Source organism: Convolutriloba macropyga, chromosome 7 (assembly GCF_964194025.1).
Source record: "Convolutriloba macropyga chromosome 7, txConMacr16.3, whole genome shotgun sequence".
NCBI lineage: Eukaryota > Metazoa > Xenacoelomorpha > Acoela > Convolutidae > Convolutriloba > Convolutriloba macropyga.
In genome coordinates this window covers 61,272,369-61,336,775 of record NC_134474.1, presented here as the reverse complement: position 1 = coordinate 61,336,775, position 64,407 = coordinate 61,272,369, and the positions used below count along the sequence as shown (strand labels likewise).

The 64,407-nt window shown below is 36.4% G+C and overlaps 1 protein-coding gene across 1 annotated transcript; it reads right to left on the bottom strand.

The window, feature by feature from the left end:
- Positions 1-6,970: 6,970 nt before the first annotated feature.
- Positions 6,971-32,552, bottom strand: LOC142343216 (FAS-associated factor 1-like). The gene is made up of 11 exons (XM_075394973.1): positions 32,168-32,552; positions 31,819-32,018; positions 25,360-25,487; positions 21,894-22,187; positions 20,918-21,154; positions 16,749-16,956; positions 16,001-16,372; positions 15,259-15,497; positions 14,617-14,792; positions 8,120-8,290; positions 6,971-7,721 (listed from the first exon to the last, which is right to left on the bottom strand). Exons 1-11 carry the CDS (start codon positions 32,333-32,335, stop codon positions 7,644-7,646), a joined length of 2,271 nt encoding a protein of 756 aa, XP_075251088.1. The 5' UTR covers positions 32,336-32,552; the 3' UTR covers positions 6,971-7,643.
- Positions 32,553-64,407: the final 31,855 nt, after the last annotated feature.

The following is a 64,407-nucleotide window of genomic DNA, read 5'->3' as shown; positions in this document are numbered from 1 at the left end:
ACTGTTTTTTGAGAAAAGACGACGGAAAGATCAAAAAAAGAAATTATTAGAAAAAAAACAAAATTAACTAAAAAATCAAGAAATGTGTGCCAATTTTAAACTTCAAACGCATTTTCAGGCTCTGCAAAACACTGTGGTATCAAATTCTGAGGTTAACAATTCAATATAGAACAAAAAAAAATATATTTCTATAAAAGAAAACCAATTAAAAGCAAAAACTGGGCCACTTGGACGAAAAAAACGGCTAAAAACGGTTACCCATATGTGCCGTTCAGTCAAAACTACTTTTCAAAGTCAAAAAGTCATTCACTAAACGCAGCGCACGATCAGAAAACTTCTCTTGCTCAGAAAAAATTATTTCACACGGCAATTTCACTCAATTTCAATTTTAGGTCAAAACATCGTCTGAACGAATACCACTTCCGGTAAAAAACAACAGCCGGAAGAATTCCGGAAACTACTCGAACTGAACATTCACTAAGACGTCATTCAACTTCTCATCAGACAAAACATGCCTCAAATAATTTATGATTATCTTGAAACAAAACAATAAAACAAAAAAGTAGAGACCAGACAATCAAATCTGACAAAAAATCTGATCAAGTTTTGTCACAAATTCAAATCCCGAAATAACATTCTCTGCCATTATTGCTCCATCAAAGCAACCAGTACCTACTAAAACTACTAATGAGAAATTTTTTAAATACTTGCAGCCAAATCATGAAAAAAAAGCTCTTTCAAACAACTTGGACAAAAAACTTGAGTTAAAAATTTTTTTTCATATTAAAAGAGCACATTAATCCAAAGAAAAATCCTTTCATCAAATAAGATATCCAGATGATCAAAACAGGCGAATATTAATGGGCTAAAAAAACTGTTTAAAACAGAAAACGAAAAACTGCAAAAAAAAAAAAGAAAAATAGTTCGCCAATTTTTGTCATTTCTCAAAAAATGCTTCATATCCACAAAACTGAAACCACTCCCTTTCTAAACATTCTCTGAAGTAATAGGGGTCTCATCAATGCCCATTAGAGGCAGTAAAACAAAAAATCGTCAGAAAATCGCAAAAATTAGACCAAGAATTAGCAAAATGCATGAAAGCCTCCAAATTAGCATAAAATTCTTATGAATTTCCAGAAACTTTCAAACCACTAAAAAAACCAGCCAAAAAACAAAACATTCTCGGCCGATTGCCGGGAAATAGCCGCCGTTCATTCCCATAACTCTATTGGGATTGAAAAAAATATCAACAAAAATTGATTTTTGTATGAAAACATTTTCAAGTGATATTATTTTGAAGTCTTTTCGTAATTGAACATGCTCCTGAAACTACAGGGCCTAGTATCAATACCAATAAGCATTACAGATAATAACTAAACCTTATGAGATCAAATTTTAAGTACCGAGCATCTAAAAATGAGCTTTATGGGTTTATCCCGTTTCTATTTTTGACTTTGATTTTTTTATACCGACTCTCTTCATTTTGAATTTCTTTGCTGAGCAGCTGCTGTTTAAAAGGATTTTGAGCAGAATAAGAGAAGAGTGAATTTAGCCTAGAGAAGTCAAAAGAATTTCACGTGAAATCTCGGAAAAGCGGCAAAATGGGTAAAGCGAAAAAAAGTTCAACGAAGTAAAAAAAATAGGAGCACTATAATAGCCAGCTGAGAAGATAAGGGCGGCTATTAAACAAAATCATAACCAAACCTCTTAACCAATTGAAATTGAAAACAAAACTGCTTTAAAAAGCAGCACGTGAACAAAAAAATTCTCTGGCTGATTTTTTTTTTTCACACCTCAATTTCTCGCTCTCTAGAAAACAGAGATATGAACAAAAAAAGTCTCTTTTGACTCCACTCTTCAATTTGTTCAGCGACGAAAATCACTCCAAGTTTCGTCACGTGTTTCATTTCCTGCAACGAAATTCACTCCAATAGAACTGATTTTAAAAAAGGCAAATTATAATGGGCTAAACAACTTGTTTAAAAACAGAAAACGAAAAACTGCAAAAAAAAATAAGAACAGTTCGCCATTTTTTGTCATTTCTCAAAAATTGCTTCGTATCCACAAAACTGAAACCACTTCCTTTCTAAACATTTCTGAAGTAATAGGGGTCTCTTCAATACCCATTAGAGGCAGTAAAACAAAGAAAATCGTCAAAAAATTGCAAAAAAATGGCCCAAGAATCAGCGAAATGCATGAAAGCCTCCGAATTAGCATAAAATTCTTATGAATTTCCAGAAACTTTCAAACCACTACAAAACAAGCCAAAAAAACATTCCCGGCAGGTTGCCGGAAATTAGCCGCCGTTAATTCCCATAACTATTGAGATAGAAAGAAAAAAATGTCAACAAAAATTGATTTTTTTTATAAAAACATTTTCAAGTGAGACTTATTTTTTTTGTCATTTCATAATTAAACATACTCCTGTCTGTCAGTGAGAAGCTACAGGGCCTAGTATCAATACCAATAAGCATTCTAGATAGTATTTAAAACTTATGAGATCAAAGTTCAAGTACCGGGCATCTAAAAATGGGCTTTATGGGTTTATACCGTTTCTACTTCTGACTTTGATTTTTTTATACCGACTCTCTTCATTTTGAATTGCTTTGCTGAGCAGCTGCTGTTGAAATGGACTTTGAGCAGAATAAGAGAAGAGTGAAACTAGCCTAGAGAAGTCAAAAAGATTTCACGTAAAATGTCGGAAAAGCGGCAAAATGGGTAAAGCGAAAAAAGTTCAACGAAGTAAAAAAAATAGTAGCACTATAATAGCCAGCTGAGAAGATAAGGGCGGCTATTAAACAAAATCATAACCAAACCTCTTAACCAATTGAAATTGAAAACAAAACTGCTTTAAAAAGCAGCACGCGAACAAAAAAATTCTCTGGCTGATTTTTTTTTCACACCTCAATTTCTCGCTCTCTAGAAAACAGCGATATGAACAAAAAAACGTCTCTTTTGACTCCACTCTTCAATTTGTTCAGCGACGAAAATCACTCCAAGTTTCGTCACGTGTTTCATTTCCTGCAACGAAATTCACTCCAATAGAACTGATTTTAAAAAAGGCAAATTATAATGGGCTAAACAACTTGTTTAAAAACAGAAAACGAAAAACTGCAAAAAAAATAAGAACAGTTCGCCATTTTTTGTCATTTCTCAAAAAATGCTTCGTATCCACAAAACTGAAACCACTTCCTTTTTAAACATTTCTGAAGTAATAGGGGTCTCTTCAATACCCATTAGAGGCAGTAAAACAAAGAAAATCGTCAAAAAATTGCAAAAATTAGCCCAAGAATCAGCGAAATGCATGAAAGCCTCCGAATTAGCATAAAATTCTTATGAATTTCCAGAAACGTTCAAACCACTACAAAAACAAGCCAAAAAACATTCCCGGCAGGTTGCCGGAAAATAGCCGCCGTTAATTCCCATAACTATTGAGATAGAAAGAAAAAAATATCAACAAAAATTGATTTTTTTTATAAAAACATTTTCAAGCGAGATTTATTTTTTTGTCATTTCGTAATTAAACATACTCCTGTCTGCCAGTGAGAAGCTACAGGGCCTAGTATCAATGCCAATAAGCATTATAGATAGTAACTAAAACTTTTGAGATCAAAGTTCAAGTACCGGGCATCTAAAAATGGGCTTTATGGGTTTATACCGTTTCTACTTCTGACTTTGATTTTTTTATACCGACTCTCTTCATTTTGAATTGCATTGCTGAGCAGCTGCTGTTGAAATGGACTTTGAGCAGAATAAGAGAAGAGTGAAACTAGCCTAGAGAAGTCAAAAAGATTTCACGTAAAATGTCGGAAAGGCGGCAAAATGGGTAAAGCGAAAAAAGTTCAACGAAGTAAAAAAAATAGTAGCACTATAATAGCCAGCTGAGAAGATAAGGGCGGCTATTAAACAAAATCATAACCAAACCTCTTAACCAATTGAAATTGAAAACAAAACTGCTTTAAAAAGCAGCACGTGAACAAAAAAATTCTCTGGCTGATTTTTTTTCACACCTCAATTTCTCGCTCTCTAGAAAACAGCGGTATGAACAAAAAAACGTCTCTTTTGACTCCACTCTTCAATTTGTTCAGCGACGAAAATCACTCCAAGTTTCGTCACGTGTTTCATTTCCTGCATCGAAATTCACTCCAATAAAATTGATTTTAAAAAAGGCAAATTATATTGGGCTAAACAACTTGTTTAAAAACAGAAAACGAAAAACTGCAAAAAAGATAAAAAAAATTCGCCATTTTTTGTCAAATTTCTCAAAAAATGCTTCATATCAACAAAACTGAGACCACTTCCTTTCTAAACATTTCTCAAGTAATAGGGGTCGTTTCAATACCCATTAGAGGCAGTAAAAGAAAAAAAATCGTCAAAAAATTGCAAAAATTAGCCCACGAATCAGCAAAATGCATGAAAGCCTCCGAATTAGCATAAAACTTTTATGAATTTCCAGAAACTTTCAAACCACTACAAAAACAAGCCAAAAAATGAAACATTCCCGGCAGGTTGCCGGAAAATAGCTGCCGTTAATTCCCATAACTCTATTGGGATTGAAAAAATATCAACAGAAATTGATTTTTGTATAAAAATATTTTCAAGTGAGATTTATTTTAATGTCATTTCATAATTGAACATACTCCTGTCTCTCAGTGAGAAACTACAGGGCCTAGTATCAATACCAATAAGCATTATAGATAGTAACTAAAACTTATGAGATCAAAATTCAAGTACCGGGCATCTAAAAATGGGCTTTATGGGTTTATCCCGTTTCTACTTCTGGCTTTGATTTTTTTATACCGACTCTCTTCATTTTGAATTGCTTTGCTGAGCAGCTGCTGTTGAAATGGACAATGGACTTTGAGCAGAATAAGAGAAGAGTGAAACTAGCCTCGAGAAGTCAAAAAGATTTCACGTAAAATGTCGAAAAAGCGGCAAAATGGGTAAAGCGAAAAAGTACAACGAAGTAAAAACAATAGGCGCACTATAATAGCCAGCTGAGAAGATGAGGGCGGCTATTAAAAAAATCATAACCAAACCTCTTAACCAAATGAAATTGAAAAAAACTGCTTTAACATGCCGCACGTGAAAAAAATCCTCTGGCTGATTTTTTTTCACACCTCAATTTCTCGCTCTCTAGAAAACAGCGATATGAACAAAAAACCAGTCTCTTTTGACTCCACTCTTCAATTTGTTCAGCAACAAAAATCACTCCAAATTTCGTCACGTGTTTCATTTCCTGCTTCGAAATTCACTCCAATTAAATTGATTTTAAAAAAGGCAAATTATAATGGGCTAAACAACTTGTTTAAAAACAGAAAACGAAAAACTGCAAAATAGATCAAAAAAATTTCGCCATTTTTTGTCAAATTTCTCAAAAAATGCTTCATATCAACAAAACTGAAACCACTTACTTTCTAAACATTTCTCAAGTAATAGGGGTCGCTTCAATACCCTTTAGAGGCAGTAAAACAAAAAAAAATCGTCAAAAAATCGCAAAAATTAGCCCACGAATCAGCAAAATGCATGAAAGCCTCCAAATTAGCATAAAACTCTTATGAATTTCCAGAAACTTTCAAACCACTACAAAAACAAGCCAGAAAATAAAACATTCGCGGCAGGTTGCCGGAAAATAGCCGTCGTTAATTCCCATAACTATTGAGATAGAAAGAAAAAAATATCAACAAAAATTGATTTTTTTATAAAAACAATTTCAAGTGAGATTTATTTTTTTGTCATTTCGTAATTAAACATACTCCTGTCTGTCAGTGAGAAGCTACAGGGCCTAGTATCAATACCAATAAGCATTATAGATAGTAACTAAAACTTATGAGATCAAAGTTCAAGTACCGGGCATCTAAAAATGGGCTTTATGGGTTTATCCCGTCTCTACTTCTGACTTTGATTTTTTTATACCGACTCTCTTCATTTTGAATTGCTTTGCTGAGCAGCTGCTGTTGAAATGGACTTTGAGCAGAATAAGAGAAGAGTGAAACTAGCCTAGAGAAGTCAAAAAGATTTCACGTAATATGTCGAAAAAGCGGCAAAATGGGTAAAGCGAAAAAGTTCAACGAAGTAAAAAAAAAACAGGAGCACTATAATAGCCAGCTGAGAAGAGGGCGGCTATTAAACAAAATCATAACCAAACCTCTTAAACAAATGAAATTGAAAAAAAACTGCTTTAAAAAGCCGCACGTGAAAAAAATCCTCTGGCTGATTTTATTTTCACACCTCAATTTCTCGCTCTCTAGAAAACAGCGATATGAACAAAAAACCAGTCTCTTTTGACTCCACTCTTCAATTTGTTCAGCAACAAAAATCACTCCAAATTTCGTCACGTGTTTCATTTCCTGCTTCGAAATTCACTCCACTAAAATTGATTTTTAAAAAGGCCTTCTCCAATACTCCTCTTCGAGTCGTAAAATGACACGCGTTTACAATAAATGCTATGAACTTCGTTCAAAAGCAATTAACAACGGTTCAATCCGGCCCTGAAAATCCGACGAAAATTAAAATGTCGAAGTAACTGAAAGTACTATATGAAGTTGTTAAAGCATTGATGATCTGTCTAATTAAAGGTTCTTCAGGAAACCATTTTCCTTGCAAAAAAATAGAATTAGAGTATTCATTTTTTTACTAAGGAAACATTAACATATTACTTGTTCAACAATCGTTCATATCACTCAAACGGTGATCACTCCGGGTGTTTACGCCGGTCTGATTATGTCTAGAAATCTAGGTCTAATAACGAACAGAGGGAAAACAGAAACTGGAAGCTACCAAAAGTTCGGAAATACTAACTGCAAATTTTACCCATTTTGTATGTTTTTTTTCCAAAGAATTATCTGTTGGGGACAAAGTTTTTGAGAGTACAAAGTTTTGAGTTATGAGTACTTCGCAGCCTCACGACTCGCTCGAGCTTTTTTATTCAAAAAGACAGAAGGCACTTGTAAAAGAGTTATAACACAAATGGCTTTGAAATTGAATTGCTACACATTACGTAAAATCCAAACAAATTTCCGTATATTCTGTATGCTTAAGACCAAAAATAAGAATCCATTTACAAACAAAAGACGATCAATTCATGAAACCACCCCACAATTCTGTATTTAATTTTGATTCTATAATAGCACTTCCAAGCACGTTTTGCGAAGAAAGTAATTGCCATTTAGCTGTCACCCGAGTATTTACAGCGTTATCACCCACTATCGATATGAGATGACCATCACAAGCAGCTGTTTTGTTACTCATTTATTCTCATTTATAAATTCCTACAGATATAATATCAGCTTAACTCCTTCAACCTAATTCATTTTTGATATTGAGTCAAGTCCAGTCCGTTGTAAATGTTCAGATGATCATGATCTAATTTGATAAATGTTCCAACTCAATTTGATGTTGACATGGTTTTCATTAGTACTGCGTTGTCGTGACTGGCTACTTTGCAACTTGCACTACTCCGGCACTGTTTAGCCTGGCGAGGTAGCTGGCACTGCTTGGGTACAACACTTGTGTTACCAGAGTGTTAAATAAGTTGCTGGCTTCGTTGTTGAGCTTTTACGGCTGCTGTTGATTGCTTGCTTGAGGATGATGAGCGTATTGCAGTGTAGGCTTTACAAAAATGGCCGACGAGGCACAGGTGATCAGTTGAGCTTCCTCTCAATCAGGAGAGTGGCTGTGGGTGTCAGTGATTTCTCCTTAAACGTCTTCCCGCTATCCTCCTGTGACAGCAAAAATCCAGTTTGCATAAGTTGCATTATAACATCAAACACTGGTAATAAGAAATATTACGAAGCTCTTTTAAGCAAGTAAATTCATTCTATGATTAATATCGTTCATCATACTTGTGACAAAAATCAAATCATATTATCCAAGCCCACGTTAAAAATGAGCAACATTTTTGCTCCAAGCAAAATGCACCCCCTCCCTCCCCCCCCCCAAAAAAAAAGTAACCAAGAGCTTGAGCTGCAAAAAGCTATGAACACTGCGATATTTAACGGAATTTTGAAAGTGGCCTTTTGAAATAAACTTTTTCCTTTTGTAGAACTGCTATCATATTCGGAAGTTCTCAAACTCTTAGCACATTCAATCAATCAAGTATTGGTGAAATTGATCTTGCCTTATAGCTGAGCTCCTGTCTGGGCCATGATGTCATTATTCTGAATTGATCTGGAAGGTATCCTAGAGTGGCCACGTATGCAAACAGCTGCAGCAGCTGAGCATCCGCGTCGAACTTGCGACTCCTAGTTTCATTGGAGGGTGTCCGAATACGCACATTCGTCACATCGCCCTGTCCAAATAAAAAAAAATCAAAATGCGGGATCAGACAGCCAAAAAGTCATTTATTTAAGCAGAGTAAACAACCAAAAGATGAAGCGGGTCAATGAAAAAGTTTATAGATGCCCTTAAAAATGATATTTGAAAAAAACACTAAGTAAAAGCATTTTATTTAAGGGCCGATTAGATCTAGTCTAGGTATGCAAAACAAAGCCAATTGATTGCCGGATACTGGCGCCAAATTGACCTGACTAGCCGCTGTATTCTGCCGGCCAACTTTTAGAAAACGAATAACGCAAGGCAACCCTGGAATAAAGGCTTAAACAGAACAAACTAACTTGAATTGACTTTTATAGTCCAGCTAAAACGTCTCCTCAGAAGTAATTAAAATAATTTAATACCACGCACAATCCATTAGAACAACAAAATTCACTCACAAATTTCCCAGAATTGAAGGTGACCTTCAATTTCAGAGAAAATTGGAGGTGACTACAAAAACTGCCAAAAAGTGTCCAACAGGACAAAATGGCAAAATAGTTCGAAATTGCATACGATAGTCAAATACTTCTATAGGTTTATAGATGACCCGATATATACTACAAAACCAGCTTCGATAACTGGACAAACACCTTTGGCTGAAATAGTCAGAGTGAAATTTAAAAACAGCTTTGAAACATAACCGACTAAACGTCGGAAGAATTGCTCTTGAACGACTAGTGGGAGCTCTAATCAATTGCAGCCTGCTTCAGTCGGGGGGGGGGAGGGGTAGCCTAAATGGGACTAAGAAGTTCTATAGTGGGCTTCAAATAACCATATTAGAGGTTAACGTATACCACTATTAAGATTTAAAGTAAAAAAATGACACCAGTTTCGGCGCACTTTTTATTTGACTTTTAGTATTAAATTGCCGCCAATTGGGTTCAGCTGCTTGAAATTGTGATTGAGAGAGAATTTTAGATCACGCGAAATGCAAAAAGTCAAGGGCGTAAAAGTCACTCGAAAAGTCAAAACCGTCAAGCGAAAATTTTGCATAAAAAAAACATAGCCGGAAGAATTCCGGAAGCGACTCGAAGCATCAAAACTTCAAAAAAACGGTAATTGTAACGGAAGCCACCACCTTTTGTATTAAACCATTTACTAATTACCTCCCAGGTCTGATCTAAACAATAAAGGTCTGATTTATATTATTGAAAACGCTTGGTAACGTTAAAAAAGTCCAAAATAATTAGGATGGCCAAATTACGGATAGGCTGAAAAAGCTGACAGGGCTATCAATTGCCCTCAGAAAATTCATGATTGTGATCTCAAAGGTCGCGAAAGCAAACGGCAGATAATAATCCTAGAAACTAAGAACTAAATTAAATAAAATGAACCATAGAAAAGACAAGCAACAGAATGATAATCAAAAGCAAACAATTGTTTGAAAGGCTTGAAGAAAATTGCAATAAACAGTAGTAAGTAGATATTTTGGAATAGGTTTTCTAGCAAACTCTTAGGACTATTTATGATGAATGAAATCAATTGCAAAGAAATGACGAAAATCTAAGAAAAAGCTGAAATTATTCAAGTTTTTAACAACTTAAAAAATCAATATAACCAGTATAAATGTAGGCGTCACAACAACTCTAGAATGATACGAGTTACAAAAATAAGAATATGGACACAATGTAAGGAACAAAGTAAGGAAGACTAATTCTTGATTTTTGAAAGTTAAAAATCAAATTAAAAAAATCAAGAAAACCGAATATATTTATTTCATTGTCTAGCATTCGCGACATAGTAAAGACAACGAGTCAACCGAGACAAAGATCCATCCTCCTGAACAAAAAAAAAGAAAAACAAAACTCACCAAACATTTAAACAATTTGTTAAAAAAAATGGTCGAAAAATGTTTAAGAATGCATTTATGAAAAAAATGTAACTGTTTTTCATAAACTTTACGCCATCAAATAATTAAATTTTTACTGGAACACAATTAAAGTCACTCATGTAGCAGAAAAAAACTTTCGAGCAATTAAAACCAAAATACAGACAAAAAACACGAAAATTTGAAAAAAAAACTACCAAAATCGGATTAGCATATGTACAATTTTATAAAACAAAATTACATCGAGGTAGAAGGAGGCGTTGAGTATATTAATTGCCAAAGGGAAGTTGCCATAATAACTGATTTTTGACAAAAAAAAGGCTTAAAGAACAAAAAATTAAAAAATTAATAGAAAAAAGCCAAAAATTAACTAAAAAATCAAGAAATATGTGTCAATTTTGAACTTGATTCGCATTCTCAGGCTCTGCAAAACACTGTGGTATCAATTTCCGAGGTTTACATTTCAAAATAGCATCAATTAAAAGTCATTTCTAGAAAAAAACCAAATTGCAAGCAAAAAAAACTGGGCCACTTAGACGAAAAAACGGCTAAAAACAGTTATCTATATGTGCCATTCAGTCAAAAACTACTTTTCAAAGTCAAAAAGTCATTCACTAAACACAGCGCATGATCATAAAACTTCTCTCGCTCACAAAAAATTAGTTCACACGGCAGTTTTACTCACTTTCGCTTTTAGGTCAAAACATCGTCTGAACGAATAGTACTTCCGGTAAAAAAAAAAAAAACCTTAAGAAAACCAATACTCCTCTTCGAGTCGTAAAAAGACACACACGTTTACAATAATTGCTATGAACTGCGTTCAAGAGCAATTAAAAAGCCACACGTGATCAAAAATATTGCTTGCTTAGCGCAAAATGTTTTCACACATACATTTCTCGCTCTCTGAATGATGGTTAAACGAAAAAAACTTCTAAATTCTCTCTCTGAATTTGGACTACTCATCACCATATTGACATAAAACACTTCTTTTTACGTGCGGCATTTGACTCGCTCTAAAACGCATCCTCTAAAAATAGAAATCACAATTTTAAAAAAAATCACCATAACTCATCTTTGAGCCGTAAAAAGATGAACATCTAAACAAGAGCCGTAGAGAAGCTAACCGCCGCTATTAAACAATAAAAATGAAAGTCAAGCTCATAGGTGAGATCAATCATGAATGCTCAAAAAATTACAATTTACATTAAAACGTTCAAACAAGAGAAGGCAGCCAAGTCGAGCGCAAAATTAAGTGGCTAATTTGACAGAAGCCACAACTTCTGTTCAACTTCTTCCAGCCTAATCAAATGGTCACAACAGAAAGGATGAAGACAGCATAATAAAAATTAGCAGAAAAAACTGAACTACAATTAAACGAATTGAATGGACAAGACCTGGTTATCGCTTTTTGAACATTGAGATCCAAAAAACATGATCGTATTCACGCAAAAAGTGAAACTCTTTTTTATAAAATTCGAGGCGTCAGAGATACCAATTCGATCAATTACACATTCAAAAAGCGTTCTCAAAAGCATAGTCTGAAGAAAAACGATGAGGGACGAAATAAATATAACCCACTAACGTCGGGCGAATCAATCTCAAACCACTGGGGAGCAGTTGGCTTTGCCAGCAGCTAGCTGCAACTTAGGGAGGCTATTTTTAGCTTAATTGAGCGGGTTGGGGGGGGCAGGTGGCTGGTGAGAGTGCGGCTTACGAGAGCAATGAGCGGAGTGCGGGTGAAGAAAGTGGTGGTTCGAAGGACGGGGAATGCAGACACTTAGTTTGGAGTTGAGTCTGGGGGTTATTGTGGGGGGATCACGAAACAACGGGTACCTGTCAGAGGGGATAGTTAGAGGAATAGATGAGGGGACGTAGATACTTTGCTTGGGGGATGACAGGCATCTAAAGAGGGGAAGCAGCGGGCATCTGAAATTGCACTTTATGGGTTTATAACGTTTCAATTTTTGATATTTTTTAGTGTTCACTCTGCCTAGCAACTGCTGCTAATAGGCACTTTAGGCAGAATGAGAGAAGAGCGAACGAAAAAAATAAAAAGTAGGCCAGAGATTTCCAAAGATTTCACGTAAAAATTCGAACAGGCTGTGAACTAAAGGTGAAGCGAAACAAATTTTTATTTCACGAAAAAAACCAAGCACGTAATAGAACCCGGCAGAGAGCAGCTATTATTTACTATATATTAGAAAATAAGTAACTGAAAAAAGTCAATGTTCGAAAAGAAAAGTCAAAGTCAAAAGTTATGAACAAACGTGATTGAAAAGAAAACATAACCGGTAGAATACCAGAAGCGACCAAAAAAGTCTAATAGAATCCTTAAACTAACCTTACCTAAATCTTAAATATAGCCGCGATAGCTTTGTAGATCTGCAGTCTCAAAAAGATAGTAAAAAAACAGACCAAAAGAGTCAAATTGAGAGTGATGACGTCATTGTTGAGAGAGAGGTTCAGTCATCTCTGACCAAGAACTTCATCACGCGAATGAACACCAAAAAACTCGCTCCACTAAGAGATTGCATGAACGAATGAACAAAAAGCAGATTGGAAGTGATTGTGACGTCATGGTCGTAACAAAAATCTTGATTAAAAAAACCAAGCAGGTTAATAATAGCCCCAGCTATCGCTTTGCGGCTATTAAATACCATAGCGAAAGGAGAACCACTTATATCTCCTCAATAGAATGTTTTTTTTTCAATTGTTAGAGTATAGAAGTGGTGAGGGGGGGGGGGGGTGTTTGTGCCACAACCTTGGGGTCCAGAGTAGGTAACTTTGGTAGCTACTAATATTTGATAGCTACTAAGCAGGAGGGCGGCGGGGGTGTAGGTGGGGTGGGTACGGTTGGAGGTAGGTATGTGGGTATTGGGAGGGGGGTTAGTAGGTAGGTCTGAAGAGGTAGTGTCTGTAGAAAAGCTAGGTGGAGGCCTGTTATGTGATAACTTCTCAAAACTACTTTAAATATTTCCAGCAGTTCATAATTACTATATATTAAGCATAAATATAAACCGAGTAACATCGTACAAATTGCTCTGCAAAGAAAACTTTTCATGGATGCAAAAAAACGCACACTCCGGAAGGATTTAAACCCTCTACCTCCGGCGTCCTGGATTAAAGCACTTACCACGTGACTTTGAGATACTCATTCTCTTTTGGCTTAAAAATACTTTAATTTTGCAATGCAGACCTAATTTCTATATAAAAGCAATTTAAGTCAAGCAAAAAATCAAGAAGCTACTCGTTCACAATAATTGCCTCCAACATTGTTCGAGAGCAAATAAAAACTTAGCTACCATTGAAGCCCAAAGCAAAGAGTACGTTCTCAAACAGCAGTCAAAGTTTGAAAACAGATAAGTAAAAATTCAAGTCATTGCCAAACTTGTTTCAGCCGAAAAAGCTATAAAATGCTAATAGTCCTCTTGGAGTGGTAAAAATCTTTAGAACACGAATACTCCTCTTTGAGTAGAAAAGAGACTAGCAGGAGTAATCTAATTGCTATAAACTTGTTTTAGAGCAATTAAAAGTGAAAAACATACCCAGCAGATTGCCGGAAAATAGCCGCCGTTGATTCCAATAAGCATGATTGGGATTGAAATAACAGAAGATATTGAAAAAAAAAGATTTTTGTACAAAAACATTTTTTTAAGTCCGATTTATTTTGATGGCATTTCGTAGTTGAACATACTTCTGTTTCTTAGAGAGAGGCTACAGGGGCTACTATCAATACCAATAAGCATTAGAGATGGTAACTAAGACTTATAGGAACGACGTTCAAATAGCGGGCATCTAAAATTGGGCTTTTTGGGTTTATCACGTTTCTACTTCTGACTTCAATTTTTTATACTGACTCTGTTCATTTTGAATTGCTTTGCTGAGCAACTGATGTTCAAAATCACTTTTAGCAGAATAAGAGAAGAGAGAAACTAGCCTAAAGAAGTCAAAAAGATATCACGCACAATGTTGAAAAAGCGGCAAAATGAGGTAAAGCGAAACATTTTTTTTATTCGACAAAGTAAAAAAAAATATGAGCGCTATAATAGCCGGCTGAGAAGATGAGGGCGGCTATTAAAAACAGTAAAAATCAGAGTGAAATTGCTGTATGTGAACAAAAAACCACTACCGAGTAACCGAATTTTTGTTCAAACACCGTTTTCTCACTACTTTAAAATTAGAGCGAAAAAAATTCACGCCGCAAAACCACTCGCTTTTTCGCTCCATTTCCTGTTTTGGCGTGACCAAAATCACTACTCCAATTTGACTTCAAAAAACATGAAAATGTGTGAACAGATTTTAAAAAGAGACAGCACCTCAATACAATTCAAATTCTTAGGAGCGCTATAATAGCCGCCTAGAATTGAGGACGCGGCTATTAATAAAAAGAAATGAAATTCATGCGAATAGAACTCCCTTGCATACATAACATATACTTATCCTACTTTTGGACATCCTGGGATTAATTATACCTTGAAGGTATTTGGATCTGGTTCTGGCTGCAACTGTTGGGTGAAGATGTTCTTCTGTTCCTCCTTCTTCCTCTCCTTCTCCTCTGCTTTCTTCAGTCTCTTCTCATCTTCTCTTTTCTTCTCCCTCTCATCTGCTTTCCTCTGCTCCTCTTTAGCCCTGTCAGCCGCCAACGACTCTGTAAACAACAAAACCCAACCATACATCCCTTGTTCGTCCCTTGTTCATATCCCTTGACATTTAGTTCCTATTTTTTCAATGTTTTTGGCTCGACAAGCAGAGCATTTTGAACTAGCCGTAACTGAACCTATCGCTTCTCTCACTCATCAATTACCTGCCGCAAATGCGAATTGAGACGATGTCCAAATTTTAGGTTGAGCTGTTCCCAAGTATCAGCTAGAAATTAGACATTTTTGCCGTTCGGCTATTTGTTAATTATCAGGTGTAGATATTTGTTGGATGATAACACATTCCACTGTTACACTAGAGAACATTTAATAAATTTTTACCAACTAAAATTTGGTACTTAATGCATGCAATAAAATATCCACATTTTATTTCTTTGCATCAATGTACACCCAGTACAATATCGTTAAGAATGAGGTGAAAACGCTGTTTTTTCATGTTAAAATTGAGACACTGACCGAGGTATGCCTGATTTTGTTCACTGAGCAGTCTCTGTTGGGAGGCTCTCTCCCTCTCCTGTGCCTGCTCTTTTTCCATCGCATGGAAGAACTGCTCCTGGATATTCATCATGGTAGAAGCAACCTCATCCAGACTAGTTCCACCCCCTCTCCCGGCAGAACCAGAGGGTCCCCCACTGGTGGACGCTGTAGCACCTGGTCCAACTGCAGAGGAGGAAACCACATCGTTTCCACCACCACTAGAAGCAAACAAAAACACTATTGCCCATTTTGTTTTTTTCTGACAAACATGATAAAATCTTGCTGCACAGTCCACGCAAAGCAAAAACAATGAACAAGCTCTAAACCAATTTTAGTTACAATAAATCTGAGCTTCCATTAATGGTTATTTCGGAGTATAATACGGGTTCAAAGCCTACTATTCAGCCTGTATGTTTCAATTTTATCAATCCATCAACAAATCTGTATCGTGAGAGAAGACAATATTAAGAGTATTTGACCATTAGAATGCCAACAAAATATTGCATCCAAATATTTATTCACCCAATCAATGCAGGAATGCAGTTTCTCATATTTAATGCAATGTGATGTACCATGCCCTTCCATTTAACAGTATTAGCAAAGAAATCTAAATCCTTCCTGTTTTGAGTAAAACTCAAAAGCCTAGAGTCAGTTTGATTAAAACGGAAAATTTACTTCATAGCGTACGAAGAAAAGGTCAACAACCGTCAGTCAAACTTACCCGATGACCTGAAGAATGTCAAATATTCCATTCTGGCGTCCGATGAAAATAAGAATGGGGTACTGTTTATGGCTTCTCCGACTCAGTTCAAGGGTAGAGGCAGGACCGAATTGAGAACTTAAGAGACTGAAGAAGGTCTTTTTATTCGAATCGAGTGTACAGTCCCATCCCCACAATACAAAGCTGTTGTTGAGTAAATTTGTAATATGTTCTGAACAAAGCACGGTCTCGCAGAATACGTTTGCGAAGACACTTCTGTCGTGGTGTGCATATATTGCTAACAGTTTCCTCTCAGAGGCAGGCAGCATACATGAATTCTGCACTGCTTCCTGGAAACTTCCGAGGTAGAAAATTGGATGGGTTTCACCGTATCTGTAACAGCAGATACAATCGCAACAGTCAATCAAATAGTTGTTTGAGCTATCAGAAGATATAATAGTTCTTGATCAACTGATCTAATCTTTGACAAAAAAATAAGCGAACAGTTTCAATGCGTCTTAGTCAATTCACTTCAGGTCATGAAAATTTGGCAGCGATATTTCAGGAAAACATAATACATACATAATGATTTTAGCGAAAACTGCCAAGGAAATATCTTTTCTTTTTAAAATAAAAATGGGATTCAGAAATGATCAAAGAAAAACTAAACCGACAATTCCATTTGGTGGGGTGGGGCTTGGTTGAGATTCCTTTTGAGTAATTTTTTTCTCACTCGACTCTAGTTTACATCAATTGTACGCGATAGTACCTCTCTCTGAATCGCAGCATGAGTTTCTCCTGACTCCGCAGACTGTCTGCCGAGCTGTCTTCCAGCAGCCTCTGACCTGCACCCAGGATTGCCTGCTGCGACTGTGAGTCATCCACCTCCATTTCCTCATCTGCGCCCAATATGTCACTGGGCTCCATCAGAAAAGAGGACAACACATCATCGTCTGTGCGTTGAGAACTCAGCTCGCCTACACAATCATTATTTGTTAGATACACTTGCTATCTGCGTACAGATGATGCCAATAATGCTCAAACATATCTTGCAGAATTGAACAGTTCAATCGCCTCGATACCAGCCAATACCAATTTCTTGTTTCACTAATTAACTAAAAAACATCGTTTTTCTGTAGCTGCCGAACAACACTGCACTCTTCAGTGAACCGAAACTCAATTTTGGTTTCCTTCGCCACTTTCCAGCTCGGCACCTAGTTCCTTTTTAATTAATATAATAGCAGATTCTAGCTTCTATAGGGCGCAAAAAATTGAAAATATGGCCACCAGAATACAGGAAAAGAACCGCGCCCGACAACACATTGGTTACATTGTAATTCAAAAAAATGCAGAAAAAGGAAACCAATCGTTGCTTGTATGTCAGGGAAAAAACAATGTGGGCAAAGAAGCCAAAGTTAAAACAGCTGCCAGATTGCCAGAAAATAGCCGCAACAGCTTCGTAGATCTGCAGCCTCAAAAAGATAGTAAAACAAATAGACCAAAACTTTTAAATTTTTTAAATTAAATGGTGAGAGCTGAGATGTTATATTTTGATTAAGAATCTGTTAAACTTATTGATGCTTCTATTAGCTGCCCTCAAATACCCTTCAATTACAGTGACACAAACTCACTTGCAAGCAAAAAAAGATCAATTTCAGAGAGAGGAAGTCATTTTTGAGAGTGAGTTAAGTCACGTGACAAAAAATTTAATCACGCGAATGAACAAAAAACAACTCGATATAAGAGTGAAAAACTACGTCACGCACGCAATTCAGTTAAAATAGCATGAAAGAATGAACAAAAAGCAGATCTGTGACGTCATATGATTGTAAAGAAAATCCTGTTGACGAAATAAAACATAGCCGGACAAATTCCAGAAGCGACTCGAAGCCGCCGCTGTCCTTTCCAACCCAAACCACAATTTCAGTCGAAAATACTGTCTTTTCTCGAAAAACAATTATTCATTAGCTCAAGAGAGTTAACTTAAAAATCGGTAAACAATTAAGCCCCTGTCGGAAGCATTTTTGAGCATTAACATCAAAACAAGTAACATTAGAGAAAACTTATCGTCTTAAAGAAACCATACCAAAAACTCAGATTTAAATCTTGAAATGACATAATTTAGACTGAAAACCCACCGTAAAAGCTTGAAACACCAAAATTTGGTATTCTTGGAACCACCTGGTAGCAACGAAAAAGCCAAAACTTTCAGATGGACAAGAATTAGGTTCCAAAAACTATTACGACGCAAAACCAACATACTTCTTTCTTGTTGCAGACGTAAAGGACAAAAAGAAACCAAACTATTGGAAATTTTAAATAATGATGAAAAGACCAAGGAAACAGAACAAAACTAAAAAAAACCAAAAAATAGTTTACTACCTAAACGTAGCTCCACAAATATCCACAGAAAACAAATATCAGTCAACCTTTTGAAAACTAAGTTAGAAAAACTCTGCTGCAAAATAATAAACAAAATTAAATGCAAACAAAAATTTAATTAAACATGAAAAAATGCTAAATCTTTAATGTTTTAACAGTTATAGAAAGCAGAGCAGAAATACTAAATGTCTTCGGATAATGCTAGAACTATACATGCTAGACTGCGGAAAAGACGGACACATCGCAAAAAAAAACAAAGTTCTATTTTTGAAAATTAAAAATCAAATTGATAAAAAATGACGCAGAAGCAAAATCATTCAATTTTTTGAGCATTCACATCTCAAAAAATTACAAGACCATCCTGCCGTCTCCATAAAATGCAAAAATGGGATCAACATTTCTAAAGTCTAAAAAACTTTGTGAAAAAAATGCCCAAATATTGTTAATTTGCAAATATGAAACACAGTTTTACAGAATTTCAATGACTTACTCCAAAAATAAATCAATTATTAATAACAATAATTTCAAACATAAACCGACAAATGTCGGAAGAATTGCTCTTGAACGACCGGCGAGGCAATTTAATTCATGGTCTTTAGCATGGATCAATTTTTCTTTATGGGTGCAAAAAAACTCAACCCCACCGGGATTCGTACCAATGACCTCCCGATCCATGGCCACCCACACTTACCACTGCGTTACGAGTCACCTAATTTTCCTATGTTGCAACCGATTTATATTAGCAACTAGCTTTACTTCGAAGCACTAGAGATCACTCAAAAATGAAAGAACGAAAGCGTGAAAAAGTCACTTGAGAAGTCAAAGAATGTTCTAGAAGAAAAGCGCAAAATTGTCAAGCGAAAAATTTGCATAAAAAAGACACACATGTTTACAATAATCAATATGAACTGCGTTCAAGAGCAATTAAAAAACCTGACTTGGCACCTAAAATCTTTTTCTAAAAATTTAAAATTAAACAAGTAACTTGGGAAAAGGGGCAAAAATGGCCTAAATCGGATTGGTATATGTACAATTTGAAAAATAACAAAAATACCTCAAGTCAAGAAGAGGTGTTCGGAGCATTAATTCTCAAAAACTCATTACTGTATTGCTGTATAGATTTCTCAGACAAAGTCTGCTGAGAGATAAAAAATGAACAAATTTGAGAAAAAAGCCAACATTGGCTGAAACGTCCATTTTGCAGCTGAAACGTATTATTAGGCTCTCAAAAAATTATGGTATCAATCTCTGAAAGTTACATAGCATTGCAGCATCGATCAAAAATTATCACGGCAAAATCAAACTACAACCAAAAATTCAATCCAAATTGTCGACAAACGGCTGAAAACGGTTATCTGTAAGCACCATTCTCAAAAACACTTTTCACAGTCGAGAAGTCATGCACTAATAGCAGCACATGATCAAAAAAACTCTCGCTCGGAAACAGTTAGTTCACGTGGCAATTTTACTCACTGTTGCTTTTAGGTCAAAATTTCGTCTGAACAAAAAGTGCTTCCGGTAAAAAAAAAACAATAAACCTCAAGAAAAGCAATACTACTCTTCGAGTAATAAAAACCAACAGAAGACCAATAAACAAAAAGCGGCTATTAAACAAAAACATAAAACCCCAAATGGTCACCTTTGACGCCCCACCCCCAACCCTTTGACATCCATTGGGAATGAAACAGGAAAAATAAAGATGCAACATGACAAAGTTCCATTTCAAAATCTAAGTATGGACCGACTAAAATTCCGACAAATTGCACTCGAACGACAGGCGGGGCAAATTATTTCAGGAGCTGTAGCCTAGATAACTTTATTTTTATGTGTGCAAATTACCTCGATCAGTGAGGGGGCATAGGCTAGAGAAACTTTTATGGTGCAAAAAATTCTGGCCAGTGGGAGGTTACAACAAGCGACCTCTTGGATGAGAGTTGCAGACATTAACCACAATTCTACACAATGTACGGCTTGCTCTCACAATCGGTTTTATTTTAGCAACAGACTTAATTTCTCAATGCGCGCAACTCATATCACTCTAAAAAATCTTAAGTCGCTCGAAAAGTGAAATGTTCTAGAAGAAAACGTGTGAAAACGTTCAACCAAAAATTTAGCATGACATGCTTACAATAAACTCTTCAAACTTCGTTCGAGATCGGCGAGCGGCTGGCTTCGATAGTACCCAGGAGGGACTGCGGGCGTGTTGGGGGTGAGGGTGGGTGGGGGAGGGGTGACTGGGGGTCCAATTTTCAAGATTACGAACCACCCTTCACACTATGAAATTGTCTGCTCAAAACAGTATTGGCGAATCCCATTCCTAGACTGATTAGGCGTAAGGCTCTAAGAGAACTTAATGCTCTCCAAGTGTTACCTGTTTACTCCAAGTGTTACCTGTTTATTCTGCTTGTGGGGACAAAAAGTTAAATGGGGCAGACGACGAAAAATCGCATAAAAAAGACCACAGGACAAATAAAATTGCTACAAACTTTGTTTGAGAGCAATTAAACACAATGTATTGATTTACATAGAACAATATAAAGTGATATCTACGCTTACCGAGAACACTGCTGGTGTTAGGGATACCATTCGGTAGTGTCTGATTTCTCCTGTTTCGCCCGGGTTGGCTCCCACGAACAGCTGCTGACTGTGATGAGGTCAGGGAAGTAAATGGGGGTGGTGGCATGGATGATAAATTGTTCAAAGATTGCTGTTTCTTTCTCAACTGTAGTTTGTGTGGGTTGGATAGGCCAAGAGAAGATAGCACCGCACTGTCATCTGTGCTTGGGGGCCAGCCTGTGAAAAAGAAAATAAATTCTATCTCATCTACTGTTCATAATTCATCATTCGAACTTTAAACAGTCAAAGCGAACAGCAATGCAATGCTAGTCAGGATCTGCTCAGAGCTATTGTAGAATATATTTCTTATTTTGACTAACTAGGGGGTCCTCCTTAAACTATCCAAATTCAAATATAGCCATGCAAAAAAGCAGCCCATTACCACGACGTAGGTGGGGGACAGCAATTCAGTGTTAAGTACAAAAAACTATTAAAATATTTAGCATTAAAATATTTCATCTCTCCCATGAAATTCCGGCATTATCAAACCTGCCAGTTTTAAGTATAGGTTATGTCTCTGCTTGAAGTTACTGAAAATTTCTGGCGTAAAACGAGATAGCAGTTGGAGATGAGCAGCCAGATTTTTGAAGTGACTTCTGCAGAGTTATGCAACCTTGTTTAAAACACGCAACCTGCTCGTTTTAAAATGCCGAAGTTCATAGAAGTAAGCTTCTGGATACTTATTCTGGGAATTGTGGTATTATAACTTCAGGTATCGCAGAGTTTCGGCATTTTATAGCATGCACGAGCTTGTTTTGAGTACGTTACGTTACTCCGCAGAAATTACTTCGAAATTTTAGTTTAAAATCTCGAACTGCTACGCGATAAACAAGATAAAAGATGTTCTCAAGTGACTTCAAGCAGAGTCGCGTAACGTATACCTCGTTTGCAGATGTTATTGATGTGACATGCTCACCTGTCCATAACTGCTGGCCCACTGGAATTAGGAACTCTGTGGTGGCTCTCGACTTGACCTCCAGAACTATTGAGTGCCGAGAGAAAGTAAAAACTCGACTCAAAGGCAGTCGCGTCTGCAGATCCTCGGTCTCAATTTCAAGATTAATCATTTTTGACTGGCTACTTCCATTTTGTAAAATGCTCCTGCTCTGGTTCTGATTGGTTGCTGAGAAGGAAGAGGTAGTCGGGGGGTTGGTGCCTCGAAACTCGTGTGGTCTACTGCCACTTATATTGGATGATAGGTAGCTGATACCTGGATAAGAACAAAGATAAACGTAATAATCAAAATGTCATCGAAAAAAAGAAGAGTTAGACAGTCTCACAGACATAGCCGGTTGATTGCCTGAAAATAGCCGCCGTTGACCCCCACTAACCGACGTTGGGATTTAAACAGCCAGAGAAAAATAAAGAGTACTAACAATTGCCTAATTTTCAAAGTTCAAAAAATGTTCCAAGTTGGTGCGCAGTTTCATTGGATTCAATAAACATGGCGAACTCAGTCTCCAATTTGGAGGACAATACGCTTAAAACAAATACCAAAAGTCTTTAAACATTACGTCTTAGTGCCCGGACTATATTGATTGTCCAGTTTCTTTTGAATGCACTTTTTGAATTTGCCCGTATTTCCGAGCGGAGTGGGGGGGGGGGGGGGGTCAGGTGGGGTGGGGGTAGGGCTGAGGGAGAGCTGCAGGAGGGTCGACGGGGTGTCTGGAGGTGGGGTGACTGAAGGTTAAAGTTTACAAGACCAAGAACTGCCACCTCACAACTTGAAATTGTCTCCTCAAACCTCGTCTGAGAGCAATTAATAAAAGGAGAAAAGAAAGGTGTTTTTTAAAATTCCATACCAGAAAGTAAACTGCCCATTCTCAACGATGAGATCAATAACAAGAAGCAGCTATTAAAACATACCCGGCAGATTGCCGGAAAATAGCCGCCGTTGATTCCAATAAGCATGATTGGGATTGAACGAATAGAATATATTGAAAAAAAAAGATTTCTGTACAAAAATGTTTTTTAAGTCCAATTTATTTTGATGGCATTTCGTAGTTGAACATACTTCTGTTTCTTAGAGAGAGGCTACAGGGGCTACTATCAACACCAATAAGCATTAGAGGTGGTAACTAAGACTTATAGGAACGACGTTCAAATAGCGGGCATCTAAAAATTGGGCTTTATGGGTTTATCCCGTTTCTATTTCTGACTTCAATTTTTTATACCGACTCTGTTCATTTTGAATTGCTTTGCTTAGCAACTGATGTTCAAATTCACTTTTAGCAGAATGAGAGAAGAGAGAAACTAGCCTAGAGAAGTCAAAAAGATTTCACGCAAAATGTCGAAAAAGCGGCAAAATGGTAAAGCGAAAAAAAGTTTGACGAAGTAAAAAAAAAATACGAGCGCAATAATAGCCGGCTGAGAAGATGAGGGCGGCTATTAAACAAAACACAAAATGTATATTGCCGAAAGTGGTCACCTTTGACGCCCTCGCCCTTTGAAATCCACTGGCAATGAAACATGAAAAATGAAGATACAACATGACAAACTTCTATTTCAAAATCTAAGCAAAAACCGACTAACTTCGGACAAACTGCCATCGGGGGGCAATTTAATTCAGGGGCTGTAGCCTCTATAAAATTATTCCTATGGGCGCAAATTATCCCGCCCATTGAGGGGGCATAGGCTAGAGAAACTTTTATGGTGCGAAAATTTCTGGCGAGGGAGAGTACAACACGTGATCTCAAAGGATGAGAGTTGCAGACATTAACCACAACTCTACAAAATGTACAGTCTGCTCTCACAATCAGTTTTATTTTAGCAACAGACTTAATTTCTTCATGCGCGCAGCTCGAATCACTCTAAAAAATCTTAAAGTTGCTCGAAAAGTGAAATGATTTAGAAAACGTACGCAAATGTTCAAGGAAAAATTTTGCATAAAAAAGACACACGCTTACAATAATTTCCTCAAACTCTGTTCGAGAGCGGCGGGCTTCAGCTGGGGCTCAGCTGCTACCATGGGGGGGTCAAGCGATGGGGCTAGGGTTAGGAGCACTGGACGAGAGAGGGTTCAAACGGCGCCAGGTGGAGGGCGGGTGTGTTGGGGGTGAGGGTGGATGGGAGGGGGGTGACTGGGGGTTAATTATCAATATTAAAAACCACCCTTCACACGCTGAAATTGTGTCCTCAGTTTTGGTGAACCGCATTCTTCACTAACTGTTCATCACGTTTTGGGGGACGAAAATTCAAATGGGTCAGACAAAAAATCGGTTAACAGAAAAATCGCATTTAAAAAGACGACAGGAACATATAATCGATCAAAACTTCGTTTGAGAGCAATTAATGGAGCAACTAAAGGAAAAAAGAAAGCTTTTTTCAAACAAAATTCCACTACAGAGAGTAAAAAGCTACTTCTCAACGATTTTTCTTAGAAGAAATCAAAAGACTGCTCGTCCAGTTACCCGCGCAATGGCTACAGAGACACTAAACATTTAAAATAAAAGCAGAAATCCTGAAAAAAACTACAAATTGGTACATTTTTTTTAGTGATAGCATGCCTGATCTTCATAATAAGGAATAGATTAAAAAGATAAATAGTAAACACGAGAAACTACTGCGAAAAGCTTAAATTTAGAAGTAATACGTAAAAAACTCGGCCAAAATTTGAAAAAAATCCTTCGTTAACAACAAAATCAAAATCAATGTCAATCAAATCCAAATATTAACAAAGTCTCTAGGACAACTGATGTCACCCAAGAAAACTTTCCAAATGCTTAAAATAGATAAAATGATACAAAATAGATACTGAAAGAATACAAAATCTACCAAAACATTGTCTTACAAAAGTAAAATACCTCAAAATTGCTCAGGCCTAATATTTGCTCCTACTAGCTAGGATAACAGAAGTTCACCTTTGGCTAAAAAAGTAAGAAATAAAACAAAAACCGCTTTGAAAAAACCGCAAGCGATCAAAAATATAGCTCGCTTAGAGCAAATTTTTTTCTCACCTTCATTTCCCACTCTATTTCAGAATAATGCGCCTCTCTCATTCTCTCTACTTTTGTTCAGCAGATTGACCTAAACACTTGTTTTCACGTGCTGCCTTGACTTTTACATCCTGTTTCAAAAACCACTCGACTTATTTCAAAAAATAGGTCACTGAACTCCTCTTCAAAGGCTTATAAAAAGGAGAGCGCCTAAATAATAGCCGTTGAAAGGCTAATGACGGCTATTAAAAATATTTTAAAAATTTATCCATCACTCAATCCAAGAAGTGTAACTGGTCAAGTTTAGTTATACTTAATCAATATATACAAGTGTTTTTTGGTAACCATTGTTCACTTGTTACACTTCTGAAGTTTTCCATTTCATAAGATCTATAATCTAACATCATATATTCCAATTTTTTTCTAGTAATTTGAGGAGAACATTACCAGTTGAAGGCTGCTGCGCTGTATTCTGAGTTGTTCCATTAACATTGATGGGACTCGCAGGAGAAGCAACAAAGTCCTGCAGTCCAAAATCATCAAAATCGGGTACTCTTCTGGGAGAAGCTGGTGATCTAAAACAACATCACACTTTGAAAGGACGGAGACGTTATAGTAGTAACATGGTCGCAACTAGCCGTGATTAACCACATTGATCTTTATTGGGAACGAAACAGGCAAAGAAAGCAGAAAGAGTCTGTTCCTATCAATATTTTTAGGTGACATCCTCCAGGGCTCTATACCAACGGGTATCACTTTTTCAGTAGGATTCAAATTTGATATATCAACGTCTAATTTCCCTAACCATCTTTTAAGGTATTTTAAGCATAGACTAAGCTTTTCAATGTAGTGATTCATTTCATGAGTGATTCATTTCGGTGTCCGGATTAACTAAAGTAACTGTTCGAACTTAACCCGCGCAACCATCAAGCTTCGTCTGGTTCTAAATTTTGTGGAATAAATCTTCTTGACTTGAAAACCAACCATCCTTTTTGTATACAGTGATTAATCTTTATTTTGCTAAATTTGCATACCTTAATCCCAAAGTCATGCTGAGCATCGAATACTTCCGATGAATGACAGTCTAACAACGTGTTTATTTATATCCTGATACTTAACGTGTGACTTTGGCTATCATAACTAAATCACATTTTGTTTAGTTATAAGTAGGCTTGCTGCTTTATTTGAACAATACATATTAGCGAATTAAGCCATTGAAATGTTCCAAACAGTTTAAAAAAATGGTTAAAGTCACAGAAAACTTTCAAAACCGATACGACAAGATTAAGATAAAATTAACGACGTAACGAAAAACGATACTCCAAGAAACTCTATAGTTTTGTTTCATAATTGAACTGAAATCATTTTAATTGTAAATAGACTAATTATAAGTTCCATTTTACCAGATGATGTTGCTATAATTAAGACATTTGTAGAAAAATTTCATATTTCTTAGATTTTAACTAATTGATTCAGTCAACAGATTAGAAGCTCTAGAAAGGCACAAAATATGTTCTTTGAAAACGTAACATTTGTAGAGCATAAAGACAAATTTGGCAGTCAGCTCACTTTTTGAGGCTAAAAATCACGGCACCAAGGACAAAAAGCGGGATCTGCTACGCCACATTATCATGGTACCACGATTAAATCCAAACCCTTTTGTGTATAATCCAACGAAGAAGATCCACCATTTGTTGAAATGAAGCAGTTCGTTAAACAGAAGAGACCTAGTTATCCTGCATGATGCAAACTCTAGCAAAACACAGATCGAACTGCAAACTCTGCAGCAAAAACATCTCACCGAGCATTTGACATCAAATAGTAAGCAGTTTCGAGTGACTGTACTATGAGAAAAACATGCCTAATAAATTCAAGAATCTCTTCTGTAATGGAATATTGGTCCTCTAGGTGACAAAAGCACAATCTGCAAGAGGAAGCAGAAGCCTGCATTTATCTTCACGGAGTACCAATAACTCAATCAGGACACAGATAGAGAACTGCACAGAATGTTATTCAGCGACAAAAATTTGAGGAACCGAAATCCGACAGGAACCAACGTAGTGCGGGACATGCGTCTTGCGGAGGAAGCAACCTTGTTACTTAAGAGCGTAGTAGTCCGCAGTTCGAATGAATAATCCAGTCATGGTACTAATGTCAAGCATAGTCCTAATCCCCAGGTGGCTACGCCACATATAGTCGGCGAAACGGTGAATTGAAACTTATAACACACGAGAAAGGTTACCCAAGAGCACACATCCTAAAGAAATGTGCAGATAAAGATCTAACTACCGATTTTTGTGCTCCGAATAACGCCGTTCCCTGAACAGGCAGTAAAAACTTTTCAGTGTAGATTACTGAAAAGACGAGCTGATGAAAACTGAAAATAGCGTTACAGACCAGTAGAAAAAACGGAGACTAGTAGATCAAAAATCAGGAGCCCAGTTAAAGATAAAAATACAGCCTCAGTAATCTTTATCTACAAAAAAAGATTACCTCATTGATAGAAAACAACTCAAAGTGGCAAAAGTTTGAAAAACTGTCGCACTGTCGAGCTAGGACCATTAAACGAAAACGAAGACAGAGTCAGAGCTCTCGACGGAATAAAACTACCAGTTTTTGCCAAAGAACTTCATCTTAACGCACCAAAACACCCATTAAAAACACGTGGAACACTTTTTCAAGCTGATATTAACAAATAAGCAAGAAGTCCTTTGTGAGGTAGAGGCATCACCTAAATGGGACGCCAAAAAATTAGAGAAATACCAGCTGAAAGACGATTATAAAAAGGGCCTAAAATTCATAGAGAATAAACTTTTAGCTGTACCTCTTGATGAAGCAAACGAATTTTGCGTAAGGAAGAACAATATCGAAATCAAAAATGGAGAGAATAGTGGAAAGTCCACTTTGTTCGCGAGGAGGAACAACAAATGAAGAGAAATTCCTCAATACAAAAAGGTATAGACGGAACTTTACTCAAAACGAAAAAACAAGATCTGATCTCATTAGGAAAAAAATACAAAAAGTGGGCATAAAACAAGCGCAACCTTATGCGGTGGCCAAAATTCAGAAACAATACACACCAATGTGCCCCGTTTCATCTATTCAAGGTCCTTACCGTAACTTATTTGTTGGACTCCAAATTTTGAAAAGGTGCCGGGATCTAACGAAAATTTGAGTCTGATAGCAGGACCAAAGTCTTAATCTTGGCGCAAAAGAGAAAACTGTATCAATAGATGTTAAAAAAATTCGCGTCACGGAAGCCATTGAGTTTGTTTTGTGATTTCTTTACTCCAGTGCTACCCCTACTGATATTGAAAGATCAACACAAGCTCGTAATCAAACTAGCACTCATCAACGCTTATTTTAAAAGTAATGGTAGATTGTACTGTCAAAAAGACCGTTTGGCAACGTGGGCTTCTCTGCCAGTTTTCATGGCGGGAAATTTTTTAACTATGTGTTCAGAAGGAAATGAGCTCTAGAGAAACAAAAACTTCAAAACAAAATTGCCCTGAATGTAAAAAATGGCTTGGAATCGAGAAAGCTAAATGCAAAAAATGCGACAACTGATATCATCAAAAATGTCAAAATATAAGTAGGGAGCAAAACTCTATTAGTGAAAAACATCAACTGATAACCAAAATAGGAAAAAACTATTTGAAAGATATGTAGATGACATTATTCGCAAAAAATGAGAGATCTGGTATCAACAACGATCTCAAAATATGAATCAGCAGCAAAACTGTAAATTGGTCATGTTTTTTAGGAAAAGAATTTCAGGTGAAAAAACATCGATATGTAGATGACATTATTCGCAAAGTAAAAGACAACCTTCAACAATTCGCTTTAACTAGGAGAGAGTTTGCTTGGAAATCCGGAGTTCAGAAACGAAAAACGTGGCTAGGCCGCCTGAACATGGCAGTTTACGTTGATGCACAGTTTACGTTGAAGTCTCAGCAAACAAAATAATGTAGAGTGTGCTATCCATAGGCTTTTTCGATCGCTAAACGACCGGCAATACTTTGACAACACCTTGAAACAAAAAACAAGAGGAAAAATCAGTACCCAGAAAATTAGTCGTGAGGCATTGTAAGTCAGAAAATTGGTAAAATTTTAGGTTACTCTAAAAAGAACGCAAAAACAGCGGATTGCAAATCAAAAGTTAAGCTTAACAAAAAGGACAGTGCATACTTTTTCCTTAATAAATACGCCGATTAAGCAATAGGCTAAAAGAAAAGCTGAAACAAAATGCATCTTCCAGTGATCAATGGATGTAATTCCCACTATTAACAATTGGCAACTTTCAGACAAGTAAATACGCGGATGAGAGGAATCAGAAAAAAACTCAACCCGTAGGTCAGATTGTAAGCCAATATTGTGACACCTCACGCGAGTTTGATTGGCGTAAAATTGATCAGTGAAATGTGTAAAAATCATTACTCAGAAATCTCATAACTGAAAGCAATCAATATAGCGCAGCGGAAACAATTGGTGAACAGAGGCGATCAGTACTGAAAAGGGGAGGCAATATTATATATAAGTCAAAAGTAGGCATAACAGAAACAATATTTCAGAAGTTTTTGTTTCAACGAAAAACATTATTACACGAAACTCGTTATTTTACTGTTTTGTCCCTTAATTTAAATGAAAACAATTTAATTATAAAAAGAATAACTTTTAAATTGCATTACAACTGATATTGCTAGATATAGTAAAAACATCTGCGAATAAAATTGTATAATTGACCTCAGCATTGGGCGAATTGCTCTCAAACGACCGGCGAGCGTTTGGCTTCGTCAGTAGCCAGCCAAGGTTTAGTGAGAAAAGCTTTAGCTTAAACCGACTCTGCAACTTTTAGTTTTCTAGCCTTGTCAGTAAAAGAATCAAATAAAAACTGATATTTCAAAAAAACTGCAAAATATTGCAAAATTCAAAAGAATAGCTTCCAGATTTCACAGTGAAAAAAATCAGAACTATTTTTTTTGTTTCTGGAGTTATGCCAAGTAACGCGTCTGCAAGATCTGAACAACTTCGTTGGCCAGTAATGATCGTTATCCTCAGAAAAGAACAAAAATAATCAAAAATTTTGGTGAAAATAGCGAATTTTGGAAAATGATAAATTTCCGGAAAATTGAAAATTAAATTTTATCAAAAAATTGCTCAGGCTGGAGGCATGAAATCATTGATAACCTGTCCATTGTCCCCAGAAACTATGTGACAGCTGAATATCAAACCTTGGAGGAGGTCCCTAGGACCCTGGTGCCGGAAAAAATGATAGAAAATTTAAAAATATTCAAAAAACTTGAAACAATCGCAAATATTTTTTAAAATTGCTGATAATAAAATCTTGAAAACTGTCCCATTACATCTAGAAGCTATGCAGTAACCTAAAATCAAAATCTAGAGGAGGTTCCTTGGCACTTCAGGCTGGAAAAACCCAAAAACCGACGAAAATTTTCAAACTTAAAAAAACGCAAGTTTTATCAAAAAAATCGGTAAAAAACTACATATTAAAAAATTCAAGGCTATTTCAAGGCAAATAAATTTTTTTCAGTAACTTCAAATCCCTATGGACGTTTTTTGGCCCCTGCGTCTGGAAAGAAGTGGATAATGAAAAAGAAATGTAAAAAAGTTCAAAAAACTTGCACGTTTTGTCAAAAAAATACAAAAATATCGTTATGTTAAAATGTTGAAACCATTCCACTGCCACTAAAAACTATTCAGTAACCTATTATAAAGCCTAGAGGAGTTTTCTTGACACCTAGGGCTGAACAAACTCAAAAACTGACAAAACTTTTCAAAAAGCTTGAAAAAAATTGAAAAACATACCCGGCAGATTGCCGGAAAATAGCCGCCGTTGATTCCCATAACTCTATTGGGATTGAAAGAAAAGAAAATATCAACAAAAATTGATTTTTGTCCAACATTTCTAAGTGCGATTTAATTTGATGATATTTCGTAATTGAACATACTCCTGTCTCTCAGTGAGAGGCTACAGGGTCTAGTATCAATACCAATAAGCATTATAGATAGTAACTAAAACTTATGAGAACAAAGTTCAAGTATCGGGCATCTAGAAATGGGCTTTATGGATTTATCCTGTTTCTATCTCTGACTTTGATTTTTTAATACTGACTCTCTTCATTTTGAATTGTTTTGCTGAGCAGCTGCTGTTTAAAAAGACTCCCAGCAGAATGATAGAAGAGTGAAACTAGCCTAGAGAAGTCTAAAGATTTCACGCAAAATGTCGAAAAAGCGGCAAAATGGGTAAAGCGAAAAAAAGTTCGACGAAGTAAAAGAAAATAGGAGCGCTATAATAGCCGGCTGAGAAGACGAGGGCGGCTATTGATTAGTATAAAGTTGCATGTTTGTAGCGATCGGTTGTTCGTCAGTAGCCACTGTGGGGGGGGGGGGGGGTGCACACGGTGGGGGGCTATTGGGGAGGGAGGAGGGGAAACAGTGGGGTGGGGGTGTGTGGTGGCAATAGTAGGGGGGGGGGGTCAATAGTGGGGGGGGGGGTGCTCTTCAACCTCTAAGAACCGCCCTTCACACCATAAGTATAAGTCTCCAAAACAGTTTGAGCTGAAACAGAGTTGAAAGGCCCTAAGAGCACTTAATGCCCGCTGGGCGCCACCTGTTTATCCTGCTTTGAGGACGAAAAGTCAAAAGCGTCAGACGCAAAATCGGTCAAGCGAAAAATCCCATAAAAAAAGCCCGACAGGACTAATATAATTGCTACAAACTTCGTTTGAGAGCAAATAATAAGAGCGAACTCATCGTGAAACAAAAAGCGATCTAAATAACAATATCTAGTGTTTCTTAGGCTTATGAGCACCTTTGACGAGAAAGCCAAGACGAAGTATCAAAACTAAGAAGAAATATAGGAAAAGCGAGAGAGCGGATACTCACCTAGATCTTGATCTGGGACTACGAGTTGCAGCACCTTTTTGGAAGTCACATGGTCGGCTACCACCGGCTGTCATGGTGACGCGGTGGCCCTCGGTGTCCAAGTATCTCAAAGCGCCACCGCTAATAGGATCAGGTGAAGCTACGTCTGCTGAAAGGTCTGTGCCTATCGGTCCAGGGTCTTCAGTCAACGATGGAATGGGCTGAAACATGTTTCCTAACTACGACAAAACTTCTTAAGAACGCAATTGTCACAAAAGATTAAATGCCAAACTGAATAGTCAGGGGATATTGAGGGAAAATATCATTAAAATGATTCCCTTGAGAGCTTGTTAAGACCCAAGCATCTTACTTGGGGAAGAGTATGCCCGTAGGTGAACACGTGGTTGGCTGCCATCTCCAGATCCCAATTGAGTCTCTCCAGAATCTCAAGGGCAAAAGCGGTGTCCTCGGTATCAGTGACCTCTTGAAATGTCACTAACATTTGATCACGATCGATCTGCTCTCCATTGCTGGCCATGACTGCCCGTTCTTATCTTAGGGCAATTGTACCCGCAGATTGCAGTAAATGATATCTACGTCACGCTATGGACGGCTTCAATTTCAACGTAAATTGTTAAGTAAACGTTAACAAAGCTTTGAGAGCCTGGTTCAGGCCGTGTAGTAAAAAAAAATATCGGCTGTCTATAAATTCATTTCGCAGTTCTATCAAATACTATCTGAAATAAATAAAATCGAATTAACCATACAACCAAGCAACTTTTGTTCTCGTGCGATTGAATTGTTCTTCTTGTTTTGGATTGGCTAATTTGCAGGGATTTGCTACTGTCCCCGCCTTCTTATGTTAAAACACCATTAGGTGCATAATATTTCCACCGCACAGACGCACGTACCATGTTTTTACACAATTAATTACTATTTAATGGCACATGCTCTTTAAGGGTCTTTCCCAATATAGCCCCCCCCCCCAGCTTAGTGGTCAGATAACCTATACCCCCCCCCAATCACGGTAAATATACCATAATGGGGGGCTATATTTCCATGGGGGGCTATAATGGGTAAAACCCCTCTTTAACTGAGGGGGAGGGTTCATAACGTACCGGGGGCACAAAAGGAAAAATGAGACAAATTTTCTCTAGACTTATTAATCGGTCCTTAACACCCGCTGTGGTATGAAAATTGTCGTATTTTGCTGTTCCGTTTACAAGTCAAGTTGCTTGGTAGTACACTCGTTTACACACGTAAGCGCAAAATATGTAATTTTTCATGTTAAGCTGCCCGTTTTAGATGCCAATTTTAGTCAACGTTACTTTGGCCGTTTCGTTCGTTTTTTACATCAATCAACGTATAATCATCAGAAGTTTAATGGACCCATTTTTGGGTTAACTGGAAAGATTACTAACAGAGGAAATCCAGATGGAATTCTGCCGGTTTTCCATAAGCACGTGGGCAGGTAGTTTTCTACATGTTGAGGAATGTTGCATTCCAGGTGGAAACTAACAAATTTAGGTCTCTATAAGTCACTCAATCTTCCGGTTATTTGGTACGGGTTCTTATGCCTCCAGGAATTTAAGCAACATTTTCCGCTGTGAATTTGACAAATTTATGAGCAATTTGAATGGATTTCACGTGGGACAAATCCCACGTGAAATCCGTTCAAATTGCTCATAAATTTGTCAAATTCACAGCGGAAAATGTTGCTTAAATTTCGGGAGGCATGAGAACCCGTACCAAATAACCGGAAGATTGAGTGACTTATAGAGACCTAGATTTGTTAGTTTTCACTTGGAATACAACATTCCTCAACATGTAGAAAACTACCTGCCTTCTTCCTTCAACCGATAACTTATTAAATAGAGAAATTCTCAACATTTCTCTTCGGCCTTGTAATGAATCGGCTTGTGTGGATCACCTCTCTTTTCGAGGGTTAAAAAAAGGAGACCTGATCATGTTAAAAAAAAACATCTGAAACACGAGTTGCCCAATGAAAACTTGTTCCACCACCTTTTCCAGATTACGATAAACTTGGATCCATTTATAGCGCTCCTGATTTATGTTTTTATCGTTGAACACGGTGCTCACGGTAGTTTCAGATTTTGAACTTTTATTATACAACAGGTTATGTTATAATTGATAAAAACTTTTGTGGAGCAAAAATCGGCGTACATTGTCAGGTATTGATTCTGAAAATACTATTTATTATTATAGGTTTACGCACCATTTAAAAACTCAAAAGAGCTTTCAAAATCAAAGATGAAATAAAAAACTTTCAGTTTTTTCCGATAACCAATCTCACGGGGTATTAGTTTTATTTCAAAAGGCAATTTATTCCATTCTTGAGGACCAGGAAACCTGAATGATCGTCGCCCAAATTTGCTGCTGGTGAATCAAGTGATCGTCTAAACATGAGACATGCTGGGTTCATTATACGCTGTAATTTCTGTTCATTATCGACAGGTAGTCCATAATACAATGAGTTGCAGTAACATAGTCTCGAGAGAATCATTAGCTGAACTAACTCGATCAACGCCTTGATGTCTACTGAATCTCTGATGGAATAAAATTTTCACAGGAAAAAAATAACATCAACAACACACAGAAACATCTTGTTGGGTACAAAACTTGAAATCTAAAATGAAGCTAAGCAAAATAACATTGTTAGAAAAGTTGGCGTCTTCTGGAAGTTCAAAATCGCAAATAAAACTATTCCTTCTACAAATAAACGAATACACAGTTTTGTTCCAGACTAATCAGAGCTAAGCACCATTAAACGACTTTCGCAGAATTGTATGTGTCAAGTCAAAGGCCCCCTGATTTAGCGAAGCGTGGTAAACAAAACAGATAACAATATCGACGGCTAAAAAATGATGATTGAAACCTGGACATTCAAGCAGAGGTTCCAGAGGAACAAGATAGCATTCAAAAAGATCGGGACCTTCTACACATTCTTGAGGAACACCCTTTTTTATAGTTCTTGGCATCGAACATTCACCATCGGTCAACACACTCAAGAATCAAAAAACAGTAATTCGCTATCATTAGAGTCAAAAGCAGCTGATATATACAGATCAGCACTAAAAAATTGCTTTCTGACTTGTCGAAATCTAATGAGCAAATCAATTGTAACCCTAACAGGGCAGTTTATGTGAAAAAAAACTTGCTATTAGCGCTTGTGTGGTTGCAAAAAATGTTTGCAAGTTTTCACGCGTTCACATTTAAACAGCCCGTTCTAAAGTTGTAAAATTAACAAAGGTTTAAGATGGGTCAATAGTTTAAAAATTCTTGACAAATAGGCTTTATTTTTTGCAAGTGGGGTTTAAAACGGTGCTCACGGTAGTTTCAGATTTTGAACTTTTATTATACAACAGGTTATGTTATAATTGATAAAAACTTTTGTGGAGCAAAAGTCGGCGTACATTGTCAGGTATTGATTCTGAAAATACTATTTATTATTATAGGTTTACGCACCATTTAAAAACTCAAAAGAGCTTTCAAAATCAAAGATGAAATAAAAAACTTTCAGTTTTTTTCCGATAACCAATCTCACGGGGTATTAGTTTTATTTCAAAAGGCAATTTATTCCATTCATGAGGACCAGGAAACCTGAATGATCGTCGCCCAAATTTGCTGCTGGTGAATCAAGTGATCGTCTAAACATGAGACATGCTGGGTTCATTATACGCTGTAATTTCAGTTCATTATCGACAGGTAGTCCATAATACAATGAGTTGCAGTAACATAGTCTCGAGAGAATCATTAGCTGAACTAACTCGATCAACGCCTTGATGTCTACTGAATCTCTGATGGAATAAAATTTTCACAGGAAAAAAATAACATCTACAACACACAGAAACATCTTGTTGGGTACAAAACTTGGAATCTAAAATGAAGCTAAGCAAAATAACATTGTTAGAAAAGTTGGCGTCTTCTGGAAGTTCAAAATCGCAAATAAAACTATTCCTTCTACAAATAAACGAATACACAGTTTTGTTCCAGACTAATCAGAGCTAAGCACCATTAAACGACTTTCGCAGAATTGTATGTGTCAAGTGAAAGGCCCCCTGATTTAGCGAAGCGTGGTAAACAAAACTTGAGCAAATCAATTGTCACCCTAACAGGGCAGTTTATGTGAAAAAAAACTTGCTATTAGCGCTTGTGTGGTTGCAAAAAATGTTTGCAAGTTTTCACGCGTTCACATTAAAACAGCCCGTTCTAAAAGTTGTAAAATTAACAAAGGTTTAAGATGGGTCAATAGTTTAAAAATTCTTGACAAATAGGCTTTATTTTTTGCAAGTGGGGTTTAACAATGGCCATTTCGAAGGACTGGGTAAAGCATTCCACCTCCAGCGCGAAATTAAAATTTTCAGGAGGTCAAGAGAAAAAAATAATCTCTTTGCAATAGATAGGTACTGCTTGATGAAATCAAATCTTTAAGCTGACTTATCGACAACTCTACGAACAAATTCATCAGGTTTGCGTCAGTTTTCACAATTTCATGACACATCACAGAAAAAGTCAATGCATTAAAAGTTTCCCGTTTTGATATAAAAAACTCCTTGAATTTGTTTCCCATCTTTTTTTGTTTTCATATTTCTTGATTTCTTTTACATCTTGACCAGTAGGCAATAGAACGAGTAGGCAATAAACTTTGTACAACTACAATTTTTTATCAACGCTTTCTCAATGTACAATCTACGCTTCATGTAGAATTTTAAAAAATAAATATGCAACCATTTCAAGTCCGGATACTAATTCAGATGTTTTACATTATATATATTAACGCTCTGCTCTTCTCTGTTTTCGTTTCAAACTGGAAAAGTTGTCGTCAAAAATTGGACATAGATATTTAGTAATAATTTTTTTGTGTAAAATAACAATATCCAATATATTCTCCTTCAACCTGAGCTAAAAATCTCATGCTTCATCAATACTTGCGACAAATTAAGACATTTAAAATGGTTTGAATAACTAACGAATTCTTAAGAATTTTTTTTTCTGCCAATTTCTATATATCAATTGTTTTATTGATTTGCTTTGATTCACATTGCTGATCGACAAGCAGATAAATGAATTGTCCAAGGAAGTAATGAAACTATTCAATTTAAATTTAATTGAAATATTGCTTGACGCTATAAGGTGGTCAAGAATCCCACCACTACTATGCGTTTTCAGGCAGACGTATTGAGCCAGGCCAAAATCTTCAACCTTTAAAATCACCCAGGAGAACAATTTTGTCAAACTGTAGCCTTTTTCCAAGAAGAACAGTAAAGTGATCAACAAAAGAATAAACATTTGAACTAAGTGGTCGGTAAATAGTGAAAAAAGTGGCAGCCCAACCCTTTAAAAAGCGTAATCGCATTCAAAAGTATCAGGGACAAATTTTTACAATTTTTCTAAACGGAGATGACATCTGTAAACAAGGCAAATTCCATCTCCTCTTTGATTAACCCAAGGTGCCTTGTAGAAAACAAGATTCTAGGGACAGCACTGCTTTAGAATACAATCGTCATCAAAGTTTTTTTGAAATCCACACTTCTTTAAACACCCCAAATCTAATTTCATTCGCTTCCAAGAGGGCATATATATTACTTTTGTTTTGATCCTGACAGAGCGTGCATTAAAGAGAAAAACTTTTAATTCCGTAGATTTGCGTTTCGTCTTTTGATTGAATTGAACAATGGCTAGTACTCAATTTTGATCCATTTTAGCCACTCAAGGGCAGCTTCATTAATCTAGACTCCGTAACATTTTTAGGCCAGAAATCAGCTAACTTAACTTTATCCTCGTCAAATTTATTTATACAATACAAACCTTCAGATGAGCTTCAAATTTCGGCGAATATGAAGCCATTCAACATTACTTTCTATACAGTGCTCATTCATTTCTGATGTTGTTATGTTCTGACTCAATCAACCTACATATAAATGACGACGCTTTGGGGGTTTATCGACCCCTCAATGACTGCTGGATTAGTGTTTGCTCTTGTTTTCAACTCCTTGATGCATCTTGATTTTTCCTGTACCAACTCAAATTGAAATTCATCAGTCTTTCATTTTTCGTTGATACTATAACTGTGATAGTGGAAGAGGCATCGCTTCAATTCCTGACGAGTCTAGTTTTTTTAGCTTTTAGAAAGTTCAATTCCCGTTTCTTTATTAACGCTATTTCATTGCATAGTATTGTTACCTCGCGGATCAGAGCTATCTCAATCAGCACCAGCAAACTTTTACTCAACGGTTGTTATTCTGTCCAGATCAACAGTTCTGCAGTGGAGAAGAAAGTACATCTAGCAATTGAACAAATCAATCTTCTGATATTTGCGCTACTTAAAATTCGCAATGAGCTAAAGCGAAAACATATTTTCTTACATTTGAAACAAAAAAAACACTCACTTGTACGGTGAAGGCTCTCTACAAATATGGCCGGGAGATGTTTGGCTGGTGTCAACGGTACTGATAGCACAATTCTAACTTAGAATAAAACGGGAACTGAGGGAAGTGGCCTCCAGGGGCCTCCAAAAATTTGACCAACAAAAAATTCTCCTTATGGCCAAAAAGGTAGGGCCAAATATGCAATCGAAGACATTTCTCGTAAAAATTTTCCGCCGGAATCTGATATCTCTCTTAACTGAGGCTACCCGAATAAAGTTCAGTCTCTGATATCTCAGTAAATAATGACAAGCAAGAGCTAAAACAGAAACAAACAGCCTCAGCGGTAGACTTGTAGACCACTTAAAAAATTTATCACAGAGTGTTTTCTCTAGAACAATACTTTGTACTTTGAAGAATACAATTTATAGAAACTATAACGAAAAGCAACGTGAGTAATGCAGAAGAAATTAATCGCTACTGTAGTATTTTTTTCACACATGGAAACTGCAGCATTCAAAAACTGACAGATTTGGAGAAATTTTATTAGGAAAAAAATTTTCAAGAAAATTTAAAGTTTTCAGTGACCTCTTTGTTTGGACTGATCATTGTCTAGCTAATCATTTTGGGATAGATGATATCTCCACAAACAATCAAAATGCTGGATGGAAGTATGACTGGATTGTAAAAACTTTTCCATTACAAAGCAAATTTAGGATTCGATGTTTACTTCCTTTCGTGTGTAGGTTTCATCGATCGGTTCATTTCTCGTCTTGAGAATCTGATTTTTTTTCAATGGTTTTGTAACAGCGCTGACAATATATTTCTGGCGGCTGACTCTTCTCAGTTCTTGATGTTTATTGTAATTGTCAAAGTAGTTCCCTGTATTGAGTTGAGACAAAAGCTAATATTGTACTGGTTTTACCTCTTGCAGGCTAAAATTGCACAGACCTTCTATTCGATCACATTTGTTTTCAATTCCAATGGACCCAGTAATGCATGTATTATCTTTTTACATGTTTTTTAGATTCAAAATTTTCTGTATCTTCGGGGAAACCTTGCATCTTGAAATTTGTCATCTGTAATCTGTCAATATTTGAAACCGTCTTGTCAGTTTTTGACTCAAATTATTGTTCAATCTCCTCCAATTTTTTTAACGGAGTTTGACAGCATAACAGCAAAATACATTTTGTCAACTTCCTGACACTCCGCTTGCCATTGTTCATATTATAAAAACACAGTAGAACTGCAATGCTAACAAGTTTTTGGATGATTGCGCACTTTAAGAGCAACAAATAAAAGCCCAGACTAAGAAAAAGTATTCTTTATGACCAAAAAAAGGCCAAATGCCTGATACCAAATATGCAATCGAAGATTTTTCTGTTATAAATTCTTCTGCCAGAATCTGATATGCCGGTTAACTGGGGCTACCCAAACAAAGTCCAGCCTCTGATACCACAGTAAATAATAAAAATCAAGAGCTCAAACAGAAATAAAATGTTTCGGGGTACACTGGTAGACTATTTAAAAAATTTATCACAGATTGTAGCTTCCAGAACATTACTTTGAAGAACACAATCTATAGAAACTATAACGAAAAACAACGTAAGTGACATAAAGGAAAATAACTGCTCACGTCGTATTGTTTTCAGACATGGAAACTGCAGCAGCCAGAAACTGACAGAACTGAACTAACTTTCATTGGAAAAAAAAATTTTCAAAAAATTAAAGTTTTCAGTGACCTCTTTGTTTAGACTGATCATTGTCTAGCTAATCAATTGAGGATAGATGATATCCCCACAAACAATCGAAATGCTGGATGGAACTTTGTCTCGATTGAAGCAACTTTTCCATTACAAAGCAAGTCTAGTATTCGATGTTTTCTTCTTTTCGTGTGTAGGTTTCATTGATCGCTTAATTCCTTGTCTTGAGAATTTGATTTTTTTTAAATGCATTTAACAACACTGACAATATTTTCTTGCGGCTAACTATTCTCAGTTCTTGATGTTCATTGCAATTCCAAAGTAGTTCATTGTATTGAAATGAGACACAAACTAATATTGCACTGGTTTTATCTTTTGCAGGCTAAAATTTCACAGATCTTCTATTTCGATCACATTTGTTTTCAATCCCATTGGTCCCAGTATTGCATTTACCTTTCGTTCTACATGTTTTTGGCTTCAGATTTTTCTCTACCTTTGCGGAAACCTTGCTTCTTTGAATTTTTCATCTGTAATCTGTCAATATTTGAATCCGTCTTGTCAGTTTTCGAGTCAATTTTTTGTCCAATCTCCTCCAAAATTTTTTCTACAACCCTAGCAAATAGAATTTTGATTTGCTCTGGAAAACTGTCTACTTTGCCTGTCGCAAAACAATTGATGAATTAAAACTGAATTATAAAAAATTGTTCCTTTTTTTCATTCCCCCAGCCTATATTTTTACAAGGGTTCACTGTATAGGGACACGTGCCATGCAATAGGTGGACGCAACACTTTCAAGAGTATTTGATGCGACCATCGTTTACGGAGCGCATGCCAGTACAAAGTTAATCATTATAAATATATGGCGCTCGCATTTGGACAGTGCAAACATGAAATCACAAAACTGGTGAGCACAAACGTAGAAAAAATAAATAAATCAGAATAAAACATAATTTGTGTCTGAATACTATTCCAATTTTGGATAATATTTATCAAGGACATCACTTTGAAGAATACAATCCGTAAAAACTACTAAAACGAAAAATAATGTTAGTGATACAAAAAAACAACGGCACATATCGTATTATTTGCAGATGTGGAAACTGCAGCAACCAAAAACTGACAGATTTGGACTAACTTTCATTGGAAAACATTTTAAAAAAAATGAAATAATTCAGTGACCTCTTTGTTTGGACTGATCATTGTCTAGCTTATACTTTCAGGATAGATGATATCTCCACAAACAATCGAAATGTTGGATAAGATTTCAACCCGAATGTCCATTACAAAGCAAAGCTAAGAAAAAAACAACTGCACACATCATATTGTTTTCAGATGTGGAAACTGCAGCAGCCGCAAACTGACTTATTTGGAATAATTTTCATTGAATAGACGGTCAGCAAACAATCAGAAACATCTCTGCAGCTTATGCAATTATAACTCAAACAAGCGTAGTACTCAAAACTTTTAGCAGTATGCTGGGTTCAAGGAGCCGCGATATAGATTTGAATTAGTACGAAACTGACATGTCTTACCTCGATAACAGTAACCCATGTTATGAGTTTAGAACCATGGCAGCCTCTCAGACAGATGTTTGCGCTACCAAAAAGGGCAAAAAATATTTCCGATAAATGTTATGTTGTTACATTTCAGTATGTGTTGGTTTTTCCTTCTGAGATGTTTAATCCAGTTGCCTTGTAGTGCATGTTTGCGGAAGAGAACCTTTACAAAAGATCCTACCGTGGTTTTGTAACATTAGCAAACTCAATACCAGTTTTAAAGATGAAGACAAAACTAATATGACTTAATACAGACCAACCAGCATTCTCTGCCGCATTTCAAAAGCACTTGAATTAAATCTTTTTGACAAAAAACACAAAAATGTGGGAAGAACCTCAACCATTGCAATGATTTTTGTAGAAAAAAATAGATCAGTTACCTTGCAGCTGTTCTTATTCTTTGTCTATGAATACCAGCAATACGATTGCGAAAATATCAATGAACTAACGGTTCCATATCTGATCTTTCCAAAGATTATGATACCGCTCCGCACAAAAAAATTCATTCTATTGGTATAGGCAGGCGGTAAACTTCTTAATTTCGTAGAACCTCATCTCACAAAGTTGTCCTTTGCTTAAACAATTTTCCAAGCACATTTGCAAACACAATCAACTATGTTTTGCAGACATGTTCTAAAGTGACTGTTGAAAACCATAGTGGACTTAACAATTCTGTGAATACTTAACAAATGGGTGTAGCTAAAGAGATGAAAAATTAATGCCGTTATTGAAAAACTATTACTCATTTAGAGAAATTTGATTGCAAACTCACAAAGCACACAGACAGAATGATGAAAAATTTTTGGCCTAAATTTTAGAAGAAAATAATAGTATGGATGCTAAACGACAATACAAGCCGCTACGATTGTAAGAAAAGTTTTTAAAAAACTGCTAATTTACTTGTACATATATAGACGCGACCTCCTCACATTTTTGCCATTATTCAGGGACATCATTATCATCAGTAATTTACCAACATTTAGGCCCAATTCAAACACAAATAAAATGAACAGTCAGATTTCTACTGAACTAACGTAGTGAGCTATCTATTCACATTTTCTAAACACTTTATGTTAATTTCGAACAAAAACGGCTTCTATTGTCCAACCTTTTGTTGGCTGCAGTTTGTAATGCTTGGCCAAGACTGCAGCAGTTTTGTATTTATCCGGCAACTGAAAACGTCGCTATTTTTTTTTTAAAAAAGACTTGCTAAAAAATGAATGGATGTTTCTACGGTTATTACTATTGATGTACTAAGTTTACAGTTTGATCACCATGGCTCGGTAATTTCTAATGTTGATAGATTTTTGTGTATTTTTTTGAGACAGTGAAAATTGTTTAAGTAGGGTTACCACCACTGATGTCGTTAATACTAAAATCTGCTCGTTGCACTTTTTTCTGTTTGTTTTGGAGTATATCAATAGCATTCAATCTTTTTTTCATAAAAGTTTGAATACTGCAATACAATTTTTTTAACGTGACAACCAATTCTTGAGTTTCATTTGTCTTATTTTGAGTAGCTGATTATGTGCTTTCAGCCCTTGGTCCCTGGTTTTCTCAGTAGCTTGTGAGCATGGCTTGCAAACATTTCGGCTGCATTTTCAGTCGTTTCTTTTAAGTTGAGATTCAAGGAGCTGGCCAGGGTGTTACAGATTGCCTTATTTTGCGTTTAATAAATTTGGTTCAATTATTTGGTTTAGATAACAATACAATACATCATACTTCAAATGGTCTTGATCAAAAGATAGTGTTAATGCAATTGTAATGGACTACCAGAGCTCCAAATAATGGCAAGAGGTTTTATTCCATTTTGGTAGAAGGACTTCCTATTGACATTTCAGACAGATCCTGATTGGAAAACCTAATTTTTCATCGAAGAGTGCAAAGTTTTCGGTGTGTTCTTCGAACGGACTCACCTTTGTCTTGAAGATTACTTTATGACAGTTGAAATCTCCGAAAACAATCAATATGCTGGATTGAGGAATGCCTTTAAGAAGAAATTCAAAGACAATTTGATGCGTCGCTATGCGCAGTTTTAAGGGGATGTAACAAGTAAGAATCTGGAATTCCATGATTTCGAGATCGGGTTTACCAAAAAGACAAAATTTGGTAGCGTTTCGATAGTTTCTAATACCTCTGATACTAAGTTGTTCAGCGCTGCTACGATGCTTCCGCTTGGTAGATTTTCCTCTTTTTCAGACTTTCAATCCCATCTATAGATATCGTAATTTTCTAGTAGGAGTTCTTTCACCGGCATGATTTTTTGACGAGGTTTCACAAAACAATATTTTGTACACCTGGGTAAAATCACGGTAGTCGAACCTCATTTGTAATTGATCTCCTGTAGGCTTCTCATATTGAATTGAAGGATGTTGAAGAATGCTTAATGAATCTAGCCAATTCTTCGTCTTTTCAATTACAAAGCAGTTCTAGATTTCGATGTTCACTTCTTTTCGTGTGTAGGTTTCATCAATCGGTTCCTTTCTACTCTTGAAAATCTGATTTTTTGGATCTATTCTGTCCCCCCCCCCCCCCCCCCCCCAGCTTAGTGAACATAAATCTTTTATGACCCCCAGGCGCACGTGCTATTTTCTTACATAGAAACGTGCTATTTAACATATAATTTGTAACTGGGGGTCATAAAAAGCACTGGGGGGGGGGGGGGGGCGAAACAGAACAGATCCGATTTTTTTATTGCATGGTATTTTGACAGGCTGCCATTATTTTTCTGGCGGTTAACTCTTCTCTCTTCTCGATGTTTTGTGCAAGTGTCAATCTAGTTTCAAGTTCACTTGAGAAACTAACTAGTATTGCTCTGGTTCTAACTTTTTCTTTACATATTACTTCGATTACATTTGGTTTCACTCCTATTTGATCCAGTATTGCTTTTACTTGTTCTCTTATATATTTTTCAGCGTCAGATGTTTCCGTATCCTCAGATTGTCTAAATTTTAGTTGTAGAGAGGCATCGCACGGCTACCAAGTTTTCGGCTGACTGCATACTTATGGAGCAATATCTAAATGACTAACACTTGAGATGACTGGGATCCTTGAGGCAAATAAAGCTTTGATTCGATAATTCTGGGAAATGTGGCCACTTTATACTTCACAAAACTCTTGATGCAAGAAAAAATAATTAATTAAAATTGTTTCGCTTCAGCCCCCCCCCCCCCCGGATGGGGCATACATTTAAATTGATTTACTGTGTATTGGCATTAGACCCGTAACAGGGGAACCTGATACCTCCGCCAGTTATGGAACCTGTTACAATACAGTAATTCCCTGTAGATACATGGCATGCCTGCTTGACACAAAACCACATTCCCAAACATAAAACACTATGCTGGTGAGCACAAATGGAGACAAATTAAATTAATCAGACTGTTTGCTTGATTACTATTCACACTTTGGATAAAATTTTCGGATAGAATCAAAACTTTACTTTGAAGAGCCAGATGCATAGAAAACAAAATTTGATGAAACAATAGCATAAGTGATGGAAGAGAAAAAACAAATAAACATATCGTATTGTTTGCAGATATAGGAACTGTATCAACCGCAAACTGACAGATCTGGGCTATTTTTTATTGAAAAAGGTTATTTTACAGGTGATCGATGGTCAGCACACAATAAAAAAACTGTGCAAATTGAACGCAAATACGCCTCTTCTCAAAACTTACAGCAGTATGCTGGGTTCACGGAGCCGCGCCATAGATTTGAATTAACACGGTACTGATATGTTTTTCTTCCTGCACAGCAACACATGTTACACGTTTAGAACAATGGCAGCCTCTGAGACAGATATTTTTGGCTAACAAAGAGCGCAAAATTTAAGTTCCTATAAATGATATGTTGTTGTATTGCATTATGTGCTGTCCTTTCTGTCTGCGATGTTTGTTCCAGTTGCCCGGTAGTGCGTGTTTGCAGAAGAGATCCTTAACAAAAGATCGTACCCGTGTTTTTATAAGATTAGCCGAATCAGTCCCATTTTTAAAGAAGTTAATGAAGAAGACGAAACAGATGTCACAAACAGATGTGGAAAGTTAACCACGTCCACTGCAACGGATTTTGTAAAATTAGTTCAGCCACCTTGCAACTGTTACTATTCTTCGTCAGTGAATACCACAAATACGATTCCGAAATTTCTAAGGAACTAACGGATCTATATCTTGATTTTTCCAAAAAAATTCGATACCGTTTGGCACAATAACTTATTGAAAAACTTCTTTCTATTGGTATAGGTGGCAAACTTCTTAAACTCCTAGAATCTCATCTCATAAATCAAAAACAGTAAGCACAAACGGAGAGCAACTGAAGTAATCAGAAAAAAACTTAACTTTGTGCTCGATGATAATTCACACTTTGGGTAACATTTCTCAAGAACATTATTTTGAAGAGCACAATCCATAAAAATTAAAGTTTGATAAAATAATAGCATAAATGATGCAGAAACAATAAATACACATATCATAATGTTTGCAGATGTGGAAAATGTATCAACCGCAAACTGATAGATTTGGACTAACTTTCAGTTATTTTACAGGAAATTGACGGCCAGCAGACAATTAAAAACGTCTGTGAAGCCTAGGCAAATTTAACGCAAAAACGTCGTACTCAAAACTCACAGCAGCATGCTGGGCTCTAGGGCCCTCGTCACAGATTTCAATTGATTCAACACTAATAAGCTTTCCCTCCATCACAGCAACCCATGTTACACGTTTAGAACCACGGTTTTTTTCTGAGATGTTGGTTCCCAGTTGCCTTGTAGTACGGGTTTACAGGAACCAGTGCGCCCCAATACGAAAGAAAGAGCTGAACGAACTTAACTAATTCGATATTCAAAACGAGTTGCTGAAATTTTAATTTATGACCTCCTTGTGACATTTGTAGGCCAGTTGGCCTGGCTAATTGACAAGGAATGTTCTTGTCGAAGAAAAATCCGCTGAATATAGAAACATAAAAGCAATAATAATAATTTTGGTTCCTGCGTAATCGCAGCAGCACAGCATTAGGCCTACAGTAGCCTGTTCTCAGCTGCCTTTTTTTATTTTTTTTATTTTATTCTTTTTTATTTATTTTATTTATTCAATAACCTTCGACATGAAGGCAAGCGTTGTCATGAGCGCGAGTCAATTTGTTGAAAAGATGATTTCTCATTGGTTAATGAACAGCTGATTCAACTACGTCACAGAATATGTTTGCAAAATGTTCTCTAATTTCATTGTGCCGCCTTCATGCATAACCCTCAATATCACTGTTAAGAACAAGATTTAGCGCACAAAATTTTTACGATAGGCAGTCAGAAGAAAACTGATCTACAAACTCAATACAAAAAAAACGAGAACTAACGGATCAAACTGGGAATATACCCGTTGTACGTGTTGGATTGTCTTCAAAATCAAAAAAGATGAAAACACCGGGAAGAAGACAGGTCATAAAAAAGACTACAGGAAACAAAAAGGAGCAATTCAGAAACAGTTTCTCTGAAACATCCTTCCCGTGGCAATGTGTATGTTTGCAATAGGTGCAGAGACATGTGAACCAGACCATAAGCAGAAAAAACGAGATTTTCTCTTTTTGCCAGTGCTATAAATCCTGAACAAGAAGAGCGACGGTTCTCTGCTTCAAGATTGTATCGAAAGTACAATCAATCACAGAGTTCAGTTCAGATTTTCTCAACATGATAGCAAGGCTTTTAGTCGACTGGTAGTCCGTCATTTTGAGGCTCGTCCTCCAAGTGCCAAATTGACGCGACGAGTGTCTTCGGGTAACGGGAGTTGAGTCTCCTTGTTGTAATTTCTCCGGCTCTTAATAGAGGGTTCCATTTCGTTTTGGTTGATTTAATGACGTCCGGCAAAATTTCATTTCCATGAAACTTGACAGCAGCGAGAAATGCCGCCAAAATGGTGTCATATTCCATTAACATCTTGATGCTGAGTAGGTTCTCCCGTATCGACAGCGAATATAACAGTCTTACGATGTCATAGACGGTCAAAACAAAAAGAGATTGCAGAAAATTATTGAAACCTTTCTTTGCGTCTACAAAAAGTTTCACTTTTTGATTTTCCGTAGTCCTCCGAGTGACACACGCAAGTTTTGTTGTACAACTCTTGTCGAACAACGTAAAGCTTTCGCGTCAACTTTTGGCATTATTATCCCGTTTTCGTAGCATAATTTAAAAATTCTGTCTTGCTGTTTTTTGGAAAGATTGCAAACATTCTTATCTACCAAGAGTCTATCCCATACAACGAAAACAATCTATCTTCAATACCACAGCAAGGTGGTCTGAAAACATTGCGATCGATCGATTTTGTGTAGATTCTCACAAACAGCTGGTATTTTGGCACGTTCACCAAGACGATTGGATAATTTCATGAACAATTTCATTAGTTTCTCTAGCTCTCAAACTCCACTGCCCTTGTCAATTTTTCATTATTTTCTTTGAAAAAAAGTTCTATTACAGGGAATGGACGGTGAGCCAAAAATCGAATTATCTCGACAGCGTGTGCAAATTTAACGCAAACACGCTTACCAAGTTTGCGTTAAGTTCAAACTGCATATAAACTCAATCAATCAGAGTACGGCTAAACTATGACTTATCAGGTTAAAAACTTTTCCTAGTGATGTCTTTCTAGGACTGCTGGCAATTGGCGGCCACTAACAGTTCGAATGGGGATGTAAGTGTTCTTTTAGTCAAACTGCTCAGGGCAGGACAAATCTTTTTTACATTTCTGATTGAGGCATTTCAAATTAATAAATTTAACAAGATTTTTTTCCATCTAATGAGAGCACTGACTCCTTTTTATTTGCATCAGAAACCGATAGCTATCAATAGTAGCAATTAAAATTTCAATTTTTGTGACAGGTGGAAATGACTGTTGCCACCAAGTAAACTCAAATAACATTCACAGCGCATTATGATAGAGTTATAACTCTAAATTGACGAAAAAAGGTTTGAAAAAGAAGATTGCATTGATGACATTGAATAGAACCTCTGTAACAGATTTAATTAGGCAGTGTAAATATATATAAAAAATTGTTCGTCAAAAAAAGAAAAATGATTTCTCGTCTTTGATTTTTCTAAAATTTTCATTTTTCTTTCTGGTTTTCTGATAGCCTTAAAGATCTCCATAAACCAATTGTTCACATAATTTGGGGAGCTGATAAAAGACCTTGCCTAAAATGTAGCAGGCAGCCCTGTGAGAGAGGCGCAATGTCCCTTTTGGGCGCATAGAGGCGACTTGCGTTGTGTGCCGACAAAAATTGATCAAAATTTTTTTTTCCTGTGGTTAACCTGATGACAAGCGTGGATCATCGTTTTGCTGTTTTGGCGGATGAATATGTCTTCATTGGTTGGGGTGTTTATTTGACGGAATGAAGAATAATATAGAACGGAAATGACTGCTTTGGGACAGCAATTTATTTTATATTGTGAGTTTTTTTTCAGGGAGCAGCACCTATACTGTTTTTATGTTCGTTTGATCCATCGGAGAGAAAGTCTTTCATATAAACTCTCCTAATAGGCACTTGATTGCTGTCAATACTTTTTTTCATAAACTTAATGAAATGATTCAGATCGTCTTGATTTTTGCTGACATTTGTTCTCGACGGTCTGTTTTGGCAAGAGTTTAGCTTCATGAAGAAGTTATTAAAATTGGCATTTACACAATTGTTAAAACCAAATAGTCAGTGTTTCATTTCAAGAACCATAATTATTTTGAGCACAATGGTTTTTGCTATACAATTACCATTTTCTTAAAAAAATTATAATCTTCGATGTACTGCATCGGATTTTCATTTTTTGACTAATATTGAGCAAAAACCTGAAGAAAGGGTACAGCGCGGGGTCTGGTGCTAGGGCATTAAAACGACAGAAAAACTGAGTTTCATACTATTCTGCTTGTATATTCACCATCGGCAAGAGCAGCAAATTGCAAAACCGATGCGATTCAGATATCAGTGAGCAAAAAGCTGAAGAAAAGACAAAAAAGCTATTTTTAGTCGAGTGTTTCCAATTATACTTTAATCAGTCACCAGATATTAAGTCAGCTCTGTACAAAAGATTCGCTAGAAAGAGTTTGAGTTAATGTTAGAGTAGCAAATTATGTTATCGTGACCACCTATTAATTTTAAAAATTGATCGCCCATAACAGCAAAACGATTACTTGATTTTTGAAACTTTTTTATTCTTTTTTCTTTTCGTTTTCTTGATGCCCCAAAAAATCTCCAAAGATCATTAAGTTGCCGCATTTTTTGGAAGAATAACCATTAAAAATTCAAAGCTGCTCGATTCCTTATTGATAACACATTGATTGAACTCAAAGATATCCAAATTATACTCAAAAAAAAATATACGGAACATTAAGTTGCATAAGAACAAACCTTAGCTCATAATTTTGCCTTATAGAAGCCAGCGGGCAGTGAGCCTCAAGTAATCCTATAAATAGTGTAATTTTGAAGCGAGTTTGAGGTTTATTCGCTCGTCCTTTAATGGTTAGCCCTTGTAATAGACTTATTTGGGCAGAGGAATTATTTTCAGAACATGTTTTTCAAAAAACAGAAAATTTTTTTTGTGAAAATTTTTGTTTTTTTCTTCTTGGCATTCTGATGCCCCAGAAAGCATAAACAGTTAGTTTTAAATCATTTGCAGACTAATGGTGCTTGAAATTATAAAACAACTCGTATTTGTATTGTAAACACATCTTTTCTCCAAAAGATGTTTCATGATCTAAAACATACTCAAACTAATGTTAACAAAACATTATGTCAATAATAAGCAAACCCTATCTAATAGATTTGCCCTATACGAGCCAAAAAAAAGATCAACCCCGAGTAGTCCAATAAATTAGGTATTTTTTGAAGCTCCTATTTTTGAGAGCTTTTCGATCGGCCTTAATAGGATAGTTACTACTTTAAATTGACTGCATATATTTTTAAAAGAAGATTGCCTTAATTACCTTGAATGAAGTTTTTGTAATAGATTTATTTAGACAGAAGTAGTCTTAAAAATGTTTTGATAGCAAATGGAAGAATTGCGGTTGAGTTTCCTGTTATTTTATGAATTTGTTGAAATATTTCAAATCGTCTTAAATTTTGCTGGCATTTGTTTTCAGAGGTCTATTTTGGCAAGGGTTTAGTTTCATGAAAAAGTTATTCAAATTGAACTTTACACAATTGGTGAAGCCAAATAGTCAATCTTTTGTTAGACGACCCATAATAGTTTTTTTTCAGCATTGCCAATTTTTATAAAACAATTTCTCAATTTTCTTCGCTGTAGCGCAAGATGCACCAAAAAACATTGGATAAGAGTTTTTTCCTAAGCGATGCGTCCTTGGCCCCGTGCCAGTTACAACGAAGAATTCGTCTCTCTGATATGATTGTACGGCGTTGGAGGTTGACAAAATCTGAATGTGAAGTTAATTTGCTCCAGTATTGATGGCGTGATCCTGAGGTTGACTGCGTTGAACGCTTCAGAGAGCTACAGTTTACTTGAAGACGGCCAATCGGAATCTTTTGTCTTTCGGGTTTACCAGTTAATCTGATTTTGAAAATGGGAAGTCAGATGGTCAGAGGAAAATTCAATGAAGCAATAAATTGAATGAAGATCAACATAACCCCCAAAACAATTCCTGAATTGATTGATTTCAGAAGAAATAACCAATGCTCCAATCGTTGTTTTTACAACCTAAAGGATTTGAATGTACTTGTGCGCTCTCTTTTTCTTCGTCCTTTTTTAAATCAAATTGAGGTGGTGACTTTAGTCACACTGCAGCAGTAAAGGGAGCAAAAAAGCTAATTGGTTGAAAGCGTGATTTTTTCAAACCTTAAGTGTAATGAGAAACTGGTGTTTGAATAAATTTGTTCTTTAAGTTGACTTGTTTTCAGTTCTTCAATTGAGGGCTACTAAAATGATACATGTGTTGTAACTGCGCTTGTTTGCAATTGCAATTCAAAACTGCTTGAATTAGTTAACGGAAAGGTAATGCTGTTTTTTTGACACTAATGTTGTCATAAAATATTAGCGTTTTTTTATTTTGCCCGTATTTTTTATAATGTCTGCTGTCTTCGCAGAACAGATGAAATACTACTTACTAACATCCCTTAATAGCATTGACAGATTTCATTGGCCAGTAAGAGCGCATGAATGAATCTAATAGTTTCCGAGTGTTTATTGTACTTTTGCTATCTTATCATTGATTCTCATTAAGGACAGGTCGCATAGCTTGCTAATGAGGAAGATAAAATTAAACGATTTGTGACTGTTTCATTTCAAAATTAATGCTTTCTATAGTTTTCCAGCCAATTTTTTTAAGGAGCATTTATCAAAATTTGGTGAGGTTTGCTAGAATTTGTACTTATTGCTGCCTTATCACAATCTGATTAACGACAGGTCTCGGTGGTTTGTAACGATGACTTTTTCGATCGAAATAATTGTCTCAGTTCATAGCTTATGCTTCTTTTGATTATTAACAACTCGTTTCAAGTAGTTTTAAAGTTTTGGGTTTTTGCTAGTATTGGTTGTATTTTTGTTGTGTTATGAGTAAGTCTCATTAATGTCAGGTTTCACTGGTTAGTAATGGGAGCGTAAATCAAATTAATTGCTCCATTTCATAGCAACCTTTTTATTCTGATACTAATTCTTTTCATAAAATGAGTTGAACTTTGAGTTTAGATTCGGCGCTATAAAAAGGTGAGTAACTGGTTGCAATTTAATAGTAGAAAGAACCCCTTTACGTATTTATTTGGCGCTATTAATGTCTCTCAGATCAGCTATTACTAGCTTATGGAGCATGTAGCAAAGAAATTATAGCTGCCTTTTTTTGGGCAGCATATAAAACTGCAAATTTTTTTGGATAGATAAAACCCCCAAAACCCACAATGTAACTACACTGAGTTTACAACAAGGCAGCTATAATTAGACTTTAAAATAGTAATCAAGAACATTTTTTAATATTAGGTAGGGGTTATCTAAAATAGGGTATTACGCATTCATCCTGTTTCTAAACTCCCTTCTCGACATTGACTCCGTTCATTGTAAATTGCGTTTCTGTGCAATCCAGATTGAGCAGAATAAGCAAAGCAAGCAAACATAACCGACTAACGTCGGGCGAACTGCTCTCAAACGACCGGCGAGCGGTTGGCTTTGTCAACAGCTAGCCACAGTTTAGTGTCCTCAGGGCGCTACCTCTTTATCACGTTTCTGAATACGAAAGTCAAACGAGTCAGACGAAAAATCGGCCAAGCGAAAAATTGTTTTTCGCTCGGCCGATTTGCTTTTGAGAGCAATTAACAATGGTTTCCTTAAAGTGCCTGGCCTGTTAGATCATTTATGATATAAAAAATTTAAACTATAACTCATTGATAATGAGGATCAGAGAAGGTGACATTACGCCATATAACAGCAGCTGAAGTGAGGAATCAACAAAAAAGGAGAGAGAGAGAGATAAAACGTAAACGAGAAAGAGAAGGAAAAGAAACCCAATCGAAAGAGAGAGGAGACAGGAAAATCTTCCATGATTGGATTCGACACTGCAACTTTACAAGTTTTCTAACCTTGTTAATAAATAAATCAAATAGAAAAAAACTGAAAAAGGCTAAATTAAAAAAAAGTTTTGAACTCCTCAATAAAAAATAAAACCATTTTTTGTCTCGAAAGTTCCGTCAAGTAACCCATCTCAAAGAAATGAAAAGTTTCGTTAGCCAGTAATGGTCGTTGAACTCAGAAAAGGACAAAAAATATTGAAAACATTTGGAAAATAGGTTTTAAAGTTTTTAGATATTAAATTTGTGACATTAAAAAGTTGAAAAACTATTCCATTACCATTAAAAATTTGTCAGTAACTTATTATCAAACACCATAGGATGTTTTCTGTGCCATCGGTCTCGAAAGACCTGGATAAGGAAAAAAAATGTCAAAAAAATTGAAAAAAAATTGCACGTTTTGTCAAAGAAAATGCTAAAATTCGTGATGTTAAAATGTTGAAACCATTAAATTACCACTATAAACTACGTAGTAACCTATTTTTAAAAATTAAAGGAGGTTCCTTGACAGTTACGGCTGATAAAAATTAGAAAAGTTGAAAATTTTCAAAAGGCTTGAAAAAATTGCAAAAAGAATAATTTTGCGTTTTTAGCATGCGGTTGTTCGTCAGTAGCAAGCCACGGGAGGAGGGGGGGGGGGGTTCAACAGGCGCTGATTAAGGGGGGCAACACTGGGGTGGCGGGCAACAGCGCGGTGGGGGGAGCAATAGAGGGGGCAACAGTGGGGGTCTCTTCAACCTCTAAGAACCGCTCTTCGCACCATAAGTATAGGTATGAGTCTCCAAAACAGTTTGAGCTGATACAGAGCTGAAAGGCTCTAAGAGCACTTAATGCCCGCTGGGCGCTACCTGTTTATCCCATTTTTGAGGACGAAAAGTCAAAAGCGTCAGACGAAAAATCGGTCAAACAAAAAATCGCATAAAAAAGACCGACAGGACTAATATAATTGCCACAAACTTCGTTTGAGAGCAATTAACTAGCCTAAAACTGTAAAAAGGCTGCACGTAAGACGTTGAAAATTGGAAAACTTTGGGTGGAGGGGAAAACTTTTTATGCTAAAGTAAAAAAAAAAACACATTGACTAATACCGAGAAATTTCATTTTAAAAACATAAACCGACAAATGTCGAAAGAATTGCTCTTGAACGACAGGTGAGACAATTTAATTCATCAGGGGCTCTAGCCTAGATCATTTTTTCTTTATGGGTGCTAAAAACTTTTACCCCACCGCGATTGGAACCCCTGACCACTCAATCCATGCCCACCCTCGCTAACCACTGCGCTACAAGTCAGGTAATTCTGGTACACCGCAACCGATTTTATATTAGCAACTTCGGAGCACTAAAGATCACCCAAAAATGGAGTACGAAAGCGTGAAAAAGTCACTCGAGAAGTCAAAAAATGTTCTAGAAGAAAAGCGCAAAACTGTCTAGCGAAAGATTTGCATAAAAAAGACACACACGTTTACAATAATTGCTATGAACTGCGTTCAAGAGCAATTAAACAAATGTAAGAGATTACCGGGAGATTACGGGCAAATTACACCATTCCGATTGAAGCAGAATAAGAACAGAATATGCAAAAAAAATTGAATCTACTTTGTTACGGTCCCCGCCTCGCAAATTATGTGTTGTTATATAGAATGGTACTTACTATGTAAACAATGCACGTGCAACTGGTGTAAACAATATCTACCCACTCAAATGGGGAACCAAGCAGACTAGATCTCATTCAAAAAAAAATTACGATGATTCAATATAATGACCAGCTTTAGTTAGTTTACTGTATTATAACCATTCTTAGAAGCTGAAAATTAACACTCATGCAAATTAGAGAACACAGGGTACAATTTCATTGGTCACAAAAATTCGATTTAACTTAGATTTAAAGAAGTGAAAGGACGCTAATTTAGGACAAAAAGACTTTCAATTCTTCACGTCCAAGTTCAATCTTGCAAATTAGGAAATCTAAATTTTGACATTTGAATCAGACCGCTATAAATAATCGACTGCGTTGCTATTGGAGACGTTTAGTTTAATTCAACTTCTGTATATTTTTAGGCCTCTCGAAAATTTTGGTTTTTTTATTTCATCCTATCTCAAAAGAAATAAAATTCAAAAACAGCTGGCAGATTGTCAGAAAAAAGCCTCAATAGCTTTGTAGATCTTCAGTCTCAAAAAAAGTTTAAAAAAAGCAGGATGAAAAAAGAAATTCATTCTTTTCATTAAGGGCTGAGATGTTAAATTTTGATTAAGAATCTGTATCTTATTGCTGTTTCTATTAACTGCTCTTAAATAACCTTCAATTAGAGTGATATACACTCACTTGAACTTATCTCTTTGAATTAAAGTAAAGAGAAGTCAGTTTCAGAGTGAGGAAGTCATTTTTGAGAGTGAGGCTAACGCGAACTCGCTCAACTAAGAGAAAAAAACGAAGTCAAGAACGCAATTCAATTCATATTGCACAAATGAATTAACAAAAAGCATATTTGAAGTAATTGTGACGTCATATGGTCGTAACAAAAAATTTGACGAAATAATAAAAACCAAGAGAAGGCCAATAATAGCCCCGCTATCGCTGTGCGGCTATTAAAAAAACAGTAAAACAGTAAAAACACTATAATAGCCGGCTGAGAAGATGAGGGCGGCTATTAAACAAAACATAGCTCGCAGATTGCCAGAAAATAGCCGCAATAGCTTCGTTCATCTGCAGTCTAAAAGACAGTAAAAAAGACAGACCAAAAGAAAATTATTCATTATATTAAGAGCTGGGGTGTAATATTTTGAGTAGGAGTCTGCATAAGTTATTGCTGCCTCTATGAGCAGCTCTCAAATAACTTTCATATCGAGTGACAAACACTCCGTTGATCTTATCTCTTTGAATTAAAGTAAACAAAAGTCATTTTTAAAGTGAGGAAGTCAATTTTGAGAGTGAGGTAAGTCAAGTGTGACCAAAAATTTAATCACGCGAATGAAAATAAAACTTCCTCCACGGCGAGTGAAAAATGACGTCACGCACGCAATTCAGTTGAAATTGCCTAAACGAATGAACAAAAAGCAGAAATGAAGTGATTGTGACGGCATATAGTCGTATCAAAAATCTTGACGAAAAAAAACCAAGAGAAGGCCAATAATGCACTCAGCTATCGCTTCGCGGTTACTAAAAAAAACTCACAGATTGCGAGAAAATAACCGCAACAGCTGCATAGATCTGCAGTCTAACTGGGATAGTAAAAGAAACAGAACAAGAAATTTTTTAAAGAAATGCGGAGATATTTTGATTAAGAATCTGTTGAACTTACTGCTGCTTCTATTAGTTGCCCTCAAATTCCCTCCAATTTGTAATACAAACTAACTTGACCACAAACCACTGATTTGAAGTAAAGGAAAATCAACAACACAGCTGGCCGATTGCCAGAAAATTGCCGCAATAGCTTTGTAGATCAGCAGTCTAAAAAACACTAAAATAACAGACCAAAAAATCCGTCTTTTCATTGAATGCTGTCATACATCATAAATTAATTCAGTGCAGTAAATTTATTATACGATGTACTTAATTTATTTAGTGTACTTATTCCTGAGGGGCATGTGTTTAAGTCAATGTTATTTCACATGCTAGTCTGTTGTTCCCATCTCCCATAGCGGGAAATTATTGTTCACGTTTGTTATGACTTCTGTAATTCCAGTTGCCTTAATTCTCATTCTCTTAGTTTTGCACTTCGCGTACAGTTGCTCAATTTAACTTAATCTTCATTAACTGTCTTTACTAATCAAGTAAAGTAGACGAATAATCACCAAGCGATTCGCTAAGCGGATTCATTTAGAAATTTTGTAAAGCGTACTCGCCGCGCAAGTAGGACATAAAGCATAAACGCAACTCGCGACTCAAGATCAAGGCCAGGAACGCTCAATCAAAATTGAACTAGGAAAATCGGTGTCAGAGACAACTGGAGACAGGAATAATGTGTGGAGATAAACCATGGGCACAGGCCGATCGAAAGACTGTGTCAATGCTATATCTCAGTTTGGGCACCGAAGGACGTCGAATTGTTTGTAGCCAAAACCCACACCTCAAGATAGACAGTCTAACAACAGCAGAACTTTGGACAATCAAGGAAGCAGCATTTATTCGTCAGCGCAATATCACATTTGATAGGTACGTACTTCTCAACACAAAACAGACAAGGGGAGAGTCTATCGAACATTTCTTTGGAAAAATGGAAGAACTTTCTGAAAATTGTGAGCTCGGGAGTCAAGAAGATACTCTTATCAGAGACTTATTTATTGCAAATATATTAGATCCGGAAATTCAACGGGAAATGTTGCGAGAAACTCTAGAACCAGCTCAAGCATTACGTTTGGCCATAAATATGGAATTAGGTCAAAGAAATCAACTACAAATTACAAACTCACAATCTGCTCCGCAGGTTAATGCAGTAATTCTTCAACGATCTTTTCGATCACCGAATCAACGGCCGACTACATCTAGTTTTACTCGATCACCAAATCAACTCTGCAGAAACTGTGGTTTAACTTGGTCAGTTAATCATAAAGTCAAGTGTATTGCGAGAGGCAAGACTTGCAATAACTGTGGTCTACAAAACCATTTTTCGCGAGTTTGCAGGAAACCGAAGTCATCATCAAATAAACCCATCCGATCTAATGTTAACTCTGTTGAAGAAACTTCAACTGATCAAACGGTAAACGCCATACAAAATATGAATTATAACCCGCAATGCGATTCAGACTACGATAGCTCAGATGACAATATGGTCGCCAGCATCATAAGTAACGCAATACAGATTGAACCAAAGAACACCATCTTACAAATTGGTAATACCCACGTTGGACTTCTCATTGATTCAGGCAGTGTATGTAGTATTTTACCCGAGTCTCTTGCTTCGGAGATTGTGGAAAATTCTCCTCTTGCTCGTTGGCTGATGATAGCGCCTCCTCAGGAACTCCAAAACATTTTCAAACGAACCCATAAACGTGACGGGTATGATACAGGCGCCAATTGCGAGCAATGGATGGCGACTTGAAGAAGCTGAATTTGTAGTAGTCCGTGACGGGCTAAAACCACTAGTGGGTAGAGATCTATTTGACGCTCTCGGAATATCAGTAACTCAAATCCCAAAAATTGAAGGTAGTATGGTCAACACTATCACGTCTTAATGTCCATTTAAAACACGTATTGCAAAACAATTTCCTCAACTTATTACACGTATTGGTCGCTCAAAAATACACATTGTTAAATCTAAATTCCATCGAAATTTTCAGCCAAAACACCAAAAGGGTAGAAGAGTACCCATTAATTTACAAGAACGAGTATATAATGAAATTAAAAAACTTCTTGAAGAAGGACATATAGAAAAATTGAATAACTGTTTTGATCAATACTTTATTTCACCTATTGTAATCACAGTCAAACAAGATCAAACCATAAAGTTAGCATTAGATTCTAAAACTCTTCATAAAGCTATACACAAGAACAAATATCAGATGCCAAATATTGAAAAACTAATGGATTCCATATCACAAATAATAACAAACTACAAAACAGAACCAGCGGAACAAATATATTTCTCTACTATAGATCTTAAATATGCATACAGCCAACTAAACCTACACCCTGAAACTGCTAAACACTGTAATTTTAATATTGTAAGTGGTGACATGGCAGGTACATATCGGTTCAAAACGGGATTTTACGGTCCTACAGACATGCCTGTCGAGTTTCAGAAGGCAATGGATTACACCTTGATTGGTCTTAAAAATGCATTTTGTTTCCTAGACGACATCTTAATTGTAAGTAAAGGTTCTGAAGATGATCACTTCCAACTTGTATTAGATTGTCTTAAAAAACTGGACGCAGATAATCTTCGAATTAACCTTCCTAAATGCCACTTTGCGAAGCAAAAAATTTCCTGGTTAGGATATAATATATATATCAATCTGGGATATCGCCACTCGAATCTAAAACATCCTCTATTATGTCATTGCAACCACCTAATACACTTAAAAAATTACGCTCACTTCTCGGTTCAGTCCACTAAATTAGTAAATTTATTCCCAATCTAGCTCAACTCTGCCATCCTTTAAGACCTCTACTTCGTAAGTCAACTAAATACATTTGGACTGACGCTCATACGCTACATTTAAATGCCATAAAAACTCGCATAGCAAATCATACAGAAAACATTCACTATAACCCCAACTCGAAACACGAATCAAATGTGATGCTTCTCGCTCCGGATTGGGAGCAGCACTAGAACAACTAACAGTTGATGGTTGGAAGCCAATCTCTTTTGCATCAAGATTTTTAAATAGTAGTGAAGAACGTTATAGTATTAAAGAATTAGAACTTCTTGGGGTAGTATGGTCAATAGAATAATTTAAAAATTATTTGTATTGTAAAGAATTCACTGTTATCACTGATCACCGCGCATTACTTTCTATTTTAAAAGAACATCGATCAAATAAAAGTTACAATAGTAGGTTATCACGATGGGTTGATCGTCTTTTGCCTTATCAATTCTCAATAGAGCATCTACCCGGCGCGAAGATGGGACCAGTTGATTACATCTCTCGAAATCATATCAACCAGCAAAAAGTGTTTCCAAATATGATGAGGAATTTTAGTCGCAACGTTATCAAGCATACATTCTGATGCTCAATTACTTCAACAAAAACACAACCTCTTAGCCAATTCACTTAATAAATTATATATTGATATTGATGGTGAAAATAAAAACTCCACCACTAATACTGAACAAGTTTTATCTATAGATTACGTAAAACAAAATCCCCAAACAAAAGTTAATGAATTATTCGCCCCGCGAAACAATAGTTCAAAATTATGCTCAAAACAAACTTCTAATTTTGACATAAAGTCCGCCCAGCGTGTACGCTTAACAAATGTTAGTTCAAATCTCGCGGCGCGAAAATACAACTCTAATGTAACCTCCCTTAGATTCAATTATCAGTATAGCAAACACGCCTCGCGCGTACACTTAACTCATAATACTAAATCATTCGCGGATCAAAAGCATAACTCAATTCTTCATCTCACTAATAGTATTAATTGTACTAGTGCACATAATCAGCGAGTACATTCCACTCAAAATGATTCAGTATTCGCGCATACATATCCTACTTCAAAAGTTAACACTTCTAAATTAATTAATACCACTTCCGATCTCGCATCGCGAGTACGCTTTTCTTTCAACAAATTAACACCCACCAGGCTTAATACTTTATTAAATACTCAAAAGACTCGAATGCATTCCTCAGATGCCTCTTTTGCATAGCAAGTTACTAAATACCAAATTCATTCTAAATTTGCATCACATAGTCTACCAGTTACAATTAATCCTGTACAAATTGAGTCTCAAATGCTTGTAGAAACAAGAAAAGCGTCACTCGCTTACCAAAATACTCCTAAATTTGTCACTCTCACTTCCAATAAGTCACTCTCACTTGTCAATCAAAAATCAGCCTCAAATTCCTACCTTTTTTAGTAAGCCACACTCAAATACTTTATATAACTCACGTGCTCAATTAACAAACAACAAACAAGTGCTTTTTGCCCAAACTCAACCTGAAATTCAGTTGTCTTCCTCTTTGTCAATTAATTTAATTGAAAAAGCTCAACTCTCATCAACAATGAGTCAACAAGCTTCATCTCTAAAGGGAAAATCAATCTCCTCCCGAACAACAAGAGCTTCGCCCCGCGTATCGTTTACAGACAATGCAACCACAAGCACGCCACGCTGATCCTCCTCTCATTCAAATCTAAGCACCCCACCCACGGATAGCCCCCAAGTAATGTCTTTTGAGAGAGTGGTGGGAAAAGTGTTCAGCAAAGGGTTAATCGCATCCCTCACAAGCAAGGATGCAGTTCTGAAGGAGGTTCGGGACTGTATAATACGGGGAGACGAAGAACGACTAAAGGCCCTCAACCCCTATCTCCATAGCTATTGGCGGGACCTTCATGTGACTGGCGGATGTGTCTGTATGGACGAGAAGGTGGCCATTCCGAATGCACTCAAAGATGCCCTCATTGAAGATTTGCATGCGAGTCACCAAGGTAGCTGGGGGATGGTATGTATGGCTCAGCACTGCTGGTGGCCATACATGAATCGTGATTTGCTCGTCAAAGCAATAGAGTGCAAATCTTGCACTGCTATCGGTAAAAATTTAAAATCTGTTATTCCCGCAAAACAATTTAAAGTACATACACCATGTATAGTTCCGAACCAAGAAATACAAATAGATTTTGCAGGGCCCATTAATAACGAAAAAGAACATGAAATATACATTTTAACATGTATTGATAGATTTTCAAAATATCCTTCAGCAGAATTAGTTGATAATACAAAAGCCTCGAATGTAAAAAAATTCTTAGATAATTATATACAAATTCATGGAGTTCCTCGTTCTTTAAGAATAGACCAAGCTCGTTGTCTTCTAGGTAACCAAGTAAAAAATTTTTGTATGAAAAATAATATCACACTAATACCAGCTCCGGCAAATGATCATCGTGCAATAGGATTAGTTGAAAGACTTATTGGTACTATTAAACAACGTTTGGCATGTATAAAAGATGCAAATAAAGAATTAAATTCGTTCACCATTAAAGCAGCATTAAAATCAGTTATACCAGCTTCGCATATGTAAACATAAAACAACTAAGCTTTCGCCATTCGAATCTCACTTTGGGCTTAAAGCCAATACACCGCTTAGTAATATAAGTACTCATTCAAAATCATCTGATCTAAGTTATGAAAAAATTTTGCATCATTATTTAGATGAAGAAACTGTAACTCCGAATGAATTGTTACCGGAGGAACACTGGGGAAACAGCCGTAGCGACGACGAAATCGAACGCAATATGTGTAAAGCAACAAAGGACGCCACCACTCGCGAACGTCTAGCAACCGACAATGAATCCCGTTTTCTTCGCACCACACAAGCGCATCGTCCACTTCCTCTAAAAGAACACGCCGTACAGTTAAACATTGCTCGAAAGAAACATCTTCATAAAAGATCCAAGAAAAATCTGGATGGTTTGTATGAGGTGTTGGCCCCAGGATCGGTGGTACAAAAGACCGATCAATACACTTCTGTCATTCGCGAACCGGGGAAGATGGAAGTAGCAGTGCGCAATAGTGATATTGCCAAATTTGGTACTCGGGAAGAACGAAAAACAAAATTAACTGAATATCTTAACCGTCGAGGACCCCGCACGCACGAGAAGACAACTGAGGCTAAGATACTTAGCCACATCAAAGAGTGTACACGCATACAAAGAGGAGACCAAAAAATGAAGCATCGCAAACGAGAAACTGGTAGCGGTGTCTCATCAAACAAATCCAACATTGCTCGCGCAATGCGAGTACGTATGCCTAAAATACCGGAAAATTTCGCTCCACAAGTATTACCCGAAATTCCAGAGGCTGCTCCCGAACAGCAAATTATAACTGGAGAAGTATTAATTGCACCCCCTCCTACAAATAATCAACCAAAAGTACTCTTGTCATCTCCATCGGCTCCAGCAACAACATTACCACATATACTGGCAAGAGCAACAAAACGGACTAGAAAAAGTCCTAAATGTTATGGATACGATAAAGAAGACTCGTCTGGTGAATCCACTAATTCGTGTCCCCAAACTTTGCTCCACCTCGTAGGAAACGACGCCTAGGAGATATTGAATCGATACAACCTTCGATTGTACAAACAATTGTTGATACAGCTACGCGGGTTGAACCTATAGCAAACGACTTTCCCTCGCTTATCATAGGACAGGTAGCACCGACGGACCCCCGTATACGACCAGCAGATCACAGTACATCAAATGAGCTTATCATTGATGAAGAAGACATGTGAAAACTCTGAATAACTAAAACTTGATACATTATTATTTATGACTAGCTATGATAACCAGTAAATATATTGTTGATACTATTTAACCGGTGAATAAGTATTAATAGTATTCATATTGTTATTAAAATTTTATTTTACGCAATTTTAATTTTCATTGAAGCGGGAGAAATGTCATACATCATAAATTAATTCAGTGCAGTAAATTTATTATACGATGTACTTAATTTATTTAGTGTACTTATTCCTGAGGGGCATGTGTATAAGTCAATGTTATTTCACATGCTAGTCTGTTGTTCCCATCTCCCATAGCGGGAAATTATTGTTCACGTTTGTTATGACTTCTGTAATACCAGTTGCCTTAATTCTCATTCTCTTAGTTTTGCACTTCACGTACAGTTGCTCAATTTAACTTATTCTTCATTAACTGTCTTTACTAATCAATTAAAGTAGACGAATAATCACCAAGCGATTCGCTAAGCGGATTCATTTAGAAATTGTGTAAAGCGTACTCGCCGCGCAAGTAGGACATAAAGCATAAACGCAACTCTCGACTCAAGATCAAGTACGCTATCTCATCTGCGTACGACAAATGCTGATATGTTATATTTTGATTAAAAATCTGTTAACTTTTTGCTGCTTCTATTAGCAGCTCTGAAATATCCTTCAATTAGATTGACAAACCTATTTGACCTTATCTCTTTAAACTGAAAGGAATAAAAGTCAATTTCAAAATGAGGAAATAATTTTTGAGATTGAGGTAAGTCAAGTGTGACGAAAAGACTAATCACGCGAATGGACAAAAAAACTCCCTGAACCAAGAGCAAAAAATGGCGCCACATACGCAATTAAGTTGAGACTGCATGAACGAATGAACAAAAAGCAGATTTGAAGTGGTTCTGACGTCATATGGTCGTAACAATCTTGACGATTAAACGAAAAAACAAGAGAAGGCCAATAATAGCCCCAGCTATCGCTGTGCAGCTATTAATCGACGAGGAGGTCGTATAATTAATCACGTAACCAAAAACTTAAACATGTGAATGAAGCAAAAGTATCTCCACTAAGAGTAGAAAATGACGTCACGCACGCAATTTAGTGTATGTTGCATGAATGAATGAATAAAAAGCAGATTTGAAGTATTTGGGACGTCTTATACTCAAAAAAATCTTATTGAAAGCCAAGAGATAATAAAAGCCAAGAGAAGGCCAATAAAAGCCTCAGCTGTGACGAAATCATAAAAGCCAGAAGGCCAGCCAATAAAAGCCTCAGCCATCACCTCGAGGCTATTAATAAAAACAGAGCTCGCATATTGCCAGAAAATAGCCTCAACAGCTTTGTAGATCTTCAGTCTAAAAAAACAGTAAAAAAGACAGACAAAAAAATTCGACTTTTCATTGATGGCTCCTATGTTATATTTTCATTTAAAGTCTATATAAATTTTTGCTGCCTCTGTTAGCTGCTCTCAAATACCCGTCAATTAGAGTGACACACACCCATTTGACCTCATCTCTTCGAATTGAATTAAATAAAAGTCAATT

What these genes read in the sequence shown, in the direction of transcription:
- LOC142343216 (XM_075394973.1), bottom strand. Translation starts at nt 32,335, where the DNA reads ATGGCCAGCAATGGAGAGCAGATCGATCGTGATCAAATGTTAGTGACA. An exon ending in AGTCCCAGATCAAGATCTAG is followed by an intron (nt 25,488 to 31,818) that starts GTGAGTATCCGC and finishes ATGTTGTTTTAG; the next exon opens with ATCACCAGCTTCTCCCAGAA. An exon ending in GACATTCTTCAGGTCATCGG is followed by an intron (nt 15,498 to 16,000) that starts GTAAGTTTGACT and finishes GTTTGCTTCTAG; the next exon opens with TGGTGGTGGAAACGATGTGG.